The sequence below is a fragment of the Papaver somniferum genome, chromosome 2, assembly GCF_003573695.1.
Source record: "Papaver somniferum cultivar HN1 chromosome 2, ASM357369v1, whole genome shotgun sequence".
NCBI classification, from domain to species: Eukaryota; Viridiplantae; Streptophyta; class Magnoliopsida; order Ranunculales; family Papaveraceae; genus Papaver; species Papaver somniferum.
In genome coordinates, this window is record NC_039359.1 from 181,843,681 (window position 1) to 181,915,769 (window position 72,089).

At 38.0% G+C, this 72,089-nt stretch overlaps 4 protein-coding genes across 4 annotated transcripts; 1 reads left to right on the plus strand and 3 right to left on the minus strand.

Annotated features, from left to right (window-relative positions):
* The first annotated feature begins 23,044 nt into the window (after positions 1-23,044).
* On the plus strand, positions 23,045-25,645 carry LOC113349941 (transcription factor bHLH104-like). The gene is made up of 5 exons (XM_026593989.1): positions 23,045-23,315; positions 23,850-23,918; positions 24,146-24,223; positions 24,628-24,790; positions 25,117-25,645. Exons 1-5 carry the CDS (start codon positions 23,218-23,220, stop codon positions 25,363-25,365), a joined length of 657 nt encoding a protein of 218 aa, XP_026449774.1. The 5' UTR covers positions 23,045-23,217; the 3' UTR covers positions 25,366-25,645.
* Positions 25,396-28,051, minus strand: LOC113349942 (WAT1-related protein At4g08290-like). The gene is made up of 4 exons (XM_026593990.1): positions 26,549-28,051; positions 26,312-26,470; positions 26,101-26,223; positions 25,396-26,028 (listed from the first exon to the last, which is right to left on the minus strand). Exons 1-4 carry the CDS (start codon positions 26,744-26,746, stop codon positions 25,966-25,968), a joined length of 543 nt encoding a protein of 180 aa, XP_026449775.1. The 5' UTR covers positions 26,747-28,051; the 3' UTR covers positions 25,396-25,965.
* Positions 28,052-28,258: 207 nt separating this feature from the next.
* Positions 28,259-30,214, minus strand: LOC113349940 (WAT1-related protein At2g39510-like). The gene is made up of 7 exons (XM_026593988.1): positions 29,920-30,214; positions 29,759-29,821; positions 29,537-29,653; positions 29,208-29,439; positions 28,944-29,102; positions 28,717-28,868; positions 28,259-28,607 (listed from the first exon to the last, which is right to left on the minus strand). Exons 1-7 carry the CDS (start codon positions 30,123-30,125, stop codon positions 28,409-28,411), a joined length of 1,128 nt encoding a protein of 375 aa, XP_026449773.1. The 5' UTR covers positions 30,126-30,214; the 3' UTR covers positions 28,259-28,408.
* A 1,681-nt stretch (positions 30,215-31,895) lies between these two features.
* LOC113354292 (CASP-like protein 5B3) lies at positions 31,896-33,731 on the minus strand. Its single transcript, XM_026597664.1, has 3 exons — positions 33,290-33,731; positions 32,362-32,494; positions 31,896-32,250 (listed from the first exon to the last, which is right to left on the minus strand). Exons 1-3 carry the CDS (start codon positions 33,418-33,420, stop codon positions 32,062-32,064), a joined length of 453 nt encoding a protein of 150 aa, XP_026453449.1. The 5' UTR covers positions 33,421-33,731; the 3' UTR covers positions 31,896-32,061.
* Between the last annotated feature and the right edge of the window lie 38,358 nt (positions 33,732-72,089).

Here is a 72,089-nt window from a genome sequence, read left to right on the forward strand (position 1 = left end):
TAAAGATCGATGGACTGAAATGCGAAATTCTGCGGGAAAAATGGAGGAATGAAGTGATTTAATAAGCTAGGACCAAAAGGAAACATGAAGATTTATTGGGCCAATTATTTGAATATGAAGTGTGGTAAGCATGCCAAGTAAAAGTGTGTCGTGGCGTGTGTAGAAGTGTGGAGACCATTATAAGAGATTAATTATGATAAAAGATATTTGAATATATTTTTTTGATGAAGAAAATAAACAAAATAAAGAAGGAGATAAAGGATAATATATTTTCTAAATAAAGAAAATGGTGACTTCATGATGAGATATTATTTGACACGTGGCTCATTCTTATTTGAGGATTTTATGTTGTCGTGACACATGGCGCATTCTCATAGGGGCAATGATGTGGTAATGGAAATGAAAAAGGAAAGTGTTTTCTTTTGGAAACTATAAATACTAGTTGAAGCAGATGGAAAGAAGGGGGGTCCGGAGTCTAAGGAAAAGAATAGAGTTTCTATTTTATTCTTTTAATTTTCTTTTGTAATAATGGAGTAATTTCTATGCCCCGGAAGCCAATTATGATATGTAAGAACCTCAGGCATTATCTAATGAAATATTCTTTTGGTTTAAATTTTTTTTTTTAATTTCTCTTCTAAAAAGCTTTGTTCTTTAAACAGTTTTGAATAGTCTTTGGATATTGATATTTTATAAGCGAAGGAAATTATACTATTTTGGGTTTGCAACAAAAGTTGTATATTTATTTTAATTGCAAAATTTTCCGAGACATGAGATTGGTTTCTATACTGTCTTGAGTGATAATATGAATATTTTTTAGAGATGAAATGAGAACTTTACATGATTAGTATGGTGGAATCCAAAACCCTAGTATTCTTTTCTTTACTAGTTTATTTATTTTCTTAGATTTATTAATATCACTTCCTTTATTATTCTTATTTTAATTAGGAATTTAGAGATAACAATTATTTGGTCCCTGTGGAACGAACCCGTATTCTGCATACTATCTCATCGATAGCCGTACACTTACGTTATTATAATTAAACCCCATCAAGTTTTTGGCGCCGATGCCGGGGACTAAAACAATGTTGTTATTTTTAGTTTCTATTAAATTTGTAAATAATTAGGATAGTTTAGATTATTTTTTTTTCTTTTATTTATTATTAATATTATTTTCTAGATTTTTTTGGGTATTTTTTTATTTTTGGTGTGCAGAATAATTGGAGATTTAAAGTGAAAATAAAATTTGCGCACCAAACAGGTAAGTATCCAAGTTTTATTTTTTATTTTTTTTGTAAATATTTATTTTAGGAAATATTCTGATTCTTTAGATATTTTATTCATTTGTACATATTTAGTCTAGAATTTTTATTTTCTTTGTTGCAAATATTTTTGTTTTCTTTATTAAAAAAACAAAAAAAAAAAACACGTTGCACACACTAATTGCATCGTCAGACAATCGATTTTAGGAAAACCCGTGGAAAAGTATGCTGAACCCGTGTCTTGGGCCTTATGGGAGTTACCAGCCGAAATTCCACAAACCTTAGTCCAGTACTGTTGACCAGTCTTTGACTGTAGGTATATTCTGCTTAAGGTAACCTGAGCCTGCCTATTTTATTCGACCTTGCATTTGCATGTGCACTAAGAAAATGTCGAACTGGTATTATGAGGACCAATATAATGAATATCAACCCGAATTTCAAAATGGACAATATTCGTGCTTTGATGATTGTGTGGATAGTACGTAGGACCACTACCGACCTTCTAAAGGTTATGGCTCATACCATGGTGATTCCAATTACTATCCGCACGTCCACCGGTCATATGAACGGGTAAGTGAGCAATATTATAATGACCAAATTGTAAGTTCTTCGTCTTTGGAGGATTTAATGAAACAGTTGCAACAAAATAATTCTTATGATCCTAGTATTTATTTAGAAAATTCACTCAAGCAGTTGACTGAAAATTTAAATAGGAGAGACATACTAAGGGAACAATTTTATGAAGAGTCACCCAGGCATGACTTAGATACGAAGGAAAGAATTGCAGCTTTAAATATTGCTCTAAATGAACTTACTTGCCGATTAGATAAGGTTCAACCATCTTCATATTGTGATGATGATGAGGATAGTACTGATGAAGATTATGAGAAATGTAGTCATGATGACGAGGAAATTGTTACACCAATTGAGCCGTACGATGATCATGGTGTTTCTAGTTCAAATCCTAATAATATTGTTGATTATTCACCTATTCAAAAGGAAGTGGATTTTACTAGAGATACCATAGTCTTAGATGGTGTAGTATATCATTGTGATTATGAAGCCGATGATGGTTTAGAGGAAAGAGTTTATCCTGAGAGTAGTGTTTTAGAGTCTAGCGATTCGGAAACAATAGTCTCCGCTGAGGATTATATAAATGTAGAACCACGTGATTATAACCTAGAAGAAATAAAAGACCATTTTCCTAAATCTGATAATTTTGAAATTAAGAAAATTGTGACTAGTTCGTCCAAGGACATTGAGAACTCTAAGTTTATGGGTGAATATCATTCTCCCCGTGGTTTACCTTTGACTCTTACAAAGGTCCCTAATTTGGGACTTAACATATGTGCCTCTACCATCTTAAGATATTGTCTTCATGCACGTTTTCCCGAACCTAGTTATGTCCAAAATGAAATTCAGTTGATAGAAACCATCCTCTGGTTGATGTGGTTAATCCGGTCCATGATACCATAATTGATTTTGTTGTCCCACCAAATTTTTATTTACCAAATGTGGGATTATCTCAATTTGAAATGTGTCATTATATAGTTTTTAGATCTAAACCTAATTATTTTAGGCAATTAGAATCGTCGACACATTTCTTTATGAATGACCACCACTTTACTTTTGATCAACTGCGTAAGTCAATTATGATTGACTTAAAGGATCCGCAATTATTCAGGTTATTATTATGTGCTTATAAGTTTTTATTTGAGTTTTTCCAGACTCTCCAACCTGATTCCCCGGATCCGGTCTATGAGGAAACTCAACCAACGAATTTTTTTTATTCAGAACCTTCATAGAACCTGAGCCCGAACCACAACTAGATGTAGTTGTCTTAAAAAGGAAACTAGATAAGGGTGTCCGTTATTTGTTCATTTTCTTGGCATTCCTTTTATATGTGGCTGCTTTATTTGGTTTTGATGACCCGCATAGGTTCCGATTATTTCTATATGATTTTATATGGTGACTAATTCTACCGACGTCTGGCTGAAGATACTAGACTTAACGCTTTATGGGAGTCAACCTATACATGGTGATTTTAACGTCCCTCTGGAGGACCCTATTGTACATTAGTTTTGTTTTTGTTTTTATTCTGCCTACCCATGGAAGGATTGCCACACTTCATCCAGGTACTATCTTGTTGACTTCTCTCTTATTTGATTCCTCATGGTTTTTGTGTACTATGCATTATAAACATTGAGGACAATGTTAGATTTAAGTGCCGGGAGTAGTTAACCTTTTGGTATTTCCTTGCATATTATGACCAGCTGTAACAGTTAACTTTTTCGTATTTCCTTGCATATTATGACCAGCTGTTGAGCGGGTCTGTCGTATGGCATTTTCTTGCACGTAAAAAAAAGTAAAAAAAATCATGATATGACCAGCTGTTTAGCGGGTCTTTATGTCTAGCTGTTTCACAGACACTGTCTAGATGTTTAGCAGACATCTCCCAATCTAGCTGTTTAGCGGATCCTCCTAACTGTTTAGCAGACATCTCTTGATCTAGTTGTTTAGCGGATCCGTCTTGCTGTGCAGCAGACATTTTTCTCGGTCTTGATGTTTAGCAGATCTGTCTCGCTGTTTAGAAGACATCACCCTTTATCCAACTGTTGAGCGATTTTCTGTTTTACTCGAGGACTAGCAAAATGTAAGTGTGAGGGAATTTTATAAGAACGTAAGTGTGACACTTTTTCACTCATAATTATATTAGCTAGGACTCATTTTATTTCTAATAAACTTGTTTTAAATATTTTGAAGGAAATAAAGCTCGATGGACTGAAACGCGAAATTCTGCGGGAAAAATGGAGGGATGAAGTGATTTAATAAGCTAGGACCAAAAGGAAACATGAAGATTTATTGGGCCAATTATTTGAATATAGGAGTGTGGTAAGCATGCCAATTAAAAGTGTGTCACGGCGTGTGTAGAAGTGTGGAGACCATTATAAGAGATTAATTATGATAAAAGATATTTGAATATTTTTTTTTTACTGAAGAAAATAATAAAATAAAGAAGGAGATAAAGGATAAAATATTTTCTAAATAAAGAAAATTGTGCCTTTATGATGAGATATTATTTGACACGTGGCTCATTCTTATTTGAGGATTTTATGTTGTCGTGACACATGGCGCATTCTCATAGGGGCAATGATGTGGTAATGGAAATGAAAAAGGAAAGTGTTTTCCTTTGGAAATTATAAATACTAGTTGAAGCAGATGGAAAGAAAGGGGTCCGGAGTCTAAGGAAAAGAATAGATTTTCTATTTCATTCTTTTAATTTTCTTCTGTAATAATGGAGTAATTTCTCCGCTGGGGCGGAGGAGGAAGCCAATTATGATATGTAAGAACCTCAGGCATTATCTAATGAAATATTCTTTTGGTTTAAATTGTTTTATTAATTTATCTTCTAAAAAGCTTCGTTCTTTAAACCGTTTTGAATAGACTTTGGCTATTGATATTTTATAAGCGAAGGAAATTATATTATTTTGGGTTTGCAACAAAAGTTGTATATTTATTTTAATTGCAACATTTTCCGAGACATGAGATTGGTTTCGATACTGTCTTGAGTGATAATATGAATATTTTTTAGAGATGAAATGAGAACTTTACATGATTAGTATGGTGGAATCCAAAACCCTAGTATTCTTTTCTTTACTAGTTTATTTATTTTCTTAGATTTATTAATATCACTTCCTTTATTATTCTTATTTTAATTAGGAATTTAAAGATAACAATTATTTGGTCCCTGTGGAACGAACCTGTATTTTGCATACTATCTCATCGATAGCCGTGCACTTGCGGTATTATAATTAAATCCCATCATACCGGCATTGATATTTAACAATAATCAGTACCGGTAACCGGTGCCGGCGTCATAGTTCATATTTGCATCAATGCCGGCACATGTGATTTGGAAAAAACTAGCCGTTGAGTGTTTTTTTTTCTATATAAAGAGAGCTAATACTTGGATCCAATTACCCAAAACTCGTGAGTTCTTATGAAACCCTAAACCCTAGAAGAGTCATCTATAAATACCTTAGTATAGAACCTACTCCCACATATGACAAATGGCATCGTTTGACTCCGAGAAAGATTTAGCTATCACCCAAGCATGGTACGCCGAAACTCATCCTTCAACTATAGATAACAGTGCGCGGGGTTCCATGTAGTTGAAGATTTTTAGTAAATTTACTCACGATTATGTTAACCCGAAAGAAAGAACTGCTCAACAAATCGAGCAACGACACGACATCATCCTAGATGTGGTGGTTGAGTATTTAAAAATCAAACACCGGATCGCGCATGCTACCCACAATAAATTGTCCCCTCAACAACTCGTAAGTATCTTTATGATTAATTCGACACAATCCACTCTTTTCAATTTTTATGTAACAAACTAAGTTTGTGTGCTCTTTTTGTAGCATGAAGCCGTGAAAGCGCGTTAATTACGGGAAAAGGGGGAAGCATCCATGTTTGATGAAAACGTCAACCACATGGTAACCAAAGTCACGGAGTACCACCGGCTGGGTGAATCGGAGACGGATTCTTCTTAAGAAGATTGATAGTATTAGTGGTTTTTGATTAGGTTTTTAGGGTAGTTTTTTAGCGTAGTTTTTGGTAAGGTTTTGTGGGTAGATCTCTATGTAAACCCTCACGAGACTATAACTCATCCACTTGGGTCACCAAGTGGTTTAAAGGCTTGATGCAGGTGCTAAATGCATCTGTGCTTCCTGCGACAAGGATTACATTTGAAATAAATTATAGTTCCGACTTACTATGTTAACATAATTCAATGCCGTTACAATGCCGACATAGGTATTATATATAATAAACCATATTCCGGCATAGAATGTATATACGTCTGCATGCCAGCACCAACTACCGGCATTCTTCTTGTCCTCCGTTCAACGCCGACATTAAACATTCAATGCTCAACGGCTATTTTTGTAAACGTTATACCTGTAAAGGGAACTGCCGACATGGATGTTAGGTCACTGTCAATGCCGGCATGATAAAGTGGAAAAAGAGCCGTTGTGTCCTCATCTATTTAAAGTAATGGATAAACCCATTGCACTTCATACCTCCAAAAAAAAAAAGTAAGCTCCAACACATATTTCCAATGGCAAATCCAACACCAACTACCGATTTCATCATTGTCATGGAAAAGGAAAAACTTAAGAAGAACAAATTATCCACTCTGATAGGAAATCAATCATCATCCACCACCAACTCAATTGCCATTATACAATAAAAACTTAGAAGGAAGGAAGACCACCAAGTCAATTGCCGCCATGGAAGAAGAGATACTTAAAAGGAAAAGAGAAGAAGAAGAAGCAGCATAGAAGCAAAATATCGCAAAGAAACTAAGGAAATATATGAACGTGTAAAACAAGCGAAGATAGAAGCGGATGTTGAGGAAGAAACCGAATGGATTAAAAATTTCTTCATAGTATCGGATCTGCCGGAAGATCAGCGCCCTTTAAACCTTTTTTGGAGTCTTGTTACGGATGGTCCTTATATGTCGAAGTTTGAGGACGGTAAGTGCAAGAAACGCAAAATGGATTATGGAGATGAGTTTGTAGCGAATCGAACAATTTACGTCATAAAATTATGTCGCAAATACAATGAGTTTTTCGCAAGATACAAAGGGAATAGGTTTCAAGCTCAGGACGCATATACCAAATGGAGAAAAGAGCCTTTTAGGCATTTCGAAACCACTTTGTTTGTTGAATATCGTTACAAGAAATGATGTTAGTTGCAATTAGTTTAAGATCTTTCACTTTATGTGGAATGTTGTTTAAGATCCTCCAATTCATGAGGTTTTAGCTTCGCAACTAGGGAGTGACCAACAAAATCTTTCGGATCCCGGTGGTTATGACAGCCGAACCAAACCGCATAATCCCATTCATTGTTCTTGTCATTTAGATGGAATACAAGCTTAAAGGGGCAATTTTCCTTCCTCATACGAGTCTTGTATACCCTATTAGTCTTCTTTGGATATACATAATCCTTTCTCTTGTGGTTATTCTTCTCCTTGTATTGGCCACTTCTCTAGCAAACCATCTCAAAACGGGTATTTGAACCTTGGGTATTCCTCACCAACACACACATGTTTTTAAGAGCCGTCTCTTTATCCCAAGCGATTGCTTCCTTTGGATATTTTATCCCCTACATAAGGACAACAATGGGAGATTAGAAGGTTCATTACAAGCAATCCATTAGTAAAGTTCAAGATACTAGGTGAAAAGTATTATTTGGTAACATACCATAGGCATATTATAGTACTCCGACGTATCTCGACCAAGCGGCTTTGCATTTTTTGGATCAATATATGTCACCACCTAAGGATCAAATAAAAAGAAAATAAATTAGTTCCAAAAGAAATTAAAGCACTATGCTGGAAAACAGTTCCGACATGCTCGACCAATGTTCTGGCATTGTCGAACTGAAGCAAAACTGAAGATCAAATTTGAAACCTTTTCCGGCATACAAATTTCATTTGAAATCAACGCCGAAAACATAGGTGCCGGAATTCTCGTAATCTATGGTTTCAGGCCGGTACCTGTTTCCGACATAACCCATAATTAGTATACCATGCGGGTATTTAGCTTTGGAAAACACTCCTTCCTATATGTTTTTTGTAGGTACCGGCATGGTAACGTTCTAATTAAACAATGTCGGTGATGGTGCCGGCATGCTCGTTACCTATGGTTCCACGCCGGTAGACAGTTCCGGCGTGGTAGTTAGTTAATTTTCTATGCCGGTAATTAGCTTTGGAAGGCACTGCTTCCTGTATGTTTTTCATGCAGTACCGGCATGGTAACCTTTGAATATAACCATGACGGTAGCATATTCCTTAGAATATTCTTTGATAGGTAAAAAGTAATTTTTGTGCCGGCATAGATTTTTGGTCGAATACGATGCCGGTTTGAATTTCAAAATAAGGGATCGGGCTTCCGACATGGCCGTAGTATGAATACTATGCCGGTATATAGGCTTCCGTCATTGTATTCATACCACTACTATGCCAGCACCGAGCTTTTTCAGCTGAAAAAATGTGGGTTCAAAGAAAAAAAAATCAAATTTTCAACCTCTTAGCAGCTTTACCTGTGTATTGGGGATGCTTGTATGTTGTGCAAGTTTGCTTCTTGTGTAGGTTCTTCAAAAAACTCTCCATGCTCGTAAAAATCATCACTCAAGGGTGTTGGTTCCACAAAAACTTGAAATTGTGAGTTGTTATCATTAGCAGAATATTGAGGATATGATCCTAGTTGTAGTTGAGCTAAAGATTCAGCAACAACAATTCTCCCTTCACAATCATCCTCAATTTTCACTAAAAAACGTTCCCTCTCAAATACTATTTCCCTCCTTCTACTCTCACCTCACTCACCCAAATACAAATAAAAACACACACTAATCTTTTATCAAATAATCTTATAATTTTCCTAATTATAATTTGTAATGACCCTCAAGCTCATCAACGCTATTAGACTAGTCAAGACACGTCTTAGCTGTTAATAACTTAACAACTCAATTAGTTTAACATGAACGTTAATTAATAGAAATTAATCTAACAACGATTTAGATACGAAACTAGTACCGTTGGATAAATCTCGAAAAGTTATGCAGAATGGACTACTCGAACGTGTTAATCGGATATTGGACGAAGGAGATATCATTGGATAGATATGAAGGGAAAAATAGTCTTTTTGCTTTTGACCGACCCTGGCTTCCCCGTAGCAATTGAGAGGGTGCATTTATCATTTGTCGTTGGTCTTATACCCAATCGATCTAGTAGGTAAACTCTTATTTTTCTTTCTTCTTATTTCTTATTCTTTCTTATTCTCTTCTTTCTTCTTCTGCTCTCCTGTTTCCCTGTTCTTCTTCTTTCGAGAGTCCGTGAGATTTAATGGATTGAATTTATTGATTAATCCGTGTGGTGGATGATTTTTGAGCTTGGTCTTTGTGATTTGAGTGATTGAAATTCATGGCTTGATGAACTGAGTGAGGTGATAACAGTACTGGAGTTGTTTAAGCTTCATAAGAGGAATAAATGATAAGATTATGAGACTAGGGTTTCTTCCATGATTGAATCGGTTGAAGTTTAGAAGAGGGGTTGAATTGGAAGATACAAATCGAGTTATAAATGGGTATTGGTTTGTTGGGAGAAATAATTTAGTAATTAGGGTTTCATAAGAAGAACTCAGAGATGAAATTGATGTTCTAGGATGAAATCAAAGATGGGTTTAATCTTAATTACATTTTGAAGTTAAGAACAACCTGAATTCGAAACTTAGGGTTTGAAGTTCTGAAGCAGAAACGGAATTGAAGCTGGTGAAGAACTAGGGTTTGGTTCTCGTGTAAAGAAGATGATGGAGATTGAGGAATTGTTGTTAGTCTTGGGACGAGTTGATGAGTTGAGTCAGGTGAAGGAGAACTTGAATCAATTGCACGGGTATTTTTGGAATGAGGTAACTGTTCTTCAGAGTAACATAGTAATGTTATTTATTTCATTCATAAGTTTATGAGATTGCTAATTGACCTTTGAATTAAGATGTATGTGTGAGTATGAAGCTGAGAAATGTGAATTACGCTTGTGTTTGAATTACAAGGGAACTGGTATAGGTTAAGATGAATTACAGGGAGGATTTATGATTGAGTTGTTAGAACTGGTATTGGGATGAATTACAGGTGATGCTATTATTGAATTCATGATGGTGGAGAATGTGTGAACTGTGTTGAGGAGTCATGTTTAGAGATTGAAGTGGAGTTTGCTAATCTGATATTAGTCTGAGCTACATGTGTTGGTGTTAGTTTGTGAGATGAATATTAAATCTCAGGGCCAATAAGTACTGAGAGTATGTGTATCGATGGTGGTGTTAGCTGTGATCTGGTGGAGAAGTTTATGTTGTTACTTTGGGTTTTGGCGATGGTGATGTTGTGTTTTGTTTGTCTGTGTTGAGCTAAGGTGCAGAATTATTGAGCTGGGTGTGTGTGTATGAATAAGAATAGTGTGTATGGACTGGAGTTGGAAGTATAAGCAGTAATGAAGCTTGATTTACCTATTACATGGAATTGAGTTTACTCTAGAGAGTTTGATTGAGAATAAGATGTAGATGAATATGTTGAGATGAAAAAATATGGATTAAAGCTGCAATTGCAGGTAACCTGTGCTTATTGTTGTAAATGAAGTTTGAAGTTATTTAGAATGAATAAATGAATTGCTATTGAAATGATTAAAATTGAATTGAGATGCAGGTTAGAATTGGTTTAGTGAGTTAGTGATGTTATAGTTGTGTTTTGGCCTGTGTTGTGGCCTAGCTTTACCTTAGTCATCCCAGTCAGCCGACTCAGTTAATCTGAATGAGTCACATGTGTACCTAACTTACCTGAATCAGTCTTATTGACTGAGTTAACCCTTTGACCTGACCTTGACCAGTTGACTCAACCTTGACTTTTAACCTTAGACATTCACTGTTAATTGACCTGTGACCGTTAGTTGACTGAGATGGACTGGACCTTAGTTAATGGGCTTGCCTAGTGAAGTTGGGCTTGTAGCCAGTTTTTCCACTGAACATGAATTGGACCCTTATGGTCCAAATTAACCTTTGATTCTTTCTACAAAGTTGTAGATATTCATAAGACTTAGTTATGGACTGTAGAATTAATCTAATTGGATTAGTAAACTCTTAGTTATGCTGAGGATATATAATAAAAAGTGTAGAACCATAAATGGGTTAGAACCATTAGATAATTCACTTAGCTTATAACTAGAGGATTGTATGAAATTATATTTCGAGCCTTGTGTGATCTTTTTGGCTAGAATCTTAGAGTTCTTATGTAATTAACAGTTAGTCTATTAACAACGATCGATTCAAAGAATGAACCGGTGGATTGTGGATCTCGAGGTAGGCGTGGCTTGTCATCAAAAGAGGTGGGAATACTTTTAACTCTTTTGAAATCATTGTTGTTTCTTTTACAAAAGTTTATGTTTAACAAACTCATGCATTGTTTAGTTTGTATTATGATTGTTTTGTTGATTCCTTGAATCTTTCCATGAATTGGAAATGACCTGTAATGTTTTGTTGTCAATATGAATTGTTATGGAAAATGAGAATTTCCACGTGTGGTATATATGATACGCTCCTTCATTTATATCTACATGAATTCAGCTTTTATGCTTATTAGGTGTGGAACAACCCGGCATCAATATATCTATGTAGGTGTGGAAAAACCCGGCATCACTAATATATATTGTTCGAAGAAGGAGTTTTTCCATGTACATTGTTTGTGCATTTCCAGTGACTTAGTCACTTTGATGTTTGGGAGAACATGTATTGTTTTCCAAATCTTGCTCATGATTTCTTTAAAGTTAAATGTTATTCCTGCTGGGCACCCCTTTTAGGGATGATGTGCTCACCCATTCCCACTTTCAGTTTCAGAGACAGATCAGAGTTGCGCAGCGAAAGCTTCAAGCGTTGATTTCGTTAGTTGGTTAACTTTTTCTATGTTTGTTATGTAGTATATTCTATTTGTAAACCAAATGACTATTGTATATGTATCATTTGAGAGGAGTTCTTGTATATATATGTTTCAGAGCGGGTTAGTTTTGGGTTAAGTTTTATAGCAGATTCCTTAATTGAATGCTTAAGTATATGATTTGGATCATTAATGCCTCTTTATTTAGTTAATCTCTTGGGTTAGTCAGTTTCTAGCTTTGGGGGAGCTACATGATTAAACACTAATCCTGATTAGTGAGGGGTAGATTTTTTTTTTTTTTTTTTGCTGAATCACACATTTTTATTGATTGAAAAACAAAAGTCAAGAAGACTAAATACAGAACTGACCCAAAGCTAATTTAATAGCAGAACTACGCTAGCAAAAATAAAAACAGTATAAAATAAGAAAACAACTTAAAGCTTAAAAAAACAAATTATCTGATTCTTATATGTCAAACCAGAACTGCTTCTTGTCATTCTAAACCCCCTTCATGGACCAGATGAATGATTCTGCACTTAAATTTGTTGAGATTTGATTTTACTTCATCAAACAACTTTGCATTTCTTTGAAACCATAGTTCCTTTAGAGTTGCATATGATGTTGTTAACCAAGTTTGTTTAACCATAATGCTATTATTCTTAGCTCCCTTGCATACATCAGTGGAACATTTAGGCCTTGTGAAACCAAAGACATCAGTTAGCCAATCCCAAACTGCAACACTAAAAACACATTCCCAAAGAGTGTGATGCATACTATCTTGCTCTGCACAACAAATGCAAAAAATTGAGACCATTTCATAACCCCTCTTCACCATAATGGTGTCATCAACATACACTTGTTGTTGCAGCTTCAATACATTACTTGTAATGCTAGGATGTATAAAATTCCGCCAAATGTGTTTAGGCCATGACAAAATAGGTTCTCTGCTTCTTATTTTTTCAACTGCAATAGAAGTTGAAAATTTACCACTTTTATCAACTGCCCAAATCCTCTGATCAACTCCACCTGAACAATAGGAAAACTAGCACCAAAAATAAAATGTTGCAGTTCATTTGGAATGATCCACTGATCATCAGACAACAATGCATTAACCTTCAGGCCAATGTGCTTCTTAACATACTATGTATATCCAACATCATTAATTAATGGACTCTCCCCCAACCAAATATCAAACCATACAGAAATAGTTGAACCATCTCCAAATTTCCACCTAATATCATCTTTCAAAGCATTCCTTGCCCATTTTAACCCTTTCCAAACTGTTGATTGCCTCCAATTAGAAGTCCACTGTCCAGTTTTATCTTTGAATTTTGCAGAGAAAAACAAAGACTATTCATCATTTGTATTTAGAATCCTCCACGTCATTTTCATTAACAAGGATCTATTGACTACTTCTAATCTTTTAATGCCAAGTCCTCCTTCTTCATATGAGGTACATACTTTTTTCCAAGAAATAGTTATGAATTTCCTAGTATCACCATCTCCAGTCCACAAAAAATTCCTAATGATATTTTCACACACCTTAATCACAGATGATGGCCCTTTGTATACTGACATGTTATAGATTGATAAACTACTTAGAACGGATTTAACAAGAACCAATCTATCATGAAAGGAGAGTAATTTACCTTTCCATGCTGCCAGTTTAATTTGTAATAACTCTACTATATGCCAGACCATTGCAGAAGTAATCTTTCCAGGAGCTAGATAAATCCCCAAATATTTGTCAGGAAAATTAGAAACTTCCATATTTGTCAATTCACTAAGCATTTGTTTTCTCAGATGTGAAGTTCCATCCACAAATGGCTTACTCTTGGTTTTTTTAATGACCTGTCCTGAAACAGCCTGATATTCATCAAGAAGCTTAAATAGATTTGTTAAACTCTTCTTTCCACCGTTATTGAATATGAAGACATCATCTGCAAAAAAAACAAACGTGTCGGATGACATTTGTTTCTTATAACCATTGGCTGCATTTCTCCTCTTTCCACTAAAGGTGAAATGTTTTTACTTAAAACATCTTCCATGAGAACAAAAACAAGGGGAGAAAGTGGATGTCCCTATCTTAAGCCCCTTCCAGCAGAGAAGAATCTACATGGACCTCCATTAACTAACACATAAATCCTTGCTGACTTGAACAAAGTTATTAACCACTCACACCAAGAAGTAAAAAACCAATATTGCAGAAGAACTTTAATCAAAATATCCCAACTAACTAAATCATAAGCTTGAGAAATGTCTAGCTTAATTCCAACATTCCCTCTTCTTCTTTTAATCTTCATTTCATTAACTAACTCTGAAGCAAGAAGAACCTGTTCATGAATGCTTCTCCCCTTGATGTAAGCTGCTTGCTGAGGTGAAATTAGCTTCTCCATTAAACCACTCATTCATTTAGTAATGATTTTGATGAAAATTTTAAAAACTACATTGCTTAATCCTATTGTCCTGAATTGATTAGAAGTTTTTGCACCTTGAGTCTTTGGCAGTGAAATAAAAAGCTTGAATTTATTCCTTAAGGTATCAATCTTCTCCTCCAGCAGAATTGAATAGCTTCCACTAACTCATTTTTTATGATGTCCCAACAAATTCTAAAGAAAATACCGTAACATCCATCTGGACCAGGAGCACTGTCTGTTTCCATTTCAAATATTGTAGCTTTAATTTCTTCTTCTTCTGGTAGAATATCCAATTTGCTTTAATCATCATCACTAATGATTTTTGGAATAACTTCTAACAATTTTTCTGCTCCATCAACAGGTTGAAACTCAAATTTCTTTTGAAAATGATTTACCAGAATATCAGCTATTTGATCTTGATTTGCAATTACATTTCCATTATTGTCTTCAAGATCACTAATCATATTTCTGGCATTTCTGATTTTCAAATTAGTGTGGAAAAAATTTGTGTTAGTTGATCATTCTTTTATCCACTTGACCCTGACTTTCTGTTTCAGTAAAGTGTTTGCTTGAGTTTCTCTAGCAGCATGCTCATTTTGAGCATTTACTAAATTATTCAGAACTGCCCCATCAAATGGATTGCTATCTGATGCTTAAGTTGCTAATTTAACTTTATATTCAGCTTCCTTTATTTTCACCCGAACATCCCCAAACACATTCCAATTTCAATCATTTAAAACTCTTTTTAAATTCTTCAACTTTTGCATCAATTGAAAAGCAGGATCTCCAACAATTGGTTATGCCCAACAATCAGTTACTACTTGCATGGAGTTAGGATGACTGAGCCACATTTTTTGAAATTTTCTTGGAACATTCTTTGGCTTAGGAATACTAGCACAACCACCCAAAATAGGAGCATGATCTGACACAATCCTCATACCAACTTTATATCCCCAATCTCCATATAAATGTAACCATTTTTATTGAATACAACTCTGTCCAAAGTACATAGAATTATCTTACTACCATGCTGAAAATTGGAACATGTAAATTGCAGACTAGTTTTGGGCGCTTGTAGCAACTCACACTGATTTAAACAATCATTAAATTCTAACATTGAATTCTTATTAGGTGATTTACCACCAATCTTCTCATCTTGAGTTAAAACTGCATTGAAATCACCTAAAATAATCCATGGTTTATTGAGATCACTAATTAAATTCATTTCAGACCATAAAAACCTCCTCTGCACAACCTTGACATGTGCATGAACTCCTGACACCAAAACATCCCCTATACTCACTGTTATCATTTGACTTGAAACTGAAATAACTTGATGTTGAGCTATATTCTTGCTCCAAAACAACCATATATTTCCTTTACTTCCAGGACTAGAATTATGGATTACAATTCTTTCCATTCCAGGAAGATTTAATTTATGACAAAAATATGCATTACAAACTACTTTTGTTCAACTACCCAAACTAAAGAAGGACATAATTGTTTTACCAGTGACCAAAGTTTGTCCTGAGCCCTTAATCTTCTAAGGCCCTTGACATTCCAAAAAATAATCTTCATTGTTTAGTGGGAGGGTTTTTGGAATCCCCTTTACCAGGATTCTTTCTAAAGTTATATTTATTATTAAGAGGAACTTGACTATTTACCTTTGATGGAGCAGCTGGACTCCTAGTTAGTAATTCTCCGAATCATTCCCGAATGATTCGCTAACGTATCCGAACTGACCGAATCCGAATGATACTTCCGAACTATTTGAACTCCGAACATAGTTCGCGGGTTATATGGACCTCACGAATGATTCGCGAATGTATCCGAACTGACCGAATCCGAATGATATTTCCGAACTAGAACTCCCATATGTAACTCTCTGACCAGAGTTCTGTTGATTGGTTTTTGTTTGATTTTTTATATACTTTATATTTAAATACAATTATTGAGTTTAAATTTTCTATTGGTAGTTGTTTAACCAGTGTTTTATGTGTTGATTTTTGTTTAAAAGTCTGTAAACTCGTTTTATAATACATTTATGCGATTAAATTGTTTACTTCTTGTTAAATAATCACGCTAAAATGTTTTTTTCCATCTTATAAATCATATACAAATAAAATTAGTCTCGTAATAAGGTCATAATACTTATCAATTTATCATATATGTAAGCCTAATTTTCAGTGCCGAATTCACATTTATAAAACGAATATGCACGTACGTATGCCGTTCCGAACTACTATCCGAACAACGAACCGTTGACCGGATTTTTGACCGAATCCGACCTATCCAAATCCGTATAATTCTCGTACGTATGCCATCCCGAACTACTACCCGTACCCCGAATTGCTAACTAGGGCTGGACTTCTAGAAGTAGATGTACTTGCTGAAGTAGAAGTTACCATTTCTTTCTCAACAACTGTAGACCATGAAGTAACTTGAATTGGCATATCACATACTGTACCATTTTTACCATTAACAAACTTGACACTACTATTATTCAAATTCTCTTCTTCAACTACTTTTAGAATTTTAGGAGTTTCCAACTTTCCAGTTTCAGATCCCATTTCATTCTCAACATTTTCTAGAATACTGAACTTACTTTGCTGTGAAATATCTTCTCCACCTGACTTGCTTGCCTGCATTGTAACTTTGATAGTATCTACCACTTCATCAACTTGCAATGGAGTTTCACATATATCAAATGGAACATGAGTAAGATTTTCCTTCCTATGAACATGAGTAGAATTCTCCTTCTTCTGAACAGTTTCAACAACTTTTACTTCCTGATTTTTGTTCTTCTCAAATCTACATTCAGAATTCAAGTGTCCCACAATTTTACATGAAGTAAATTTTTTTGGACAATCTGGTATTAAAACATCTTGAAAGAAACCTCCATATTTGGTACCAATCCATACTCTACTTGGAATGTGTTGTGCAAAATCAATTTCAACTAATACATTTGCATAATATCCCATTTCACATTTTGCAGTAGCATTATCAATCTCGATAGGAGTACCAATTTCAGTACAAATTTTAAATAGAATCTTTTCACTCCATAACTCTAAACCCAATCCAGGAAATCTTACCCAAACCATTGCTTTTGAACTTCTCTGACTTGCAGGACGAAAATTAGAGACCCAGTTTTTGATTTGTAACACTTGATTCAAAACTTTCCATCTCCGAGATTTATTATGCTGCTTATCGTGTTTATTATCTAGCTTAATAGTGAAAAAGCCTCTTCCCAAAGGAATAAGTATACAATCACCTACCAATTTCCATTAATTTCTTAAGATAACTAAAGCATCAACAAACTTAATCTTCTGTAAATCTAGTCTACCAATTAACGAGAATTTCCACGGATTCAAACTTTCTTCAAACAAATCATCAGGCAGTTCGATTGAAGGAATTTTTTTAGAACTTTTTTCATTACTTAAAACCTCCATTTCAGAAATATTTTGATCAATTGAAGTGATTTTAGAACCAGAATCCATTAAAATCACCTGAATTAATACTCAACAATCATTGTAAAACAAAAAACAAGAAGGAAAATCAAGAATCAACACCTGAATTACTGTTGTGAAGCACAAGGATCGAGATCTAAGAAGAGAAAAAAGTCATCGAGTTTATTGCCGATTCACAGAGCTCAACTCAGTCCGCTTTGTTTCTTAATGAGGGGTAGATTAGGTATTACGTAAATTATTAAGATAAGAGGTGACCCTGAATTGATATTTGGATCAAGGTTTTGTCATTTTCCTCTATCCCCCAATTAGTTTCAATATCCCCAATCACGCGTTCTATATTCTGCTTGGGGTACCAATCCAAAGACAATTATTTTTTTGTCCTATATATATATATATTAGTATACCTCCAGACAAAATCATACCCCATTAGCAGCCTTGCTTATTTGAGTTCTTGCTCTCCTTAACCTGGCTAAATTGGGGCCTATGCCACTTAACTGGGGCCTATAACTACATGACAAAATAGGGTCGTTAGAAAGTAATTTGTATAAGCCTCTTATCCGGTATTTATATTAATGCCTAATATGTCCTTATTAAATTAGTGATGATTAATTAAGTTAATGTTTATTAAATTAATAAGTGTTTGAGTGAGATTATAATGTTTGGATTAGAGTAGAAATTCATTTTTCTTTTTAAAGGTTTGGAGGGAAAGAAGTAGAGGAAAAAAAGGAAAAACTACGGTTTGTGATTTTCTTAGCAAAAATGAAAGAATATACTGATGACGAAGACTCTAGTAGTGATGAAGAGGGGGGTGTATCAGATAATCATGATTTCGATCCTACCAAATTGGATAATTTGTTGAATGAAGAAGAGCATGACAACCAAAGAATGCTTGAGGATATTATTCAAGCACAAGAACAATTTCGTCGGGAGGAAGAAGATGATAATTCTTCTAATAAACAAGTATGAGTTATAACGATCTACAAACATGTATTTGCATGTCTAAATGGCCGAATAAGGAATTTTTTTTCAAAACTTTAACCCAGAATCGGTTTATTAGATAGCATGTTATAAACCTATTCTGGGCAAAATACCCAAATTGGACAAGAATAAATCTTTGTTCATCACCAAATAAACCGATTGTAGTAAATTTTTGGCGCGATGTGTACGTGACGAGAATCGGTTTTTGTTGGTGTTGTGCATAATCCGATTTATTCCCTTGAATAATCTCGTAGAATACACAAAGTTGACAATCGGTTTATTTTCGTTAATATGTAATCTGATTTTGGAGTTCAAGGAGAAATGTGCACCAAAATCGGATTATATGACACCAAACGTGAACCGATTGTAGACTCTTAAAATTTTCCACCAATTCTTTAATCGGTCTTTATAGTTGCACATATAAACCGATTACTTATAATCGGTTTAATCGACTGTAACTTATAAACCGATTTTGAATCCTCAACTTTTTGATATTTGTTGTAGATTGTTGTGGCGTTTGAAGAAGATCAACTCGAAGCCGTATCTCTGCTGGGTGCCGATACCTCTGCCCACTATTTCACCGATTTGGAATGGGAAGATAGAGACGATGCAAAGCAATGGTTTATAAACAAGGGAATAGAGATTAGGTGTGCATTAGTTTTAGGCCGTCATTCAAGTAAATATCATTTGGAATTTGTTTGTGAGAGAGGTGGAAAGCAAGAAAGTCACTGGGCAAAGGACAGACTGTACGTGAAGAATACGACAAGGGAATACATTACTAAATCAAAGAAGTATGATTTCCCGAACGTGTTACACCATATTCGAGGAGTATTACTCTAAACTTCCTGAAATCATTAAGACCTATGTGTTATCTACCGATGACGTGGATGCGAATGGGAATTGCGGTTATCACGTTGTGTCGGAACAAATAGGCCATATAAGTTTGGCGGACGATGAGAACCTGACCCAATGTCAATACTTTAGAAAGATGATGGCCTTGTGCCTACAAGAAGACAAGGATTTTTACACATCGATGATGAAGGAAGGAAAAACAAGACAAGACAAATAAGTAATTTTTGAAAATATGGTTGCTAGATTACAAGGGCCAAAGGGGAATGGACCAATTACCCGAGAGCATTGGATGCAAATGCCTCTATGTGGTCATCTCTTGGCGGAAACGTGGAGTTGCGTTGTTCATCTATTTGGCAAGGGATCATGTTATACATACGCACCAAAATGCACCATTTGGGATGAATCACTTAAGGATCGGAGAATTGTTTTATTCAACCATAACAACATACATTATATCGGTCTTAAAGTACGTGATGATTGTCCATTACCACCGGTAGATAAGTTTAACAAGGTCACTGAGGTCACCAAGGAGTGGCTAAAAAATACGATGCCAACATGAGGCGATGGGAGGAATTGATCAAGCTGGATCAATTCGATGTTCTCCATTTGTTGGAATGAGTATTTTCCTTATGTTGAAAACTTGATCTACCGAATGCTTATATTTTGTCGCTTCCTTATATTGTATATTTTGCAAACTTGAACCAAGCTTAATGAATGAAAGTGGTTTTCTTTTTTTTCGGTAACTTGGACTCATGAAATTTGTAACAGAATCGGACTTCTAAAATGTTTATAAAGTCCGATTCTGGAAGTAGTTTGCTGCCGCTTTTTCAGATTCGGTTTATACTGACGATAATGTAGTCCGATTGTTAGTATACAGAGATTTTCAACTAGACAATCGGAGTACATCTGGTCCAAAATGATCCGAACAAGAAGCCAAAATCGGTTAACGTGTGTACTAATGTAACCCGATTGTAGTTGATGTTCATCACATCAACCCAGAATCGGGTTATTAAGGTTTACATTAAAAACCGATTAACGGCAGAATCAGATTACTATGGTGAACATATAAACCGATTCTGGGCGGGTTATCAGAAAACTTGATGAGTGAGTTTTAAAGATTTAGAGGTAAATCATTGTAAAGTATCTCTTAGATAACTCAATCACTTGAATTGTCTGTTTTTGGGTTTTCTTTTTATTTAACAAAAGGAACTTAAATTTTAATTGTTGTTTGTAATTGATTAGGATTTAGTTTTAATTTTGATGGAAATTGATAAATAAAATGAATTTTGATTGATTAAGATTTGTTAATTAAGTTATGATTTAGTATTTGTATTTGTGTTATAATAATTAAGATTTTTTCAAGAATTAATTTAGTTTTTTATAATTTTTAGACACCCCTTATCATTCTCTGTTGGTGGATGAGAAAATTCATAGATCCCAATTAAATAACATAGGCCCAATTTAACCAGGCTCCTTAATACGCGGAATTGGGTGTATACGCAAAAGCTACAGTTTACCGTATTGAAAACATGTACGTGGTAGCAAAAATAGCCACGATGGTTGCTTAATATCGACTATGCCAATGCACTCTTTATGGGGTGCATATGGCATCCAAACTCCAAAGTTCTACATTTTACTACACGCTGAAATCATATAACGTGAGGATATAAATTGTCGCGACTTTGGTTTTATCAGGTGGTCAGCTCCAAATTGGGACCCACATTTACCTCTTTGACTAGTTTTTGGACAGTGGAGTTTAGTAGGTCCCAGACGTATTTTTAAATGGGCAAATGACCATTGAGATAGCTTCAAGGCCAACAACCCATCATAATCATTTGCTCATCACTAGACTTTTATCCCTTGTTTTTTAGGGTCAGTTAGAATATTTAGTGGAGTTTAAAAATAATACTACTCGTTTGTTGTTGAAATCCCCACCGTCAGCTCTATAATCAATCTTATCTAATAAGGGTGTGAACATGAAATATTCTCATCATAAAAATGTGATACGGCATAAGCATGTCATTTCAATTTGCTCAACTTGAGAGTAACTACTTAGTGCATCACCTAGTTAATAATTCGGGATACCGGTAGTAGTTCGGGATGGCATATGTACGGTAATTATACGGATTCGGATATGTCGGAGTCGGTCAAAAATCCGATCAACGATTCGTTGTTCAGACACTAGTTCAGAACGGCATATATACGTGCAAATTCGTTTTATAAATGTGAGTTCGGCACTTAAAATTCAGCTTACGTACATGATAAAATGATAAGTATTATGATCTTATTATGAAACTAACTTTATTTATATATGATTTATAAGATGGAAAGAACATTTTAGCGTGATTATTTAACAAGAAGTAAACAATTTCATCGCATAAATATATTACAAAACAAGTTTATAGACTTTTAAACAAAAATCAATACATAAAACACTGGTTAAACAACTACCAATAGAAAATTCTAACTGAATAATTGTGTTTAAATATAAAGTATATACAAAATCAAACAAAAACTAATCAACAAAATTCTGGTCAGAGAATTACCTACGGGAGAGCGAGGTTGAGCGTTCGAATCTAGTTCGAAAATATCATTCGGATTCGATCAGTTCGGATACGTTCGCAAATCATTCGTGAGGTCTATATAATCCGGAAACTAGATTCGGAATCCAAATAGTTCGATAATATCATTCGGATGCGGTTAGTTCAGATACGTTCGCGAATCATTCGGGAATGATTCGGAGAATTAGAATTAGGTGCATCACACCTTAGGCCGTCCTCCCCTCAAGTTTCAGACCTGTGAGAGCACTCTGATTATTATAAATTGTGTAAGCGACGCCAGATATTTCGTTTCTTGTATGCTGCGCGAGATAAGCACTATCATCAATGACAAATGCTATCTCGCACCGTTTTGCGGGAAGCTATCCCGCTTAAGCGAGCTTCTTTACCGTTAGATGATCAAATCAACGGTTAGATTCACATTCAAGAAAGGACCCACCACTTTCAGGAAAGGATCCACCATTTTTTTAAAAGGGTTCAAGATTGTTAGATCTGGATTTTAGCGTGATCTAACGATAAAGAAGCCGCTTGAGCGGAATAGCTATCCATAAAATGGTGCAGGACAACATTGCTCTCGTCAACAAACCTTATTCTATATTTCTATGGCTGCTTCTTCTTTTTTTAATCTCAAGACTCGTAATTGACCAAATTGAGTGCTAATTCTATGTTTAGATTCTCCCACGTGGAACTTAAAAATGTGGCGCACATTCATTTAACCTGCTCACTATAATCTAACGGCTATGATTCACCTTTATCTTCAGCAGGAGGTTATGACACGTGTCAAGGATTTCTACTGGGGAAATGTTCATCCATGATGTTTCTTATCTTATATATGTTAATTAAAAAAATAAAGGAAAATTTTATTTTTCACTCTTTACCCAAAATTGAAAGTAGAAATACAGACTTTTTATGACCCAAATATTCTGCTTAAGTAACATCAAATTCGTCAAGGTACCTAAATAACCCTTATGAGTATGCGTAAGTGGCCGAGTTGTGTAAGGGTAAATTAGTCCTGACGAAGTGTAAATATCAGAATGTGATTGTGGAGTCGTCGATTTACTTTCCGCTCAAATCTCCCAGCGCATGAAAGCAAAGAAAAACGAAACAAACAAAACAGAAAAGAAAGAAAAAAAAGGATTGCAAGTATTATCAAGTTTTCGGAAATTTAGAAGGTAAAGATTTACTACAGGGTTTGGTGAAGAAGATGGATTCATTTCAAGAGGATAATAATTGGCCTCTCATAGATTATTCTGCTATCATTGAAGATGCAGCTTCTACTGATTTTTATTGGAGTAATCAAAGGTATATAATTGGGTTTTAATTTTTGTGATTGAAATGTTTGTTTTATGGATTTTTTTAATTTAGGGTTTTAATGTTTTCTGCTTGAATTGGGTATTTTACACAAAAGTAGCTAAAGTTATCAAGCACATCTTACATTGGTAAAATTGCTGAGAGGGTTATGTTTTGGTAAAATTCTTAATTTTGTAGGTCAAATTTGAGAAACCTACACTTTATTCTTAGGGTTTTGTATGTAGTTGATGCAATCAATGCTAGTTTCAGATCATCACAGCATTCATGTGTTTCTTAAATTTCAAGCGGTAGAATATTGAAAGTTATAAATAGGGATTTCCTTACTTCATATACAATATTGGTCGCTTAGTTGTAGTCTAAGAAATGATTGACCTACTGTTTTTCAAGTGTATTAGACAAATTATAGATACGGGTAAGCGCTAATTCAGTTCTTCTTCCATTTGTTTGATCACTGTGTGAGCAAGATTTGGTGTTTAATAACTTTGGAGGAAAATTTCCCCTTAAATTGGATTCTCCATTTTGCAGCTCATGCATGGAACTTGATCCTTCATCCACTGGCGTTTTGACTCAAGAAATTGTAGGCACGAGGAAAAGGTACACAACTCCTAAAACTAACCCCCTATTTTTGTTTTTGTTTTGGTAACATCCTATTTAGTTTGTTGTTAATCTGGTAAGTTTGATGTATGTTTGGTATGAGGGTTGTTCATCAGTGTGTTACAGGACATATTTTTCGGTCATTCGAAACTGTTGGCTAGCGGTGATTTGATTAATGTCCTTCTAATCATTTTGTTGTCTTGAGAATTTGAACTTGTTATGTGCAGGTCACGCAATGAGGCATCCAGCAAGTTGGGCACCAAAGCTTGCCGTGAAAAAATGCGAAGGGACAAGCTGAATGACAGGCATGCATCTGTTTGTGTTGCTTCTTTGAGTTTGTTTTTTTCTTTTTTATTTGTTGTGGAAAATCTCTGTTGACTGTTGCAAGTATTTATGTATTTGCAAATAGAACATTCCATTTTGGGATATCTTTCCTGCTTTTTGTACATCTTGATGGGGAAAACATCTTCGTTCAGTTGTACAAAAAAGGGACCTTGTTTTATTTAAGATAGTTCTATAACTAGCTGCCCTCAATATTGACTTGCTGTGTCAGGCTGTCAGCTGATTTATTAGCAGTATTGTGTCTACTATTTGGAGTGTTACGGTCATTTCAGCTAAAAAAGTGCATACTATTCTGATATTTGTTGTTAGGCTAATCCAGTTTACTCGCAACAAATTTCTGATGTAAGGTCCTACGGTTATCATGCAGGTTTTCAGACTTGAGCTCCATTTTGGAGCCTGGGAGACCTGCCAAAACTGACAAATCTGCAATACTCAGTGATGCTACAAGGGTATTAAACCAGCTAAGAACTGAAACTCAGGAGCTGAAAGACTCGAACGAAAAACTTCAAGAGGAGATTAAAAGTTTGAAGGTACTTCTCGATATAAGTGACATCTTCTTTCTGAATGATCTTTATATAAATCTCAAATGACTGGAACATGGCTCAGAGTGTCAATCAGTATGTCTATATGAATGTTAGGCCAGACCTTTGATGTTTGAACTAAAGGATCCTACATTTACCTTTTGGGTGCTTATTTCAGTATTGGAGCTAGATTTCCTAACCAAAAGCATTTCCTCTGTGCTGGGTTTCTTACCTTCAGTTTGCAGACTATCCTTTTTAACACCATGTTGATGATAGATCATCTTTTTGATCTTGATTTTCGGATAGCTCTCTAAATTTTTGTGTTGCAATTGCAGACGGAGAAGAATGAGCTTCGTGAAGAAAAACTATTACTGAAGGCAGACAAAGAAAGGATAGAGCAACAGGTGAAATCCATGAATGTTCTCCCAACAGGTTTTGTATCACCACACCCAGCAGCATATACACCAGGAGTTAACAAGATGATGGCATACCCTAACTATGGTGGGTACCCGATGTGGCACTGGATACCTCAAACCTCCCTCGACACATCTCAAGATCATGTTCTCAGGCCTCCTGTGGCTTAGAAATTTGACAAGAGTTCTTTCAACATTCCCAGAAGCTTGTTCAAAAGTTTTACCTGCTACTAAATGTAAATCTCTCCATCACCTTTATCTGCCTTATTTTTTGCTGCAAATGAAGAGAATGTCTAAAATGTGATCTCTACATCTCTAGGATAAAAGAACTGATCAATATCCAGTGGTCTCTGGAAACAATTACATTGATTATCAAACTCATGGATTTCTGTATCACACAAGTTTTGGTCTAAATATGTTAACTGATGCAGAATAACTTCATCTTACTGAACTAACCCCGACGAAAAGCTGTATTTCCTCTGAATGGAGGCAATATCAATATTGTGGTGTATTTTGTGTTTTAAAGGATTCAGAATCACAAAAGTTGTCTCCTTCATCTTCTTAGCTCTGAAATAGAAATTAGTTCAATTTCCCCTAACTTTCCCTTCCACGAGGAGTGATAAATTTCTCGCTTAGACTATTCCCTCATGTATTAGGCTCTGGTATGGATATTTCCTTCCCTAGCATTAAGAAGTTATTTGCATCTTGCTTTCCTTATGCTCATCATAGCTCAGATTCGTTAGTACTTGAGAATCGGTTTGAGGTTCATTGTCACCCTCTTTGCTCCATAAAACCAAGTAGAGACCAGCAACGATTATTACCCCCCCTATAATGCTGGAAATTTCAGAGAAGAACACATTAATAGTGAACCGGAACTTAATATACAAGGCGTGGGATTTTGATTACCTTCCCATGTACAACAGCCACCATTAATGTGGAAATAGGATCAAACATGGTAACAAAAACTGGACCTTTTTGCTCTGTACACCATAGTTGTACGTATATTATCAGACCAGAGCAAACCACTCCCTGCCATGGAACCATTCACAATTTAGAGTTCAAGAATATTTGGAAGTGTGACATTTCAACATTGTTCTGAATCCATCAAACTCCTTACAGCGTAAATGATAGCCCAAAGTTCCACATTTATTCCAATTTCCCACGCTTTAGGTCTATGTTCAATAAATGCTGTTAAGACTGCTGATTGTGCTGCACCAAGAATACTCATCCATGCCGTTAATGAAAGTTGTGCAGGGTATTTCTTCAATGTAACAGCCTGCAGCGTCATCTTGCACGCATCATTAGCATGCCCTAGGTTGCTTCATATCTATTGTGTAAACTTTAGTCTAAATACCTGCATGATGTACCAAATAGACCATGTTATGCAGCTAGCAACAGCAAGGAGTGAACCCTTCAACCAATTCTCATGCTCGACACTGTTCCTTTCAATACGAATCACTGCACCCCATAAGTTTCTAATTGCAGGTCCTTTGAACAATGTCATGGTCAGTACACCTGCGAAGGAAACTGAGGTTCCAAGAATTTTTGCCATCCCTCGGCTTCTTCTAATGTCAAGAACTTCTAACCTTCATTTGACATACATATAGGAAGTACAAGTTAAAGGTATGCAGTTGAGAAGAAGGTATGTGTACCCACCTCAAGACAACTGCAATTACAAGAGTCAAAGAAGCAACTGTGTTGATCATCGCCGCAATGAAAGTTGGTGAGGTATATTTCATGCTAAGAAAGTACATATTCAGAGTTAAACAGATCCTGTGATCATGAAAGAAACTTGGTTTTATCCATTAAATCAAGAAATTAACTGAATTCACGAAAATTTCTTAATTCAGGAACCGTTACTGCATATATCTCAGCAAACAATGCTAATGTCAACTTGGGCCTTACATTCCTGCAAGGAAAAAAGTTTCAGAAAAACAACTATGAGTAAGTTGAATACGTGCATAATTTCGAATTTAATACCTTTCTAGGAAATAGGCGAAAGGCAGCACAACTAAACCAGATACAACATGCCGATAAGTTACATAGAAATGAGGATTCATTCCATGATTGAAAGCAGCTTCAGTTATGAAATAGAGAATTGTAAAACACATGTGAGCCAAAAAAAAAAATGTGAGCCAGAACCATTAGAAGGTGTGGTTTGAATTTCCTACAATAAGTTCGCCAAAGTACACATAACTTAACTGCCATTCGTAATCTCTCGATCTAAATGTCAGCTCTAACGTCTCCTGTTTTTGTTAATTTCCTTACGCCTAAACTGGAAAAGATACGGTACATGTAATTCGTTGATACATATACATGTCACATGACTGCAGAAGAGTTTGATTAATTATTCTTTTGCATGTTGTTAGCATCATGTTCTTATGTAGGGCTTGATTACTTCCCGGCATATTATTTGTATAGAAATGAAATATAAATAAATATAAGAAACGGAAAAGATATTCTTTCATCACTGTCTAGTTAAGCTTCAAGAATAAGATATTAACCCACAAGTCTACAACAGATAATAGCTCTTCCGCCTAGCACCACTTTAAGTGTTCATGAATTGTGACATCATTACCACTCAATTAGAATACCCTTCATTTTTTTATGGAAAAGCAGGTATTACAGATCTGGTAATGAGCAACCTCACGTATCCCCTAATACTTCCCCTGCTTTGGCCAATGTATTATCATGTCAAGTGGTTTTGGCACTTCGTGAGAGACCAATCCCACGGCTCTGGTATAACTCTCGCAGAAGTCCTCTCCAACATGTAAAGTTCGAGCAGACATTAAGGACCGAGCACAACACTCGCTCTAAGTTACAGGGATTATTTATTATTCCACATTTGTGGGTTGAGAAGTGCATTCAATCATGAAGCATGCATCATTCTGAACTTTTTTAGTTTTAAATAAGTTTAGGGATTAATGTGGTTTACAGTCAGAAAGTGAAAAGGGAGAGGGAGCACTATCGCACGATCAGTCTACGACCCATTGGATGGAAGAATACTTCATATTATAGTAGTGCTGCTTTTCGTTCTTCAATATTATGTAAATCACGGGGCATCTGAAACCAATTATAGATTCTTCAATTTGATTGATATCTAACTTGGTTACATCCGCATTTGGGAAAGGAAAAGTTAATCTAAAACGCGCCTCGGTCAAGTTTGTGAAAATCTTGGTAAAACTAGCTCAAGTGTGGAACGGGAACTTTGCAACTATGTATTTGCATCACTTTTAGGCTTTTCTTCAGATTTCACCACCATCTCCATCGAAGAAATTTGTATCTTTGTTTCCTTTTGCTCTTCATCACTCGAACTGGAGGGTGCATGAAGCTCGGTTTGAAGTTCTTTATCCCCTTCTTTACCCCACAACACAGTGTAGAGACCAAAAATGACAATAACTCCTCCTATGACGCTACGAAATTTCAAAGAGAAAAAATGTTTTAACAAATGACACAATTTTTACAGTAAAATGTACCAAAAAAGCATGGCTGCATGTATAACAGGCTACAACTTTGACTTACCTTCCCATATACAGTCTTTCACCTAAAACAAAATATGCCAAAACTGCCACCAATACTGTTGAAACAGGATTGAACATAGTAACAAAAACTGGACCCTTCTTTTCAGTGCACCATAGTTGGATGAAAACTATTAAGCCAGAGCACACCACTCCCTGCCATGTATCATCCGTATTTTTAGTCATATCGCAATTTGGTGAAAATGGTGGAAAAATGTAAATTTTTCTTACAGAATAGATGATAGCCCATAAGTCTATGTTGAAGCCAATAGCCCATGGTTTTGGTTTATGCTGTACGATCACAGTGAAGACAGCTGATTGCGCAGCACCAACAAAGCTCATCCATGTTGTCAATGAAAGTGGTGCTGGGTACCTTTTCAATGTAATGGCCTACAATTTATATTTAGGAAGAAAAAAAAAAGCATCAAAAGAATGATCAGGAATGGTTATTAGAGAAAGCATTGAAAAGCTGTCCAGTTTCTGGTGGATTAAAACCTGCATGATGTACCACATGGACCATGTTATGCAGCTAGCAACAACAAGAACTGAACCCTTCAACCAATTTTCTTGAATCGTACTATTTCCTCCAATGTGGATTATAGCACTCCATTGATTTTTTACTGCAGGTCCTCTGTATAATGTCATGGTCATGACACCGGCCAAGGAAACTACGGTCCCAAGAACTTTTGCCACTCCACGGATGCTCTTGATATCAATAACTTCCAACCTACACAAAATAAATATTTGAAGAGAAAAAATATATTTGAGATGAGTGCACCAAACATTTGTTCATAATCTCATGACTAATTATTGTACATCCCCACCTCAGGACAACTGCAATGATAAGAGTTAGAGAAGCAATCGTGTTGACCATGGAAGCGAGGAAGGTTGGAGACGTATATTTCAAGCTTGCAAAGTACATGTTTAGAGTTAAGCTAACCCTGTAAGAAAACAATTCGTTCAGTTACTTCAATTCATCATATCAAGTTTTTGATAGAAATTCCTAAGTTCAATTTTACTTTACATATATATGCAGCCTAGCTTACCCGAGGAGAGAAAGAACAAATATCTCCGCAAACAACGCCAGTGTCAGCTTGGGTCTTACTTTTCTGAAAAAGCAGAGAAAATTTGTATTAACCGAGGAAACTGTTCAGACTTGTTCACGGATTATTCCAAAAAATTGATGTTAGCTAATACTCAATATTACCTTTCCAGAAAATAAGCGAAAGGCAACACGGCAAAACCAGACACAATGTGGCGATAAGTAATGTAAACATGAGGATTCAATCCACGGTTGAAGGAAGCTTCAGTTATGAAGTAGAGAAATGCATAACCCACTTGAGTCATAACCATAAGGAAGTGTGGTTTAAACCTACTATAAGTTGACAAAAATTCACACAATTGCACGCCCATGGTTAACAAGTGTGTTCTTCCCGAACTTCTTTCTTTTAGTAAAAAAAAGAAAAGCTTCAACTTAAAACCACATTCGAATGTTTACATGTACATGATTTATTTATGAAAGATATACTGGTTTCTGTTATTCTTATTAGCATATTGTTGGTATCAGATTCTTTTATTGATCATATTCCTATTCGATTCGACAATTTCAGATGATAAAATGTGAATCATATTTTGTTCCTGCAGATCATATTCCTACTTGAAAATCTTACAATTTCACCTACTTATTATTTGAATAATATGAATATGGGTGACAAAGTGAACAAGGTGCTTGAGTTTTTCAACTTGCTCGTTAGGATAGGGTGGGTGTAGAGAATACAAAACAACAATTTTCAGACGAAGTGGTCGAAGATTAGACTACGCTAAGATTTTTCATTTTGGTTCCTGTTTCCAAATGTCAAGCATAGTAACTTAAAGAAGTGACGGGTCATCATATATGCAAATTGTACCTCTATGGAATGATCCCATACTCTGATCTTGACAAAGAAAGGAGACATTATACTAGAATTCTAAAATTCATATCTAGAATTGGAATAAATGCATGAAGCATGAGGGACACCGTGTTTTTGTTTTTGGTACAATAAAGCAGATCGTGAGCTCGTGGCTAAGTTAGTCACAAGGAGGCGTCCAAACTCCAACTATACCCACGCATAAGATTAGTCGATAGCTAAAGCTAACTCTAGTAAGAGGTGGCTGTGATTCAGAGTCAGAAATACATCCAACAATCTAAATTTGCTGATGTCCCATTAATTTCTCGTAATAAATTTTCTATCAATAAATCATTCCATTAACAGTGATAGTAATTTTTCCGATTGGCCAATAATTATACCACTGAACCATACTGGCGACTGTAGTAGTAACATGAGAGTGGCAGAGAATAGATTCTTGGAGGAGAGAGGAAATAAAAAAAAGAAGGCGGACTTCAAAAATGTTTCCTATCCCCCGACTTATCCCCAAATTTGTCCACCATCTCACATAACACGCATAAATGGGCCACCTGTTTTCCCCACGTCAGCTCACTTGTTGAATCCATGGCCAAGATCAATGCCACCTAATGGTGGAAGGGAGTGGTGAAAATGTAGCAGCTTCGGACAGACTTCATACGGGTTGAAACTCTCAGCTTAAATTGCAGCTTAAAGTTTCTTTCCTTGTGTACCCCAAGATCTTTCAGCGCTTTGATACTTGCATAGCGCTTTGGGTACAAACCATTGGGGTGGTACCTCTCCGTTGCTGGCCAAGGAACCTACCCAAGGAGTCACTGGAACAAAGGTACTTGAGGCTCAACGCTATTCGCACTCGTGATGAGATTTTTCCCATGAATGATAACACTTTTGGTGTAACCTTACATCCATCTGATTCAGTCCACTCTCCAAGTCGCTTTGGTAGACTTATCTCGACATTTTCCTGGCTCCGGAAAGGAAAAACTCTGGGTTTTTTTTTTAAAGAAAATCTGGGCATGAATCAGAAAATTAGAATACCAAGTTGGCTTCCACTTTAGGATCCTAGTATTAAATGGCCTTAAGGATGGTGCTGATTCAAGGCAGGCTGATTTTTCACCTGTAAATTATGAGCAATGAACAAGTACCAAATGCAACCATGAACCATTTATCATTTGTGACCTCTCCGTTGGGATATGAATTTGCTGGTCATGTTCGCCGTCACTGAAGTTCTAACATGATGTATGTGTTGACTGTTGACCATGTTCATCATCAAGAATAAGGGTACTAAAGTCAAACATATATAGGCATATATCAACTGTAGTTTACAATGAACTATGGAGTATAGTATTTTTCATTTTATCTTTCTGTAACTCAAGTTCTCTCTCTACATTTCCGCACACTAAGTGCATTACAATTAGAGAAATGAGAAACAACGAGCCCCTGTTAAAGGGCTAACCCGCAGCCAAAAGCCAAAACATTATAAGAGAAGATATTTCAATCATTACCCAACTCATGAAAGCTAGGGTGACGGACATCCAATATTTCAGGCAGTCACTTTGGCATTTTCCTAGATCTCTGAAATACAAAATAAGTAATCCAGCAGAAGCTGATGCAGCTGCAAGAGACAGCATTCCTGTAACCTGTATCATTAATCAGTAACCATCAGATAAGGCCTCAATTTGATGCAAAATAAGTTTGTTGCCGGACCAAAAACCATAAGTGAGAAGGAAAAAGACTTATTAGAGTCTGACCCAGTCCCCGATCGCAAAGAGGCTAACCAAAACAAGATTGTGAAGGATCTTCTTTGTAATCAATGCTTTTGCATCAAATAATGCGATCCCAAAGCTCCATATAACTTGCAAACCCATTGATGCAATCAAATAGCTGCAGGATACAATGTTGGTAGTCGATATTAATGATCCCGACATAGACACAACATAGAAATAGAACAAATATGAGGTTTGTCAATTTGACATTGAAGGTTGATAATACCGATCATTTGTTAGGATAATAGCCATGACCACCAACTAGTGGGATGTGCAAATGACTAGGACGAATAAGATATCCAACAATTTCTTCTGAATGATTTCCAGATTTTACTCTTTGTGACTACTGTTTTCAACCTGGTGGTGGTAAACTTGGAACGGTAGGAAAATGGATAATATGCCAACTCATTGTTTTTACTCGATTAATCAAATCCTCATGGGGTCAAAAAGAATTCTGACATGACGATTCAACGGCATATATAGGACTAATGGTGTATACTGGATCTGCAACTATAAGTTTTAACTTTCTTCTATGGACACACTAGTTATGATACAAATCCACCTTACGCACTACAAACTTGGTTTACGCTTGCTACTTATCAAGTTGACACAACACATTGATCCCCAAACTAATGAGAATAGCTTAGTAGTTGACACAATGCATTGATCCCGAAACTAATGAGAACAGCCTATTAAGCAAGGAACTAGAAAAGTACCTTACTCCCAACACACTGTCTAACAATCTGACTACCCAAACTCCCGATAATAGAACAAAACATTATGACAACATCGATAGGGAGGCTTAACTAATTCATTTTATCCAAATAACCAATTCACATTGAAAATTATATCTATGGGCAAAAATCTAACTACACAAAAAAGCGCATTACAAAGTAGTAGAGTAAAGATATACCAGAGAGCTGTGTATTCGAAGAAACCAGGTGTAGTTGTAATACACACAATTGAACCTGCTGCAAATGAAAACTGCAAAACCCTAAGAGTAAGTGCAGTAAAAGTCCCAGGTGTCCCTGGGAAATCCTTCATCCCTTTTATTTTATTTTCATCACCAACCTAAAACTCTATAAATCTAAAATCTTAACTGAGAGAAGCCTAAAAAGAAAACCCTTTTCGTTACATCATACGAAACACATGAAGATATTGAAATCTTTATCCAACTCCCCACCAACCCTTAAAAATATCCTAAAAGCAAACCATCTGTAGAGATCACTCAGAAAAATTGAGAAGCTACTGGAGGAAATCAATAATTCCTCGCTAATTCAGATACAAAATTGCTGCTGACTGAGGATTAAGGGCAGAGGAGAGAAAACTAAGGGGAGTGTTTACGAACCAAACTAACCGACGACAAGACTGAAATAAAAGAAAGAACTGTTATTACCATCATTCTTTGGCATTCGTCCTTGAAATGGATGTTTCGACCCCACGGACAATTTTACGACCATAATGAGTTGCGTGTCGTTTGTTGGAAACCGACAGGATGGCCAAATGGTTTTGGCATCCCTTAGCACTTTTATCCTTACGTTATCTCACACGTGGGACAACCTTTTTGTGTATAAAATAGACAAAAAAATTGGTTAAAAAGACCAAAATCAATAATTTCTGGGTGAAAAGTACATTTAAAAATTGATGCTGTTTAAATGGACAAAAATGTAAAAATAGCCAGAATGTAAACAGTTTCATCCTACTCATTTTCAAATACTTTTTGTTATTTTTAATTTACATCAGGATGCATCCAGTTTCATTCTTGCTATTATTTAAGTTTAAGTCAGGATGAATCCAGTTTCATCATTGCTATTGTTTTTAGTGTCCATTTCACCCATACTAATTTTTACTCGTCCATTTGAACCATGTTTTAAAAATATTTGGACAAATGACCCATTTTCCGTAAAATATAGTAGTCCCTTCGTCCCTAAATAGATGAACTAGCTAAAATTTGCACAATTCTTAAGATAGGGAAGAGTAGGGAGTATATATATCTATTACAATTATACCGTTATGGATAATAAATAATAAAATTTAGAAATTATTTATCTCTCAAACTACACCAGCAATACCACGGATATTCGTAAACTCTTTACCATTGAAAAGCGTTTTAATAAACTACTAACGAATATAAATATGGCTATGAAATTATACATATTTTTTATACTAACAATAATCAAATTAAAAGTGTAGTTTTAGAAATATTCCCTTATTTAATGATATATGTCACCTATTAGAGGGACAAAATTTAAAATTGAATAGGTCATCTATTTCCAGGCTAGTTTGGGGCCTAGTATGATTATTTGGGGCCTACGACTACAAAACAAAAAATAATATTTTGAAGTAAAATGGATAACCCCTTATCCAACTATTTTACTAAATGGAAAAACTACTCCTGATTAATTAGTGATAATTTGAGTGATTAGATGATGTTTAATCAAGTTAACCTTGAAATTAACTACCATTAATTCATCATCAAAACTTGAAAAAAATTATTTTTTTTTTTAAACTCGAACCAAAATCGGTTGATGTTAGTGCAGTTGTAAACCGGTTCTGGGTTGAGTTTTTTCAAATGACGAAGTAAAGCCAGAATCGGGTCGTTTCAATACCCAATAAACTGATTGGTGAAATCGGTGTTTATGGATGACCATATAATCCGATTATACCTTACTTTCAGAAACAAAATATTCATTACATAGTTTAGGAAATTAACGCATTACATATATAGGATTCAGTATGGGAATTCTAGAATTCGACACATCAAATGTTCGTCAATGAACATCCGAGCACGTCGCTACTGTTAGAGCATAGCTCGGTTGAAACCACCAAGCGTTGGTATGTCAATTTTGGTTGTCATATTTTAGTGAATCAAAACTCATTTAAAGAGTCGCTTGATTATATACTAGAGTCAACTTCGTATAGGTTAGCTAAAAAGTATTAGGATATGAGACTTACAAGTATTACATGAAGACTTGAAGAATGTGAAGAAGTATGGAGCTACAACGACAACGTCATCCTTCCTCTTGAGGTTAGTAATATTTGACTTGAACTGTTTCATTCCCTAACGTATCTTTCAATTCGTGCATATTGAAAACATAACTGCGAAGCTGTGTATGATACTCTAGTTAGACATAGTATTAAGGAATACAATACGAGGTTTATTGCTTAACCATTATAATTTGTATATAAGACATCAACATGATCATATAAATGCTATTGTGATTATGTATGGGTATGAGTGAATATTTCATCCTAGGAAACAGTGTTTTACATTCGTTTAAAGGAAGTAAGTTCATAAACTCGTTTTGTAAATCGAAAGGGAAATCGTTAGGCTTATTGGTATTATTTTTCATTGCAAATCTATTTTGAATTACTAATATGTGTGTTTAGTATAACCTCTCATAAAATTGTTTATGTATCTTGGTAAAACTATTCACAAGGCCTGACTTATGTATTTTGGTATGACTTTTATTAGTGAAACCGATCTTAAGTAATCACTCAAGATGGTATGATTGATGCCTTGTAAATAGCAACTTTTATCTAGTCATTGGGAACCGATCCTAGTAAGAGGTGCAACAAATTTACAAGAGGGAATCAATCCTTGTAAGAGGTTGTTTGTGGGTGAAAACGGTTTCTGCTGGTTTTGGTAAATTCGTGTGGATGAGAAACGGGTCTAGATCCTAAACAATGTACTGCACGGGAGTGCTTTTGATTCGAGAGATCAATCTGTACAACCCTGTCCTAAACCAAGAAATGGTCGTTCCAGGCTTGCTTCGGTCCCAAAATGAAGGAGAAGGGCTGGTCTTAGGGAGGGAAGCGAAGAAGGTGTTGAGACCAGAATAGTTGATTCTGAAGGTGTGGTTGTTTACGACTTGTATCAGAAAGTAGAACTGGCTAGCTGAATAAAAGATATCAGGTGATTTCTAGATACTGTGTTGCTCTCCTGACCAAAACTTGTTTTTTTGAGGAAAATAGGTAAAACTTATTTATACAAGTCGTAATAAAACGTACCCTGGTCTCGTAGGAAGTGGAAACAATTGAGTGGTGGAAGAGTAACGTGTAACGTCGGGATTTATGTTTCCATAATGAAGGGATCCGTTTACACCATTAATCTTTGCCATTACAAACCGCCCCGCTTTATGACACTTTTCTTGTAATGGGCGTATTGCACGCCGCACGCTGTAAACCGCCAGACAAATACCCTGATAAGCATCCCCCAGTTTGTGACATGTTTGATGTCTCGAGTATTTTCGTGGAAAACATGTAGCATTTTTCTACGTGTGGTAAGTTAAAATCAAGAGGCTTTCCACAGGAAAATAACATTTGATGTTATTAGTCTCGTCTTGGCTGGTCGCCTAAAACCTGCAACAAGTCTGTTAGTTCGGTGCCTGAGATCGCATCTCATGAGGAAGGGTAGCCGTTGATTATGTCTACCTTGTGTTGGCGCCTGATAATGGCGCAATGGCGTTTTGGTGTACGCCAGTGGTAAGGTGGCATAGTTGGCATGGCTCGTGCATGCCAGTGGCACGATGGTGTAAGTGGCGCCTGGCATAGCCATGTCCACTAGATTTAGACGACTGGTCGCCTGAAACTTGCCACAAGTTCGTCAGTTCGTTGGCGAACTTGGATGGATGAGATTCGTAATTCAGGAGAGAGGGTGGTCATTGATTATGTCCATATCTCGTTGTATAGCAAAGTGGCACCATTGGCATAGTGGCGCCTGACGTAGCCATGCCATAACGGCATGCCAGGGGCGTAGCCATGGCATTGTGGCGTGGCCACGCCTGTTGCTTTGTAGCATGTCCAAAACTAGGATTTGGCTACGTGGCCAAAGTTAGGTCTTAGTGGCATGGCCAAGGCTAGGGTTTGGTGTCGTGGCCAAATTTAGGGCTTGGCGTCGTGGCCAAAGTATGGCTTGGCGGCATGGCCAAGGTTATGATTTGGCGTCGTGGCCAGGGCTAGGATTTGGCGGCGTGGCCAGGGCTAGGATTTGGCGTCGTGGCCAGAGTTAGGGCTTGGCGGCTTGGCCAAGGCTAGGATTTGGCATCATGGTCAAATTGGCTTGGCGACGTGGCCAAGGCTAAGATTTGGCGTCGTGGCCAAAGTTATGGCTTGGTGGCGTGGCCAAGGCTAAGATTTGGCGTCGTGGCAAAGGCTAAAATTTGGCGCTGTGGCCAAAATTATGTCTTGGCGGCGTGGCCAAGGCTAAGATTTGGCGTCGTGGCCAAAGTTATGGCTTGGCGGCGTGGCCAAGGCTAAGATTTGGCGTCGTGGCCAAAGTTAGGGCTTGGCGGCATGGCCAAGGCTAATATTTGGCGCCGTGGCCAAAGTTATGGCTTGACGGCGTGGCCAAGGCTAAGATTTGGCGTCGTAGCCAAAGTTAGGGGTTGGCGGCATGACCAAGGCTAAGATTTAGCGTCGTGGACAAAGTTAGGACTTGGCGGCATGGCCAAGGCTAAGATTTGGCGTCGTGGCCAAAGTTAGGGCTTGGCGGCTGTAGATGGTGGGTTTTCAACAAAGGTCAAAACCATAAAATCATGATACTGCATGTTTCTGACACTGCTTTCAGGCATGTGATGATTCATATTTTATGAGCCATGATGAATATGTTTCTCGAAAAGCTTCCACTAGCTGAGCGTTCGATCCCCGACATTTCATCATGCCTTCTATGCAGAATAACATAATTGGGCGGTTCTCCGTATGATTGAGAGCATTAACGCCTTCAGGACGTCGGTGACATTCACTGTTCCCTGACTACATTCAGAGCATTAAGGCCTTCATATTCCGGCAACACTCGCTGCTCTCTAACTATGCACCTTTCAGAATGTGTATGACGCTTTAACTGGCTAATATCCTTTTCTGCAATAGAATAACTCTGCCGTGACATTCACCACTGAATTCCCAGAAGATAATGTATTTTTCTCCGATTTCATGATCTAATCCACGGCTTGAACTCATGGAATGGCAATAAACAACTACATTATCTCGTTACTCCGATTTCATTATCGAATCCACGGCTGATCTCATGGAAGATAATTTTATTATTCCTAATTCATGGTCGAATCCATGGCTGATCCTATGAATTGATAATAAACAACTACTTATCTTTATTACTCAGTTTCATGAATTATTCTCCACTGAATTTCATCAACTAATAATAAATACTCAACAACCGGGCATCTGGACCATCACTGAGTAAGCCCCATAAAATGGTGCAAGTGTACTCGACAATGATGCACGACTGAGCACCCGGATGCACAAACGAGCATTCAAAAATATGGATAAATGAGGAATCCTACGCAAAACAGGAGAAAACAATAAATAATAATAAAATAATAAGAGGCGCCATGGGCCGGGCCCACCGCCTGGTCGGCCGTGCCCTAGCCGTGGACGGTCCCATGCCTCTCCCATTATTTTCTTTATTTTGTTATTTCATGAACTCATGAAAACTCCTCAATTCCAGCAACTTTCCTTGTTTGAGCAAAACTCACGATTTCTTCATATTTTCACGGTTTCATGATAAATAATAATATAAAATAAGGAAAGGTGTTGCAGGACCAGGCAATATAGCGGCCGGCCATGTCCAAGCTGTGGCCGGTACCACACCTTACAATCCCTAGCCTTTTATAATTATTATTTCCCTAATCTCATGAAACTCCTCCGTTTCAACAAAAACTCATGGATTCTCCATATTTTCAGGGTTTCATGATAAGTAATAATACAAAATAGGGAAAGGTGTTGCGGGACCAGGAAACATAGCCGGCCGGCCATGCCAAAGCCGTGGCCGGTCCCACACCTTACAATCCCTAGTCTTTTATAATTATTATTCCCCTAATCTCATGAAACTCCTCCGTTTCAACAAAAACACATGGTTTCTCCATAATTTCACGGATTCATGAAAATTAATAATAACATAAAATAGGGAACGGTGTGCGGAACCGCACCTGGACGGCCGACCATTAGCTAGCCGTGGCCGGTCCCACACCTTACAATCCCTAGTCTTTTATAATTATTATTTTCCTCAACTCGTGAAACTCCTCAATTTGAGCAAAAATTATGATTCCTTCATATTTTCTCAAATATTGCTCAAATCATGAAAAAACCAAAAGCCAAAATGGTCACACGACCGGATAGCCTCTCACGGAAATTTTAAATGTTAAAATACTCTTATTTTAATAATTGCAAAATATTGATCAATTGAGCATACATGTTCATTTTAGCAAAAATCAAGAATTTCAGTAAAGATCAAACTCTTCTGAAAATCCAATATGTTGCTCAAACGCACACCAGAAAATACTGAAACTCTCAGAATTGAGATATTTTCATTGTGGTGACACGGGCATGCTCCCTTGAACGACCAAGGGCGTCCCTAAGGCTTGCAACAAGCTGGTCCCACACACTTTCACAATTTTGACCTAATTTGCTCAATTGCTCATACTAGGCCCAAACCCTTTTCAACGAACCTGGAGTTTGCTTAAACGACCATTAGCTGGTCCCAAGACCACCAAGAGCCGGTTTCATGCCCTCTTGGTCGGTCCCACGATTTTTCATTATTAGGTTTTATCACCTAATGCCGAATCGAGCAATATTACAATAAATGATGAAACAGTCATTTAATCATCATTCTTTCACCAGCCGGCCAACTAAGGACCCTGGTGCATGCTCACTCGAGCATTTGGGATCCATATGGACGTTCATCATCCCATATGGTCGGTCCCTCTATCATTCATGACCTATTTTCAGCGATTCATCAATTGATGAACGCTCCTCGAATCATCATTCTGAGAAAGATTCAAACACTAATGAATTTATGTTGATTCACCAACCAACATATGAATTAATCATATAATATTTGGTAAGCTACCAATATTTTAATATTTTATTGGGTCACGTCACCAATAAATAATTTGTCGAATTGAGCAATACTTGCTCAGTTGCTCAAATATTGATCCAACTATCAATATTTAGTAATTTATCAGTAATTCGTCGAATTGAGCAATACTTGCTCGGTTGCTCAAATATTGATCCAGCTATCAATATTTAGTAATTTATTAGTAATTCGTCGAATTAGGAAATACTTGCTCATTTGCTCAAATATTGATCCAGCCATCAATATTTAGTAATTTATCAGTAATTCGTCGAATTGAGCAATACTTGCTCAGTTGCTCAAATATTGATCCAGCTATCAATATTTAGTAATTTATCAGTAATTCGTCGAATTGAGCAATACATTCTCAGTTGCTCAAATATTGATCCAGCTATCAATATTTAGTAATTTATCAGTAATTCGTTGAATTGACCAATACTTGCTCAAGTTGCTCAAATATTGATCCAACTATCAATATTATCAGCAATCCATCATCAGATTCACAATTTTTTCCAACACGTGCAACATCAACATCATTCAAAGAACTACGCATGTTCTATCCATGAATCGCTGAGCACTCGTCACTCGTGCTCAATTCAACAAAATCTAGACTCACTGTCTAATCAGTCAACAACTGACTAATTAGTACACATTTGTCATGCAGACTCCACGATTCGTGAGACATCAATCACGACACATTGGGGGATATCAATTAGGGTTTTGGTCTGGCGGCCTACAACACGTGGATTCATCCAAAATGAGAAATGTGAGTAAGTCGTGCCAACGGTTGATGGAGTTAGCAAAGTAGTGGGTTAACGATCAACCAAGTCTCCGCAAAATCTGGAACTGGTTTCACCACGATCTCCCACTTTCCCACTCTTTCACTGATGAAACCGTCACACTTACAGGGATCAATGTGTTCACTACTCTGCAATATAAATAAGTATCTGAATCCATGATTGAAGGTCAACGAAGGATCACTAGATATCAACAATTGTCTACACAGAATTTCTCGAGTAACTACTCTCAAGAATTCATCAATCTATCATAACTTATTCGAACTCATCAGTTCATCAAATTTTCAAAAACCTTCAACACACTCACAATCCTTGATTATCATTGATCCCACACAATTCTCAGCTTCCCTTCTACAGATCAACCCATCTTCTTCTTTGCGACCGAATTGACTCTGGAATGACCATTGTCTTGGTTTAGGCCGGTGTCCTACAGATTGATCTTTCGAATCTAAGCACTCCCTTTGCATTGCATCTGTGTGAGGTTAAGCAATTATGCTCGGTTGTGGAGTCTCGACAACACGCTCGTCTCTTCACTTCCCTAAAAATCGGCGAACTCGTTTTTCCCCATCTACAAATTGACGACCACAGTGGGACATTAATCTCTCGGTTGCAATCTCACAATTTCAAAAAATGGTTGATCTTAAGTCAAATTCAGTTACAAGTCCTAACAAAAACAACGCTAGCACCAGTAACAATGGTGGTACTCCAGAAGCTACTCCTGCTTCCAACGTCAGCGCTGGTGACACCATTCCTCCTCAAACCAACATGGGAGACAATCCCCTTTGCTGGTGTCCCGAAAAAATCAGATAAAATCCTCCTACCATAGCTGATCTCATGAATATGCAAGATAATCTTTCCAAAAATCAGACTGACATGGCTGCAAAAAAGAAGGAGCTATGCAATTATCTCAAAACTCTCACTGACTAGATGTCAGAAAAAACTCAGGAGAAAGGAAAATGCAAAGAAGCAGCTTCAACTGTCGATCCAGAAGTTGTCCCAGTCCATATAGTCGATGATGATGAATTTTACAAAGCTGCGGTGAAAACAACATCAAAAGAGCCTTCCGGTTTAATCACTCGTGAAGATCTGGAACGCTTCATGGAGAACCGTGGGAAAAACACTACACCCATTGTCCACCATCATCAACCTACACAAAGAATCCCTCTCCCAAAAAGCTATATTTCTCCAAAATTCACGTTGTACAACGGAACGGGGAACGCTCGAGAACATGTTGATAGGCACATTTTTGTGTCTTATATAATCTCAACTGTATATATTATTAGTGCTCGATTTTATATTTATTATGGCTTTTTATGTCCCTGTAGGTATTTTTGGAGAAATAAGCTTTTGCGGCGAAATTGGCTAAAAAAGTGGTTTTTGCGCTCGTGGGAGAAAATTACTATACGGACTCTCACTTTGGATGAGGGGTAACCTATTTACTAACGGGTGACCCATTTCCAGGCATCTGCTAAAGGGAGACCAACACATGATAGGGGAGGTCACTTTCTTCTCAAATTCGAATGAAATTTTGGCGGGAAAAATATCCAACAAAGAACCAAACTTTGGGTTGGATTTCGAAGGTGTTTTAGAGAGATTCAATCGCGGAAATTTGTTGGGATGGACGTGATTGAGCATAACAGGCTTGGTATGTGCGCTGGAATCGATCAAATTGGGCTGGATAATCCAAAAAAAGGAAACAGAGTTTGAGTTTTGCACGAAAAACTTTGTGGAATTATTTTAGGAATTCCGGGGAGACTAAAGGCGTTATATTGTTTCCTAAGGTGATATTCTATCTAATGAAGAGTTTCGGATGATTTGGAAGTCTTAGAAACGCTTAAGGAAATCGGCAGAAAAGATTATTGCCGTGGCTTGCACGAAAAGAAAAAGAGAGAATTAATCGCTATTTTTAGGTTTCTGAGCAGTATAAAAGGTGTGTTCGAGTCCCAGGGAAGAGGACGAAGTGATTGGAACAGTCGCAGAGGAGTTTGTAACACCACAGAGTTGAAGAGATCGAGTTGCAGGAAAACCCGCGTTTCTGCTGCTGCTGCTGAAGAACAAAGGTTGCAAATAAGAACAACGTCTCAAATTTGTAATGCTGCTACAGTGACTTCTTTGTAACAGTCGTCCATCGTTTTGCAACGCCATTACACCGTTGCAAACAATCAGTTTTATAGTTTTTCATTCTTTTAATCAACTTTTGGGCTATGAACAAATATTTTGAGCAAGTGATTAATATGAGGATCTAAACCCCATTGCTAAGGCGACGGAGGAAGCCATTTTTCCAATTATTATGTGGTAAATTCTATTTAATTTAATTTTTATAATTCTTTTATGATTATTTGCACTGAACTGAAATCGAATATATGATTCTGATTAAGTGGTTGTGTTTTCAATTGATGGTTCATGCTTAGGTTAAGTCTTTTGATGGTCCATGATTTCGATTTACAACTATTGTTTTGAGAATCTACTTGTCTAGGCGAATATTAGAATCACTTCAAACGTAAAGAGTTGCATAATTATTGACTAGATTAAATCACATAAAAATTGGAGATTGGTAGAATCCTGAGTCTCAGTGCTTTTTATAATCTTGATAACAATTTCTTTTTAAGTTTTCTATTTTAATTTGAGTCTAAAATCGAGTCCACACAATCCGAGTTGAACGAACTTTACTACCACTTTCAAAACTACATCAATTTTTGGCGCCGCCGAGGCGGATTTGTATTAGGTTTTAGATTTATTTTATTTCTTTTAGAATTTTTGTTCTCTTTTACGCCTTTGGTATTTTTCGATTCTTTTCAGATTGGAGCGAAGCTACAAGGAAAGAAAAAGTTCTATAAAAGGAAAGCATCGCCAAAGAAGGAAAGAAAAGAGGAATCCGAAAGGAGTGAAGAAGAATATTTTGTGTATAGTTATTTTGTTATATTTTTAGAAACTGTAAATAGGGTTTTATTTTTTGTAATTTTTCTTTTTATTTTTGGACACTTTTTGGACTTTATTTTTGGACTTGAAAATTATTATTTTTAAACCCTAAGGAAGGGTTAAGATTAAATATAAACTGTTTGCAGGGAAGGACGACAGTTACGATACTGTCTCGGCCCCTCGGGTTCGTACACTGATATTGGAGTCGGTGGCCTGAGTCGACTTCAACGGTTCATCGCTCGTCTGTTACAGGAGGTAAGACTCTATCCACCCACGAATCCCCTGTTAGTGGGTTTTATTTTTTGTGACAACTCACACCCCTGCAATAGAATGTCAAACTGTTATTACAAGAGCCAATACAACGAATATCCGACTGAGTTTCAAAATGGACGTTACTACTTTGACCATAGTGTGAATAGTGGTTGGGAACATTAGCCTTTTCAAGGTTATGGCTCATACCTTGATGAGCCCAATTACTATCCACACACGCACCGGTCATACGAGCAAAATTATTATATTTCTCCTTTAGAAGAGTCCCTCAGGAAATTAGAGGAGTCGACACGTAAGTTAGCTGAGATGAATAACTTAGTTTATGACGAAAGAGAACTTTCTATAGAGGAATCCTTCAAGCTGATAGCTGAGACGAACGAAAGAATTGCTCGAAATAACTTAATTTCCAATACAGTGATTCCAATAGTACCCTTGAAAATGAGGATAGTTATTTGCATAATCAAGATGACGAGGATAAAATTGGTAACACTACTTGTTTAGATGAATTTCAACCATTTTCATGTTATTATGATGATTATGATGTGGATAGTGTTGATGAAGAATTTGAAATATATAGGCATAGTGATCAGGAATTTGTTACTCCAAATGAACTTTATGATGATAGTGTTATTTCTGGTTCAGATCCCGATAATTTTAATGATTATTCACCTATTCAAAAGGACGAGGATTTGATTAGAGATACCACTTCTTTAGATGATGTAGTATTTTCTTTTGATTACGAAGTCAATAATGGTTTAGAGGAACGAGTTTATCCTGAGAATACCGTTTTAGAGTCTAGCGATTTAGAAACAATGGTCTTAGACGAAGAAAATGAACTTGTACAACTATTAAATATGAGTGAGGATGCGTCACTTGAGTATAACCTAGAAGAAGCAATTGACTATTTTCAGGATTCCAACGATCTAGAAATTGAGGAAGTTGTGACTAGTCTTTCTAGAGACACTGAAAACTCTAAGTTTGGGGGTGATTATCATTCTTTATGTGCTTTAACTATTAGAAAGGTCCCTCACTTGGGACTTGACATATGTGCCTCAACCATTTTACAAGATTATCTTCATACACGTTTTCCTGAACCTAGTGATGTCCATAAGGAAGTTCAGTTGTTAGAAACCCATCCTCTGGTTGATGTGGTTTACCCAGGTTATGATATGCAGATTGACTTTGTTTTCCCACCAAATATTTTTCAACCGATTGTGGGAATGTGTAAGTTTCAGATGTGTCAGTTATTAAGTTTTGATACTAAACCTAATTACTTTAGGAGATTAGGATCGACATATTTGTTTAAGGAAGACCACCATTCTTATTGTGGTCAGTTGTGTGAGTCAAAACTGATTGACTTTAAGGATCCACAATTATTCAAGTTATTATTATGTGCTTCTAAGTTTTTACTTGAGTTTTTCCAGACACTAATACCTGAACCGGACCTTAGCCTTGAGGAATTCCAGCGCATGAAAATATTTTATCTAGACCCTTTCATAGAGCCTGAACCTGAACCACTACTAGATGTAGTTGTATTAAACAGGAAACTAGACAAGGGTGCGCTTTATTTGTTAATTTTCTTGGCATGTTGCAGATTCCTTTTACTTGTGATAACTCTATTTGGTTTTGATGACCCACGGATATTTCGGCTATTACTTTATGATACGAGGTGATTAATCCTTTCTTATGTCTGGCTGAAGACGTTAAGCTTAGCACTTCTTGGGAGATAACCCAATCTCATGCAACACGGTAATATCTTTCCTTATCTCTTTTGCTTCAAATGGTAACAGTTTCTCCTTGTTCATGCTTTTAATTTTATCTTTAGAACATTGAGGACAATGTTAGATTTAAGTTTAGGGGTATGTGAGAAACTTTTTAGTTGCAATATGAATAAATAAACTCCAGAGCCTAGGAATTTATGCCTATTTAGGATGGCACTAACTAATCTAAGTGGATGGAAGCATTTTGATTGTAGGAGTTGAGGAACCAATCTGATTAGATGGCAACATCTAGAAGAGTCTATTCATAAAAGCACAGAGCTCAGGTGTTAGAAATAACATGATAGTTTCACCATATCTCGTTGAGTCCTTTTCAATTCTATTTTTATTTTATTTTGTTTTTAAACTATGTTTCTAGAAGTGATTAGGTGGGGCCCACGATTCAAGTTGTTACCAATGCTAGGGTGAATTAGAGTGATTGAGTTACAAAGAAAAAGAAAAAAAGACCAGACCAATTAGACCAAACGGATAAAAAAAAATCAGTGAATAAAGTCGACCATTGGTTCCCTTGTATATGCCAGTTGTGTTGAACTAGAATTAGGATTATCGCTCACTGGTTCCCTTGTATATGCCAGTTGTCTTGATATTAGTCAGACTAAGTATCTCAATCCATTAGGATAGGTTCATTTTGGCGGAGGCATTCAGACAGATATGGGAAACGCCATTCACTTAGTAAACATCAAAACCATCTATGTTTTTCTATTTCCATCTTCTTGATCTATCCATGTGATTAGTTTTGACTCCGGATATTGATGTCCATAGTGCGACTATCTGAGTAGAGCTCTGTCACTTTATATGAATTTTAGTATGCTTGAGTGCAAACTCGTGTACAACAATTGGAATTTCGCATCAGGTCACTTCTTCTTGTAGTCAATAAGTATGCCAACCAAGGAGATTCTTTAGTGCCTTCCAAGGTTCTGCGTAAATAGCTAAGGTCTGGAGTAAAGGTTTTGTGGGTATACCTCTTGTAAGCCCTCCGGAGACAACACTCTGCCACTAGGGACACCTAGGGGTTTAAAGGCTTATTGCATACGCTAAATGCAATCGACGATGCCTGCGACAGTGAGTTAGAATTTTATTTTCTATTTGATTTGCTCGAGGACTAGCAAATAATAAGTTTGGGGGTATTTGATAGGCACATTTTTGTGTCTTATATAATCTCAATTGTATATATTATTAGTGCTCGATTTTATATTTATTATGGCTTTTATGTCCCTGTAGGTATTTTTGGAGAAATAAGCTTTTGCGGCGAAATTGGCTAAAAAAGTGGTTTTTGCGCTAGTGGGAGAAAATTACTATACGGACTCTCACTTGGGATAAGGGGTAACCTAATTACTAAGGGGTGACCCATTTCCAGACATCTGCTAAAGGGAGACCAGCACAGGATAGGGGGAGGTCACTTTCTTCTCAAATTCGAATGAAATTTTGGCGGGAAAAATATCCAACAAAGAACCAAACTTTGGGTTGGATTTCGAAGGTGTTTTAGAGAGATTCAATCGCGGAAATTTGTTGTGATGGACGTGATTGAGCATAACAGGCTTGGTATGTGCGTTGGAATCGATCAAATTGGGCTGGATAATCCAAAAAAAGGAAACAGAGTTTGAGTTTTGCACGAAAAACTTTGTGGAATTATTTTAGGAATTCCGGGGAGACTAAAGGCGTTATATTGTTTCCTAAGGTGATATTCTATCTAATGAAGAGTTTCGGATGATTTGGAAGTCTTAGAAACGCTTAAGGAAATCGGCAGAAAAGATTATTGTCGTGGCTTGCACGAAAAGAAAAAGAGAGAATTAATCGCTATTTTTAGATTTCTGAGCAGTATAAAAGGTGTGTTCGAGTCCCAGGGAAGAGGACGAAGTGATTGGAACAGTCGCAGAGGAGTTTGTAACACCACAGAGCTGAAGAGATCAAGTTGCAGGAAAACCCGTGTTTCTGCTGCTGCTGCTGAAGAACAAAGGTTGCAAATAAGAACAACGTCTCAAATTTGTAATGCTGCTACAGTGACTTCTTTGTAACAGTCGTCCATCGTTTTGCAACGCCATTACACCGTTGCAAACAATCAGTTTTATAGTTTTTCATTCTTTTAATCAACTTTTGGGCTATGAACAAATATTTTGAGCAAGTGATTAATATGAGGAGCTAAACCCCATTGCTGAGGCGACGGAGGAAGCCATTTTTCCAATTATTATGTGGTAAATTATATTTAATTTAATTTTTGTAATTCTTTTATGATTATTTGCACTGAACTGAAATCGAATATATGATTCTGATTAAGTGGTTGTGTTCTCAATTGATGGTTCATGCTTAGGTTAAGTCTTTTGATGGTCCATGCTTTCGATTTACAACTATTGTTTTGAGAATCTACTTGTCTAGGCGAATATTAGAATCACTTCAAACGTAAAGAGTTGCATAATTATTGACTAGATTAAATCACATAAAAATTGGAGATTGGTGGAATCCTGAGTCTCAGTGCTTTTTATAATCTTGATAACAATTTATTTTTAAGTTTTCTATTTTAATTTGAGTCTAAAATCGAGTCCACACAATCCGAGTTGAACGAACTTTACTACCACTTTCAAAACTACATCACATGTCTCTCAGTTCCTAGAAGCGCTAGGCGAACATGAGCTCAACCATGTCGTCCGCTTGAAAGAATTCTCAAAATCCTTGACGGGCCGAGTGTACATATGGTACAATAACATTGCACCAGGAAGCATCGCAAGTTGGGGAGAAATGGTCAATATCTTCTACAGGAAATACTTCTTCGTCTCGGAACAGATTACTCTTTCTGACTTAGGAAGAATGACTTAGAAGAACACTGAACACCTGAACGAATATGTGAAGAGATTCAGGATTCAAGCCTTGGATTGCCATGATCCGAATGTTGCCGAACAACAACTGGTGGAATTGTGCATCAATGGGATGATCCCTGTCTACAGAGACCTACTGGAAAATATGCGATTCCAGACTTTCTCAGAACTTCATGAAGCATCCAAGCGATCAGCAACTACCGCGCATGCTTTACTGGAAAGTGAAAAACGAGGGTCTAACAACACCACCCAATATTTCGCTTAGCAATCTGTATGGACAAAATCTAATATACTTTTAAGAGAATCAACAAGACTCAATCAATTAAAAGTATATCAATGAGTTTATATATCTCTTCTTGATTTGATTTACTCAAGCAAGAATTGCGAGTTCTAATCAAATACAAGGAATAAATTGGATGGTATCAAAGACCAATATCCAAGGATCAATCAATATCAATCAACAACCAAAGGTCGGATTTCCCATTGATTGATTCAAATTCACAACCTGTATTATTTCAATTGTATAAACAAATATAATGCGGTAATAGAAATAACACAGACACCAGAATTTTGTTAACGAGGAAACCGCAAATGCAGAAAACCCCCGGGACCTAATCCAGATTGAACACACATTGTATTAATCCGCTAAAGACACTAGCGTACTCCAAGCTAACTTCGGACTGGACTGTAGTTGAACCCCAATCAGTATCCTACTGATCCAAGGTACAATTGTACTCCCTACGCCTCTGATCCCAGCAGGATACTGCACACTTGATTCCCTTATCTGATCTCACCCATAACTAAGAGTTGCTACGACCCAAAGTCGAAGACTTGACAATAAATTTTTTTGTCTCACACAGACAAGTCTATCAAAGGATCAATCTGTCTCCCACAGATAAACCCTAAAAGGTTTTATTCCGTCTTTTGATATTAATCAAGGTGAATAGGAACCAATTGATAATCCGGTCTTATATTCCCGAAGAATAGCTTAGAGTTATCAATCACCTTACAACAATCTTAATCGTATGGTAGAGAAACAAGATGTTGCGGAATCACAAACAATGATACGAATATGTTTGTGATTAATTTTTATATCTTGCCTATCGGAGATATCAATCTCAAGCCAATCAATCCGATTGTACTCGTACGATAGAAGATGCAAGATCAGATTACACAACTACGATAAAAGTAGTATCGACCTGGCTTCACAATCCCAATGAAGTCTTTAAGTCGTTAACCTGGTTTTAGAAGAAGAAAACCAAAGGTTATAGGAGAACCGACTCTAGTATGCAAACTAGTATCACATGTGAGGTGTGGGGATTATTTTTGCATAGATTATAGAGTTCCCCTTATATAGTCTTTTAAATCAGGGTTTGCAATTAGGTTACCTTGGTAACAAAACAATCAATATCCACCGTTAGATGAAAACATGATTTAGATTCAAGCTAATATTTCTCAACAGTTAGATCGAAAACTTAGCTTGTTACACACACTTGACAATGCACGCTTCTAGGTTTGTTAACCATACCCAAACTATGCACTTGTTGGTTCAACAATAGTCAACCAAATGGTTAGCCATATGAGCATTCCATATCAACCACATTCTTCTTCACCATAACTAGTTCAAATGATTTCAAATGAACTAGTTAGAGAGTTTTTCAATTTCAAGGAAATCTCATGTACTACACAAGACACAATTGAAACAAAGATGATTTGATTCACTCGAATCGGTTCATGAACTTTTATAGCCACGGTTTGCAAACTGCATGCCTTAGTCTTTTTTAAGTTTAAGTTAAGAAATCATCTTCAGCTATACAACCTTCTCAAGTTCGCAGACTAGGTTCGCGGACTTAAGTTACCGGGAAGAGTTTATAAAATCCAGCAGAAATTCTCGGGAATGAGAACTTCGCCGGTTAGCGGACTGGGTTCGCGGACTTAGTTTCACGCAAATAGTTTGACAACTCCAGCAGAAATTCTCGGGTTTGAGAACTTTGGCAGTTCGCGGACTTGGCTCACGCCATTCTTCCGGTTCTCTTGATCAACAAAGTTCGCAAACTTTGGTTCAAGGAATAAGACTTATACATAAATGTGTTTCCACAACAATGCTTATGTCCACCATTGGTTATGTAATCTAAACTCTCATTTCAATCATTGAAACATTCTTAGAGGACGTTATATAGTTGTTACACCATTTCTCGTCAAAGCAATTTTCAAGATGATTGAAACATATCATGACTTTCGTCACATGGTAAAGATAAACTTGGTTAAAGCGAAAAGCTTACCAACTCATATTTCGAGATATAGATAGGCGAGGTATACTCGGCTCAAAATACCAAATGTGTATAATCAAAGTCTATATATAGCATACGACTTCTTGTCTCAAAGAGTAGGAGATAGAGTAGATAGACTTTTGAGTGATAGATAAGTTCAAGTCTTCACATACCTTTTTGTCGAGAAGTTCCACCGGTTCCTTGAGTACTTCTTCTACTTGTATGATGAATCGCCATGAAGTCGTTGAGCTCAACTACACTTTCTATCCTAGTCCGATACTTAGCTATAATAGACTAGAAATTAAGACTTAGAGTTTTGATCACTAACATTGACAAACATGCTTGAGATAGAAACGCATGAGAGTTCGACCGAGCAATGCTTTAACAGAAAAACCTAGACTGAGAACCTCGTGATACTCAACGTCTCTTCAATAGACAATACAATCTCCAACCTTCCATGAACATTGTTGTTGAAGGAAGCAAAACGAAATCCGAAGCACCACATCAGAAGCATACTTCTCCAATCTCTCAGGATCATTCGGAAGCGCAAAGAAAGGATAACCAATCCTGAAATGCAGAAAACTCAACCTTGCACCAACAAACGAGGAAATGATTAGACATATTCAAATTTTCCTCTTCTTATTGAAGAAGTGATCGAGTTACTGGAAGTATGGATTCAAGATGGTGTAACCAAAATGACATTCATCAGGAGACAGCTAAATGAAGAAGAAATGAATACTCCAAGGAGTACACAAGAATCCTTTCCCAGTCGGAACCTTTACACTCTCTGAACAACCAGTCAAACAAGTAGTTCAATCGTTGATCGAGCATATCTGTGAATTGCTCTATCTGTCTAAGGCATAAGGGAAAGACGTGTTCAGGGCACCAAATTACATTGTTTCAGAAGTTTGTCCATCCTGGAAATACTCTTAGAACCTTCATCCACAGGGAGATGCACGACTGGGGACTACCTACCACAGTCCATCTCAGAGAAAATGAATTCAGAAGAATGTTGATCGATGCTGACACCTCCATCAACAGCATTCCACCGAAAACCATTGGAGCCGTAGGCATCACTTGACAAGAAGATACTCATGCTCCCATCTCAATCAGAAACCATGAAGAAACACTCATAGATTATTATGGATACATCACTCTCAAGATGAAAATAGGTTCAACCTGAACTGATACCAAGTTTCACATAATCAAGAAGATCCAAGATATGACACGATCTTCGGACGAGCGTGGATCCATGACTACAAAGAAAGCGTTTTTTGTTTCACATATCTCCAACGAAGAAAGCTCTGGTCCAGAAGATTTAGCGGACGTTCCATCATCAGAGCACTTGGAGGAAATTTAAACATTAACGAGGTTGAAACAAGAACCTGCAAAATATGCATAAAAAGTAATCAATAGGTTTCGCATTCAGGAAAGTCTCATCCCTCCTATGTCTATGTAGTTTATTTCCTCACATGCAATTCTAGCATGACAACTCAATTCTGCTAGCATCTCTGCTATTACAAAACGTTATGAGTGGGTAATATCACTTCAACAATATTTTACCAAGTGATTGAATCTGACACCGCTTCGAATCGAGCATCTCACCGAGACATTCACTACTGACAGATGACGAAAGCATGGCAAAGAATGCTTTGGGCATTTCTTCATAGACTTGTAGGAATGTCCACGAGTTCCACAAAATCATAAATCTATGATGTATGCACAAGTGTTGAATCCCACTATCGCAGCGGAATGCTGAATCACGGAAGATACACACGTCCGAGACGATCAAGCCTAAGACATTCGACGCTTCAACGCTCAAGCATCTAAGAATTCTTCAAATTGTACTCCCAATCAAAGAGTACACCCTTTTCATTGGCGCCTATGGCTTCAGCACAAATATCTCGACGATGACACCCTATTCAACACCAACACGATCAATCGAACCTCTCTACATCACAAGACCCTGCACGACTGGGGAACTTCCTCTCTTCACCAATCATATCCAGAATGAAAACTGTTGTTGTTATCTATCGCACAACAATATCGATTCCCTGACGAAGCCACTTCACAGTATAGTCATATTCAGGAGAATTTGGGTTGAAATACTAGTAAACCTTCATCTGGGGAGTGCTCAACTCACCAACTGGTTCGTGCATCTAAAGGCTCACTGGATGGAAGAGCAAAGACTATCGTTTTCGGTCTCTGGAGCGACTCCAACCATATTATCAGCATCAACAGGGACATGTGTATGAACTTTATTCATGGTTTCAGCATCAACAAGAATTTCTGGAGAAAATTCAATTGTGATCTCATCAGTCTCAGGCGCAACATCCGGCTTCATCAACTATCCATTCTCTGAAGTGTTACTCTATGGATCGTGCTTCTTCAAATCCCTAAAGATTCATATCAAGATGTTTAGACCTGAAAAAATGGTAACATGAATGTCTTCCCAAATCTTAAACGACAGATGGACACAAATCAAAGTCTTCTACAAGATGTTCTCATCGCTTCTACAATGAAGATACGACATGCTCCAGGACATAAGTTTACAAAAACGTACCAATCCGTGAGTAATGGGATAATGCTTCCTCAACAAAATATGTTCGTTTATTTCTATGATACAACATACCAAAAGAGCGCATCAATCGGACATACGAGCTGAAAGATATGGCCTTTACCGTCAGGTCTACGAAATCTGAAAAAATTTGTACGGGAATACGAATTACAAACGTGCATGCTTCGTTGGCTGACCTTTACAACTTCAAATTGAGTGATTATTTTTTCATGTGAGAATTCAGTCTCTTAGCTTCAAAAGTTGGGGTCAAGCATCGAATTCCGACGTCGTATGAGGTTCCTACAGCTTCCAGAACATACAACATGCAAGCAGCAATTCTTAGACGGAATTCATAACTTCCAAAGTCGATCGGTGTCCACCAGGTCTTTATGCTAAGTCCTTCATCAAGGTACCTCCAACTTTGACCACCTAGGTCTTTACATCAATTTTTCTACCTGAGTCCTCTATCTAGGTCTCACCAGAAGAATGGAAAACGAAAAGGAGAGATTTGACAAAATACTGGGGACTGACGGTTCACTGATCATGGCGATTAGTTTCACAGTCCAAGACCCGTGGCACCGGACTCTCCCGCGCTAGTCATTCATCATAAAAGGAATTATACCACCAGAACATGCAACCATGGTCATTACATCATCCTCTCTTGAGAGCAACCTCAGTGATGATCCCGTGACCAGGGTTTCAGAAGTGATGTTTCTACGACTGACAGAAACAAGATGGAACTACAAGCACCATGCTCATGTATCAATCAAGTTGTCCTGATCTCAAATGAATCAATGACATTAAAATCCTTCACCAACCGTTCAAGACATAAGCGAATGGTCTAAAGACACAACATGAGTGTTTTACAACAAGCCTGTCTGAGATGATTTTACGCTGCCCTGTATAAGACGACAAACTGGGAGAAGTTGGTAAGGAATCTAAGGTCGAGTTACATAAAATTATCTTATTATTAATATTCTCTAAAACATATCAAAATTTCATAACAATCCAATAACGAGCAAGGAGATGTGGCCAAAACATTGGACAACATACAATCTGAAAAAGTTCTGAAAGTCTCCTGGAAGTTTACTATTTCGCCTTTTAAAGGCCCTAAACATGCTCAAAACTCAAAAAGCTTCTATTTGAAATCTTGGAAATTTTCTGGGCTTGAAGATACATATGCAGACCGCGAAAATCCGACTTCGGACAAGATTCTACAATGTTTTTACTAAAAGGTTGAAGTCTGAAATTTTCTGCTGACGTATTCAGAAAAATTACTCGTATACTCACATGGATTCTCATTAATTCATTCACAAATCAGAAATTTCATACTTCTATGAAGAAATTACAGGAGATATACTTACTAGGGGAGTCTCTAAATCATTTGAAGGCTCGGCAATGCCGGAATCTCCATTGGCAACGCCGCTATCTCCATTCGGTTCGGGATTTCGGGAATTCTCCATATTCCCATGTCCCAAAGAAGAGCACGCTTCATCAACATGCTGCTTATCTACAATAATATCTTCCTGGATTCATCAACAACAATTATTATTATTTCATTCAAGGAGATGCCACGATCACCTGCACGAAAAATATACTTACATCGACTTCTTCATCAGTGTTGCGTTCATGAATTGTTTGCCCGGGAACAAGTTGAATACCGTCAATCGATGGAGAAAAAGTATGAAAAGAAATAACAAACCTTGGTCTCGTGATCCTAATTGCATGGGCAAAGTCATGACACAAGGAGAGCTAACAACTTACCAAAGAAACGGTTGGGGACTGCATGTCATTTGCTAATATCTTGTAGTCCTTACTTCTGGGTTCTCCTCTCCCGTAGACTTTCTTCCATTTCCGTGGAGTCTACATTGATCCGGGATCTCACTATACGATCATCATGTGGTAAAGCTAATGAAATAGCCAGGAGTACAACTCTGCATGAATGATCTCTCACCATCACTCAAAGGTCCCAGAAGTACCATTTATTAAAGTTGCATCCATAGAGATATCATCTCTGGAAACATCATCTTTGGAAGTATCATCATGGGATTCAGTCATTCTTGCAAAGTGGATATTTCAGCATATCGTTCATACAAAGCGCAGGATTCGACAAGACAATGAATCATGGAATAAAGGTGCTCACAACAACGTCTACAAAAATGGTAACCATCCAACTCTTAACTATTTACAATTTCGCTAGCTATACTGATTACAACCTCAACAATTTGTTCGCTCCTTCAAACCTGCAAAGACGAACAAAATTCGTTATTCAAAACTATAACTGATTTTCAACTGTGAACAATTCACGAAACTTCCATCATGTGAACAATTCACATTATTTTCACCGTATGAGCGACTACCATCGAGTGAACACTCATTGGTTTTGTGCATACACTATCAGATCACAAAATCCATACAAACAGTATTTTATCAAAAAATTATTTACTTCTAGCAATTGCTGAAAATCAAAAATTTAATTTCACATAAATTTTCACTGTGTGAACATTCACTGGTTTCTCCAAAATTAGACAAACGTCCATTCTACAATTGTGAAAACTCACATACGAACATTATTTCATCGTGAATAATTGTCTACTTTCAACAGTTGTTCAAAATCAAAACATTGATTTTACAAAAATATACATTTTAACGTGAAACTCACGTAATTTTGAAAATATATGTATATATTTCTGCTCCCTCTCGCGAGCATCCGTCTTTGAAACGAGAAGTGTATTTTCAAAAATTTATGAAAGCTCACATATCGAAAATAAATTTTTCATGAAAGCTCATAGACAAAATTTTATCATTAGACTCAAGTCTATTTCATTTGTTTCTTAAACTAACGAACGAGCAAACGTTTGTTTCTAAAAAAAGGATTTCCTTTTTGGGCTCGGGCCCATAAGTCCTAAACCGACCAGAACTGGACTCCCGACTGTCCAAATCAGCTGCTTCATCTCTCCGCGACCACGAGAAGACACTTTTTTCATATTTTCAGGGTCCTCACCTGAACATTTTCTCGTACATGACACCATTGGAGCGAATTGAGGATTCTGAAAAAACATCTTTGTACAACTGAGTTCAACCATTGATCTCGTTGACTGAAAATCACCATTCAATACTTACTGCGGAACATGACTGCCCCCCACTAAGCAGGGGACTTAATGTAGATGGTGGATTTTCAACAAAGGTCAAAACCGTAAAATCATGATACTACATGTTTCTGACACGACTTTCAGGCATGTGATGATTTATATTTTATGAGCCATGATGAATATGTTTCTCGAAAATCCTCCACTAGCTGAGCGTTCGATCCCTGGCATTTCATCATGCCCTCTATGTAGAATAACATAATTGGGCGGTTCTCCGTATGATTGAGAACATTAACGCCTTCAGGATGTCGGTGACACTCATTGTTCCCTGACTACATAGAGAGACCGTGTATAGACCCTGGTGGTTCTCCGTAAGATTGAGAGCATTAGCGCCTTCAGATTCCGGCAACACTCGCTGCTATCTGACTGTGCCCCTTTCAGAATGTGTATGACGCTTTAACTGGCTAATATCCTTTCTGCAATAAATTAACTCTTCCGTGACATTCACCATTGAATTCCCAGAATATAATATATTTTGCTCCGATTTCATGATCGAATCCACGGCTTGATCGCATGGAATGGCAATAAACAACTATATTATCTCGTTATTCTGATTTCATGATCGAATCCACGGCTGATCTCATGGACTGGTAATAGATAATTTTATTATTCCGAATTCATGGTCGAATCCTTGACTGATCCTATGAATTGATAATAAACAACTACTTATCTTTATTACTCAGTTTCATGAATTATTCTCCACTGAAATTCATAAACTAATAATAAATACTCAACAACCGGGCATCTGGACCATCACTGAGTAATCCCCATAAAATGGTGCAAGTGTACTCGACAATGATGCACGACTGAGCACCCGAATGCACAAACAAGCATTCAAAAATATGGATAAATGAGGAATCCTACGCGAAACAGGAGAAAACAATAAATAATAATAAAATAAGAGGCGCCATGGGCCGGGCTCACCGACCGGCCGATCGTGCCCTATCTGTGGTCGACACCTTCCTCTCCCATTATTTTCTTTATTTTGTTATTTTGATGAACTCATGAAAACTCCCCCATTCCAGAAACTTTCCTTGTTTGAGCAAAACTCATGGTTTCTCCATATTTTCACGATTTCATGATAAATAATAATAGGGAAAGGTGTTGCGGGACCAGGCAACATTGTCGGCCGGCCATGCCCAAGCCGTGGCCGGTCCCGCACCTTAAAATCCCTAGCTTTTATAATTATTATTTCCCTAATCTCATGAAACTCCTCCGTTTCAACAAAAACTCATGGATTCTCCATATTTTCACGGTTTCATGATAAATAATAATATAAAATAGGAAAAGGTGTTGCGGGACCAGGCAACATAGTCGGCCGGCCATGCCCAAGCCGTGGCCGATCCCACACCTTACAATCCCTAGCCTTTATAATTATTATTTTCCTAATCTCATGAAACTCCTCCTTTTCAACAAAAACTCATGGTTTCTCCATAATTTCACAGATTCATGAAAAATAATAATAACATAAAATAGGGAAAGGTGTGCGGGACCGGGCAACCTGGCCGGCCGGCGATGCCCTAGCCATGGCCGGTCCCACACCTTACAATCCCTAGTCTTTTATACTCCCCCCGTCCTAAATTAAGAGTCCGCTTTGACTTTGTCAAGATATTAAGGAAATCCTATAAAATGTCATGACTAGCCCTTGACTAGCCTATTTAATATTACCTTATTACCAAAATTAAAATTATTAGTGTTAAAAATTCTAAGAATAAATAGAAGTATTAGGAATTTTGTAACTACCCAAAAATGCTTTTATTTATAAAAGGAATGACAACTAATATAAAAAAATATTGAATGGATTTTTTCCTTATATATGGTGATGATATTTATGATTTTGAATTAAGTTTATATTAAAAATGATTTTATAATTATAAAAAAGAAAGGGTATATATGTGATAGTTTAAGGGAAAAGTATGTCTATAAACAGAGCAGACAGATAAAAATGGACATACCAAAGTAGAAATTAGGACAGATAAAAATGGACAGAGGGAGTAATTTTTATTCCTCAACTCGTGAAATTCCTCAATTTGAGCAAAAATCATGATTCCTTCATATTTTCTCAAATATTGCTCAAATCATGAAAAAACCAAAAGCCAACATGGTCACACGACCGGCTAGCCTCTCACGGCAATTTTAAATGTTAAAATACTCTTATTTTAATATTTGCAAAACATTTATCAAATGAGCATACATGCTCATTTCAGCAAAAAACAAGAATTTCAGTCAAGATCAAACTCTTCTGAAAATCCAATATGTTGCTCAAACGCACACCAGAAAATACTGAAACTCTCAGAATTGAGATATGGTCATTGTGGTGACACGGGCATGCCCCCTTGACCGACCAAGGGCGGCCCTAAGGCTTGCAACAAGCCGGTCCCACACACTTTCACAATTTTGACCTAATTTGCTCAATTGCTCATAATGGGACCAAACTCTTTTCAACCAACCTGGAGTTTGCTCAAACGACCACTAGATAGTCCCACGAATACCAAGAGCCGGTTTCATTCCCTCTTGGTCGGTCCCCCACCTTTTCATAATTAGGTTTTATCACCTAATGCCGAATCGAGCAATATTTCAATAAATGATGAAACAATCATTTAATCATCATTCTTTCATCAGCCGGACAACTAAGGACCCTGGTGCATGCTCACTCGAGCATTTGGGAGCCATATGGACGTTCATCATCCCATATGATCGGTCCCTCTATCAATCATGACCTATTTTCAGCGATTCATCAATTGACGAACAATTGATTAGAAATTAGGGTTTCGTATGAACGCTCCTCGAATCATCATTTTGAGCAAGATTCAAACACTAATGAATTTATGTTGATTCAGCAACCAACATTTGAATTAATCATATAATATTTGGTAAGCTACCAATATTTTAATATTTTATTGGGTCATGTCATCAATAAATAATTTGTCGAATTGAGAAATACTTGCTCAGTTGCTCAAATATTGATCCAGCTATCAATATATAATAATTTATCAGTAATTTGTCGAATTGAGTAATACTTGCTCGGTTGCTCAAATATTGATCCAGCTATCAATATTTGGTAATTTATCAGTAATTCGTCGAATTGAGCAATACTTGCTCAGTTGCTCAAATATTGATCCAGCTATCGATATTTAGTAATTTATCAGTAATTCGTCAAATCGAGCAATACTTGCTCAGTTGCTCAAATATTGATCCAGCTATCAATATTTAGTAATTTATCAGTAATTCGTCAAATTGAGCAATACTTTCTCAAGTTGCTCAAATATTGATCCATCTATCAATATTTAGTAATTTATCAGCAATCCGTCATCAAATTCACAATTTTCTCCAACACGTGCAACATCAGCATCATTCAAAGAACTACGCATGTTCTATCCATGAATCGTTGATCACTCGTCACTCGTTCTCAATTCAACAAAATCTAGACTCACCGTCTAATCAGTCAACAACTAACTAATTAATACACATCTGTCATGCAGACTCCACGATTCGTGAGACATCAATCACGACACATTGGAGGATATCAATTAAGGTTTCAGTCTGGCGGCCTACAACACGTGGATTCATCCAAAATGAGAAATGTGAGTAAGTCATGCCAACGGTTTAGGGAGTTAGCAAAGTAGTGGGTTAATCAACCAAGTCTCTGCACAATCTGGAACTGGTTTCACCACGATCCCCCACTTTCCCACTCTTTCACTCAGGAAACCGTCACACTTACATGGATCAATGTGTTCACTACTCTGGAAATATAAATAAGTCTCTGAATCCATGACTGAAGGACAACGAATGATCACTAGATACTAGCAGTTGTCTACATAGAATTTCTCGAGTAACTACTCTTAAGAATTCATTAATCTATCAGAACTTATTCGAACTCATCAGTTCATCAAATTTGCATAAACCTTCAACACACTTACAATCCTTGATCATCATCGATCCCACACAATTCTCAGCTTCCCTCCTACATATTGATCTCTCGAATCTAAGCACTCCCTTTGCAGTGATTCTGTGTGAGGTTAAGCAGTTCTGCTCGGTTGAGGAGTCTCGACAACACGCTCGTCTTCACTTCCCAAAAACCGGCGAACTCGTTTTTTCCCATCTATAGCGGGGTATCCAAGGCTAAGATTTGGCGCCATGGCCAAAGTTAGGGCTTGGCGGCATGGCCATGGCTAAAGTGGCTCGTGGCATGTTATTGCAGCAGAGTGGCGTATTGGCATGTCGACTAATATGTTGTTGTGCCAGGATGCGTTCGGCCTGCCGATAAATATGGAGGGCGGCAGGGTGCGTTTGGCCTTTAATGTATGGTGGCAAGTTTAGAGCGACTTGATTGGTCAAGAAATGGGGTCAGCCAAACATAAGGCGCGGCCATACCTCTAGTGCTTGTGGTGTATTTAAAGTGACCTTATTGGTCGGTAGGAAGGAGATGGGCCGGCAAAGCATGGGCGTGGCTACACTTGGTGTGAGTGTGGCGGATTTAGAGCAACCTGATTGGTTGATGGAAAATGAGGCCGGCTAGTATGGGCCCAACCACAACTTATGTGCTTGTGGCGAATTTAAGGCGACCTGATTGATCGAGGGAAAATAGGGCCGATTTAGGATGGGGTGTGGCCAATGGAAGATGGCGCCGGCTGGCCTAAGGCATGGCCACGCTTCCCTTTGCTACTCTCCTTGTTTTCTGATTCTGGGCAAGATTTTGCTCTTGCTAATCCATGACGGAATAATTACCTAGTTTGCCTAAGCTTAATTTCGACAAGCAAGGTCTGATATACTGCGCAAGGTGCGAAACCCTAACTCTTGCAAGTTAGCCAGGGTAATTAATTGAATTCTATGTGTTGACACATAGTTCTATTAAGTTCATTGCCAGAGAGCAGCATGCTTTCTGATTGAATACTTTATGCAAAGACCTTATCCTTGATACTTGGAAATTCGTGCTACTCTGCTGAGAGTGAACACAAGTTGTCATGCCATATCAACATTAAGGGTTCAACTAGATAACATAGCATAGAAAGCATTCAAAGAAACTTGTATTAATTAAATGTAGGCAAGGTGTCGAAATTTACGGAATACCTGGGATTGTTGCTACATGCACCATTCTGGGTAAATTTCATAAGAAAATATTGAATTGCTCAATAAACGTGTCAGTGAAGAGGTTGACACTCATGGATCCGTTCCCTTGCAGATTGACGTCACATCAGATGCAAGGTTTTACGTTAACCCTAAGCTAAAAACCACCATCAACATTAAGTCCCCTTCTTAGCTCGGAACAGTGACATTGTTGTGGGGTAAGCATGAGATGGTGACAGACAAGGATAAAATCGAAACGGTAAGTCACGAAGAGATTGTCAGGAAGATTTTGCTAACCTTTGTCAGGAGGCATGAAGAATATGTGATCCTTGCATTGGCAGCTTTGCATAAATTCTGCTTGGCCATGGGATGTCGGCATAGCGCTGCAACTTTGACTACTGATCGGCGGAGATGACACTGCGATTTGGTCCGTGGAACAGGCGCTGGCTAGCTAGGTCACGGAATGTGCGGAGGTGACACTTTTCTTGGAATGGCGGAGATGACGCTTGGCTTCAGTTCGTGAAATGATGGAAACTGGCTTCAGTTCGCGAAATGGTGGAAACTGTACTTGGAACTTTGTCTACCAAACAGTGAGGATGGAGCCGTCTAGGTCACATAATGGGTGGAGATAACACGTCTTTGATCACAGAGTGCTGGAGTCATGGCGTCGCTTGCTAGGCTGTGGAAGCGGGAAGATGGTTGTTTGGCTTGGAAGTGGACCGTTGGCGTTGTGGAGCGTTGGCTTGCACGTGGATTGTTGGCTCCAGTTAGGACGCAGACTGTTGGCGCTGGCTTGGCCCCATAGTGCCGGTCTTTGCGCTAAAACTTCTTTAATGAACCGCTAATGCTGACGCTGCCACCTTAGTCATGAAACGGTAATGATAACGTTGTTGGCTGGCCCAAACACAGAATGGAGAAGAGAGCGCTAGTGGCTTTGGTTCATGGAAAAGTGGAAGGCGTTGGAACTCTGGCAGAGATGGCGCTTCAATCTTGGTTGTGCGGAGATGGCGCTGCTGACATCGGAATGGCGCTGCTTGGTCGAAATGGTGGATGGGGATGCTAGATTGGAATGGTGGAAACTGGCTTCAGTCCGTGGAATGGTGGAAACTGGCTTCAGTCCGCGGACTGGCTTTCAGTCAGTGTGAATGGTGGAAACTGAATTCAGTCCATGGAACGGTGGAAACTAACTTCAGTCCATAGAATGGTGGAAACTGGCTTCAGTCCGTGGAATGGTGAAAATATGGCGCTGGAACTTTGGCTACCAACGGTGATGATGGCTCTGGAATTTTGTCTACCAAATGGTGATGATAGCGTTGATGGCTTCAGTCCGTGGAACGGTGGAAATTGCACTTGGAAGGCTTGTTGGCTGGATCACGGAATTCTGGAGCGTTGGCGCTAACTTAACCATAGAGTGCTGGAGCCATGGAGAGTTGGCTTGACCACGGAGTGCTGGAGCCATGGAGAGTTGGTTTGACCACGAAGTGATGGAGCGATGGAGAGTTGTCTTGACCACGGAGTGCTGGAGCCATGGAGAGTTGGCATGACCACGGAGTGTTGGATCCATGGAGTGGAGATATTGGCACACAGCTTGTTCGGCTATGGATCATCAGTGTGATACGCCCAGTCATCTATTCCCGTTCATGGAGCAAGGAGGAATACTGCTTCTGTTTAAATTCTAGAAACTCCGATCGTATGAAAAGGGGTATCGACCCTCTTTTGTTTTTTGTTGCTCGTCCGGCTTCGTGATTTTATCTGCAGCGTACGGCTCCTCTTCGTAATTTTTTAGCGGCGCTAGAGCGAGCATTAACAACAACAAAGCAATATCCGGTAGTTGTAATCAGCATCAAGGCGATCCAGGAGAACTCAAGGTAGGTGCTCTTTTCCATTTTACGCATGTAGCCACTCAACAGTACCATAGATCTTCTCCAAAATGTGTAATAAGGTTCTGACTGTAGAAGAATGAGTATCTGACCTCTCCAGTAGATTTCAAAATTTAATAAACTCTATTGCACTCTTGGGATGGATGGATGAAATATGTTCTCGGCAATGATCATGTCAGGGATAATCTTGGAGATTATGGTTGCATTGTTGGTCCATACTTGATTTTAGGTTATATGGTGCCTGGACTTTCTGATTACGATGATGATATGCCGTGGATGCTTGGATGGTCGAAACCTTCCGGAGCCATTGGGTGAAATAGGTGAGTTGAGAGACGTTCCGTTGCCGATGTGTTGCTATCAAGTCTTCAAGGACTTCGTTCCAAGCGACATCCTTTGGACCATCCCCTGAATCTTGGATTATTGCATGGAACGGGATGCGGTGAGCAGTCCTTAGTTATACTTCTGTTAGAGTGAATGTATCTCCGGGGCTTTCTTTTGGAGTCTTTGATGGTTGTCAGGACGGACTGCAATGAGAAGTCCCCAGTCGCACTTCTCTTTAGTTTCTGAAGTTTTTTTCTCCGAGGAGGCTTGGGATCCTCCCCGGCCTCGTAAAGTGTTGCAGGCGCCTTCTAGACAGAGGGATGATGATATTCTTACACTACACCCTTGAAGAGTAGATGATCTTGCCGTGGTTTTGAATTTTGGGTTGACCGTGTCTCCTGAGCTTTGATAATGAAGGGGATTCCATGTAGAGCCTCAGTCCCCAAGTTTGGTTTACACGTTTCTATCTTGTATGGTCGGTGAGTTGACCATGATAAAGATATCATCTGGCATTCATACTGACGACTCTATTACTTCTTCCATGTGAAACTAAAATATGGAGAAGTATGAATTACCTTTGTAGTGGTTGTTGCTATGGTAAATATCTGGCTAGTATCGACAAACGAGCAGCAACAGTTCTTGGCAGTAGATGTGATCCGAAGAGACTACATTGTCGTGGAAACAAAATAGGTTGGCAGGAATTTCATGGTCTTCCATGGAAGCAAAGGGATTGGAGTAAAATGTCCACGACCACGAGCTTTAGAGAGATGGATCAAAAAGTGACCACAACTACGAACCTTGGATGGTTGTGATCACGATCCTTGACAGGAAGGAGTGGCGACTTATGGAGAGAATATTGAAGCGGATTCTGGAGCGAAACATTGAAGCAGAGCGGCTTCTCGAGAAAATGTTGAAGCGGCTTCCGGAGCGAGACATTGAAGCGGAGCGGATTCTGGAGAGAATGTTGAAGCGGTTTATGGAGCGAAAAATTGAAGCGGAGCGGCTTCTCGAGAGAATGTTGAAGAGGCTTCTCGAGCGAAACGTTGAAGCGGAGCGGCTTCTGGCTCTGTAAACGAAGCGGCTTCTCGAGAGAATGTTGAAGCGGAGCGGATTATGGCTCTGGAAGCGGAGCGGCTTATCAAGAGAATGTTGAAGCGGCTTTTGGAGCGAAACATTGAAGCGGAGCGGCTTCTGGAAAGAGTGTTGAAGCGGCTTCTGGAGCGAAACGTTGAGGCGGAGCGGCTTATGACTCTGGAAGAGAAGCGGCTTCTTGAGAGAATGTTGAAGCGTCTTCTGGAGCGAAACGTTGAGGCGGAGAGGTTTTTGGCTCTGGAAGCGGAGCGGCTTCTCGATAGAATGTTGAAGCGGCTTCGGGAGCGAAACATTGAAGCGGAGCGGATTCTGGATCTGGTAATAAAAGGCGTCACATCATAGGGGATGCTTCTGGTATTGCTGGTGTCGGTGGTAGAGGATGTAACGCAACGGTGTTGGTCATTCCCTTTTTGCTCTCGTCCGATGCAGCCACATACTCTATTCTCTTAGGGGTCTCTCCACAAAACTGAATTTTCAGGTTGAAAATCCAAGTTTATTATGTGACGCAATACTGGCCACGAGAAGTCCCAAGTCGTCCTTTATTGTCTGAGCAAATTACCTTCAGGTCGCTTGTTTCAGAAACTATCAAAAGCAGCGTCATTGATCGGGTTGGCATGTGCAAGGAGACTTGCCAGGTGAGTCACATTATGATCTATAGTAATAACTTCCTGTCTTTCCATCAAATCAGCATTGGTAATGGGGAATCGAATTTTTCTGGCCCCTCTGATCTCTCATCCTGATGGTGGAGTAGCAGCGGCTCTGGTGACGGTTGGAGGTGTCATAATTGCAGAAACGTTGGGGGTGGCGGCAGCGGCTCTGGCTCTGATGGCCGGAGGTGTAACGCATGAAAGAACATTTTTCGCGCAGCTGGTGTTGACAGGTGGCGTATTAATGCCACCGGAAGGAACGTTAATACCGAGGATGATTTCAGCACTAGTGTTTTCAGGGTTTGTTTCTCATCCGGACCTGAGTTCTACCATCTTGAGATCGGGATTGAAAAATGAAATTGGAAATTGATATTGCAACCGAGAGATTAATCTCCCACTGTGGTCGCCAATTTTTTATGGGTGAAAACGGTTTCTGCTAGTTTTGGTAAATTCGTGTGTGTGGATGAGAAACGAGTCTAGACCCTAAACAATGTACTGCACGAGAGTAATTTTGATTCGAGAGATCAATCTGTATAACCCTGGCCTAAACCAAGAAATGGCCTTTCCAAGCTTGCTTCAGTCACAAAGTGAAGGAGAAGGGTTGGTCTAAGGGAGGGAAGCGAAGAAAGTGTTGAGACCAGAATAGTTGATTCTGGAGGTGTGGTTGTTTATGACTTGTATCAGAAAGTAGAACTGGCTAGCTGAATGAAAGCTATCAGGTGATTTCTGGATACTGTGTTTCTCTCCTGGGCAAAACTTGTTTTTTTTTGAGGAAAATAGGTAAAACCTATTTATACAAGTCGTAATAAAACGTAACCTGGTCTCGTAGGAAGTGGAAACAATTGATTGGTGGAAGAGTAACGTGTAACGTCAGGATTTATGTTTCCATAATAAAGGGATCTGTTTACACCATTACTCTTCGCTATTACTAACCGCCCCGCTTTATGACACTTTTCTTGTAAAGGGAGTATTGCACGCCGCACGTTGTAAACCGCCAGACCAATACCATGATAAGCATCCCCCAGTTTGTGACATGTTTGATGTCTCGAGTGTTTTCGTGGAAAACAGGTATCATTTTTATACGTGTGGTAAGTTAAAATCAAGAGGCTTGCCTCAGGAAAATAGCATGTGATGCTATTAGGCTCGTCTTGGCTGGTCGCCTAAAACCTGCCACAAGTCTGTTAGTTCGGTGGCTGAGATCGCATCTCATGAGGAAGGATAGCCGTTGATTTTGGCTAACTTGTGTTGGAACCTGATAATAGCGTGGCATTTTGGTGTACGACAGTGGTAAGGTTGCATGGCTGGCATGGCTCGTGTATGCCAGTGGCACGATGGTGTAAGTAGCGCCTGTCATAGCCATGACCACTAGATTTAGGCAGTTGGTCGCCTGAAACTTGCCACAAGTCCGTCAGTTAGTTGGCGAACTTGAATGGATGAGATTCGTAATTCAGGAGAGAGGGTGGACGTTGATTATGGCCATATCTCGTTGTATAGCAAAGTGGCACCATTGGCATAGTGGCGCCTGACGTAGCCATGCCATAGTGGCATGCCAGTGGCGTAGCCGTGGCATGACCACGCCTGTTGCGTTGTAGCATGGCCAAAACAAGGATTTGGCTCTGTGGCCAAATTTAGGTCTTGATGGCATGGCCAAGGCTATGGTTTGGCGCCGTGGCCAAAGTTAGGGCTTGGCGGCGTGGCCAAGGCTAGGATTTGGCGCCGTGGACAAAGTTATGGCTTGGCGCCGTGGCCAAGGCTAAGATTTGGCGTCGTGGCCAAAGTTAGGGTTTGGCGGCGTGGCCAAGGCTAGGATTTGGCGTTGTGGCCTAAGTTAGGGCTTGGCGGCGTGTCCAAGGCTAGGATTTGGCGCCGTGACCAAGGCTAGTGGCCAAAGTTATGGCTTGGCAGCGTGGCCAAGGCTAAGATTTGGCGCCATGGCCAAAGTTATGGCTTGGCGGCGTGACCAAGGCTAATATTTGGCGCCGTGGCCAAAGTTATGGCTTGGAGACGTGGCCAAGGCTAAGATTTGGCACCGTGGCCTAAGTTAGGGCTTGGCGGCGTGGTCAAGGCTAAGATTTGGCGTCGTTGCCTAATTTAGGGCTTGGCGGAATGACCAAGGCTAAGATTTGGTGTCGTGGCCAAAGTTATGGCTTGGAGGCGTGGCCAAGGCTAAGATTTGGCGTTGTGGCCAAAGTTAGGGGTTGGCGGCATGGGCAAGACTAAGATTTGGCGTTGTGGCCAAAGTTAGGACTTGGCGGCATGGCCAAGGCTAAGATTTGGCGTCGTGGACAAAGTTAGGGCTTGGCGGCATGGCCAAGGCTAAGATTTGGCGTCTTGGCCAAAGTTAGGGCTAGGCGGCATGGCAAAAGCTAAGATTTGGCGCCGTGGCCAAAGTTATGTCTTGGCGGCGTGGCCAAGGCTAAGATTTGGCGCCGTGGCCAAAGTTAGGGCTTGGCGGCATGGCCAAGGATAAAGTGGCCCGTGGCATGTTATTGTAGCAGAGTGGCGTGTTGGCATGCCGACTAATATGTTGTTGTCGCAGGGTGCGTTTTCCCTTTAATATATGGTGGCAAGTTTAAAGCGACTTGATTGGTCAAGAAAAGGGGTCGGCCAAACATAAGGCGCGGCCATACCTCTAGTGCTTGTGGCACATTTAAAGTGACCTGATTGGTCGGTAGGAAGGAGATGGGACGGCCAAGCATGGGCGTGGCTACACTTGGTGTGAGTGTGGCGGCTTTAGAGCAACCTGATTGGTTGATGGAAAATGGGGACGGCTAGTATGGGCCCAGCCACGACTTATGTGTGTGTGGCGAATTTAAGGCGACCTGATTGGCGCCGGCTGGCCTAAGGTATGGCCACGCCTCCCTTTACTGCAACTCCTTGTTTTCTGATTCTGGGAAAGACTTTTCTCTTGATAATCCATGATGGAATAATTACCTAGTTTGCCTAGGCTTAATTTCGACAAGCAAAGTCTGATATACTGCGCAAGGCACGAAACCCTAACTCTTGCAAGTTAGTCAGGGTAGTTAATTCAATTCTATGTGTTGACACAGAGTTCTTTTAAGTTCATTTCCAGAGAGCATCATGCTTTCTGATTGAATACTTTATGCAAAGACCTTATCGTTGATACTTGGAAATTCGTGCTACTCTGCTGCGAGTGAACATTAATTGTCATGCCATATCAATATTAAGGGTTCATCTAGGGAACATAGCATAGAAAGCATTCAAAGAAACTTGTATTAATTGAATGTAGGCAAGGTGCCGAAATTTACAAAATACCTGGGATTGTTGCTACATGCACCATTCTGGGTAAATTTTATAAGAAAATATTGAGTTTCTCAATAAACGTGCCAGTGAAGAGGTTGACACTCATGGACATGTTCCCTTGCAGAGTGACGTCACATCAGATGCAAGGTTTTACAATTTTAACCCTAAGCTAAAAACCACCATCAACAGAGGTACAACACGTTTTTAGTAGATGGGGAAACCGATCCTATGAACATGTGCAACAAGTTTGTAGTTTTGGGGGAACCGATCCTATGGACATGTGCAACCGAATACAGGTAGTTACCATAAGTTGTGGGGAACCGATCCTAGTACCTAGTCAAACGAATTTTGGTAACTAGCGTGACTATGCACAATACTCACACGGAGGTAGAATCGAACTTGTTTTGGTAGAACCGTGAAACCCATAATTTGTTATTATAGGATAATCAATCACATAATTCTTGGAATTCAGAAGAACCAATTCTAGACTTGTTTAGAAGTGTGGAAAATCGTTTCCAATATTGTAAGTATGAAAAAGGACTTGCAAAGTAAAGATGTCGACATACTTTGAATCTTTTAATTAAGGTTTCTTGGTTTTTATATGCTATTTAATTTCCAGCAATTAAATGCATATCTTTAGAAAATAATAATTAGTAATGTGAATTTACTGATTATAGATTTTTCTATTGGGATTTCCATCAATATTTGGACAGTGCATTTCCAGGAGTTATGAAAACCGATTTTGTGTTTATTGCATATCTTTGAGAATACTCGGTTTCAGAAATTCCTTGGTGTCCAAACTTCCTTGTCTATAAAAATTGAAGTTTCCATTTCTAGAACACTAATCCTCAGATCCAGCAAAACTACCTCAGCTGTATTGTTACTGGTGGATCCACCTATCGGAGAGGAAAGTACCCTAATCAGGATAAATCTCTTACGGCCGCTCGGTTTAAAGACTTCTTTGGGATTGAGAATCTCTATTAGTACCGTTGGTGGGAAACTAGATAATTGCATTTTATTAGTAGTTTTCGATTGATTTGATTGACTAACAATTATTGAACTTTGATTGCACCTGGTTTGTTTATGCTTGAGAATCTTCTCTTCTGATATAAGATTCACTCAAACTAGATCAAAGTTTCGACGGGGATCTTTAGACTGTTTGTAGATCTAAAGACGTCTTGCGATAATCCAATGTTAACAAACTCCATTCTGTGTGTGATTAATCACGAGAGATTCAAGTTGTTTGTGTGCAGGTGCTGATTGAAGATTAAAGAAGATTTAAAGACAAGAAGACTCTTTGGGTTCATAATCTTTGGTGTGCACAATACTTGTTTCGGTTGGAAAGGGATCCAACTATAATCGGTTTATATTTCTGATAGATTGGATGGATTAGTTGAGTAGATCGGCATCAATACACTTCTTTGTGATTAATAGTATTGATTGCATAGTCTAACAATTACTTCGGTAGTTGTTGAGAGATTGATCTAAGGACCCGACAAGGAGTTTATTGGTTAAACGGAAGAGCCTTTGTCAGACTCATATCACGTTGTTTGAAAATAGTTGTTACTGAATAGATTTGTTGTTCCTTTATTGTTTGGAATACGAACTAAAGGAATTGTTGCAAGTGCGTGACTCATTAACAAGTTGGAGACGCAGGGATACTGAGGAAACTAGGTGAACTATAGGTTTAGTTGGTTGGTCTCAACTATACGAAGTTGGTTTGATTTTGTATAGCGTCTCAATTCTGAGAGTATTCAATTCTGTACTAGGTCCCGGGTTTTTTTTGCATTTGCGGTTTCCTCGTTAACAAAATATTGTTGTGTCATTTAATTTTATTTTCCGTAATTATAATTGTGTTTATTATAATTTAAAGTAAATCACACAAACGTTAATTCCTATTTTACTTGATAGACAATCCCTAGAGTTTGGTTAAGTCCGAACCTATTATCAAGTAAACATACTTCGTTGTTGTATTGTCTCGATCTTGTATCCATAGACGATCACACGAAGTGTGTACCGATTAGTTGTATTGTCTCGACTCATTCCATAGACAATCACTTTCGGAAAAGGATTTATAGGTGGAAAAGTGTTAGATTGAGGTATATTTCTTATATTCTTTGTGGTGAATGAACTTAGTTTCCCCAATACGAATTCTCCATATCCCATTGAAACGTTCTAGCTAAAATTCAATGAATTTTTAAATGTTAGTATGCGGATTTTAACGATGACTGATGTATTTTCAAAGTTGTTGTAGTAATATGATTCGTTCAAGACTTGTGAAAGCGGATTTTTAGATTTTTTTTTAATAAATAAAAATAGTGAACTAAATTAAAAAGATGTTGTGAAAATTATGGAGAGAATAGGACTAGGATTCCACCATTGGTTGATATTGGTGATTTAATAAAACAATAATTATGCAACTCAACATTCAGATTGATTCTAATAGTATTGCCTAGACATGTAGATTTCCAAAAGAATAGATGTTAATCCAAGCATAGAATATCAAAACCCTAAAGCAAGCATATTCTATCAAGAGAAAATACACCTAACTAATCAAAATCATATAAACAATTTTTAGTTCAATGCAAAAATCATAATAGAGTTGTTGTAATTAATTAATAAAGATATATCACTTTTACCGAAACAACGGCTTCCTCCATAGCCCCAAGGATTGGGTTTAGCTCCGCATATTGGAAACACACTCAGAATAATTTTTCATTGCTCAAAAGTGTTTACAAGTGATGAAATGGGAGAAAATAATGATTAAACCGGGTTTGCTCTAAACGATCCCCAAACTCTCCATCCCCCACTGATACGCAAGACACTCTTTTTTATACTGTGAAGACAATCTTAGGTCGACAATCATCTCAATTACTCCAAAAGATCTTTGCAGTTAATGAAAGTATTTCACGGGAATATTTCCTCTCCATTTTCACACGTCTTCTGGGTTGTATGGTATATCCAAATCTTCTCATTTTATTGAGCCAAATAATGAAGAGAATATCTTCAATTAATTCCGTGAATA

Coding starts and splice junctions, on each gene's coding strand:
- LOC113349940 (XM_026593988.1), bottom strand. CDS start 30,125: ATGGGCGTGCAATTGTGTGAATTTTTGTCAACTTATAGTAGGTTTAAA. Junction 29,654..29,758: donor TTTGTTCTTTCTCTCCTCGG/GTAAGCTAGGCT, acceptor GTTTTCTTACAG/GGTTAGCTTAACTCTAAACA. Junction 28,608..28,716: donor GAAAGACTGTATATGGGAAG/GTAAGTCAAAGT, acceptor GAAATTTCGTAG/CGTCATAGGAGGAGTTATTG.
- LOC113349942 (XM_026593990.1), bottom strand. CDS start 26,746: ATGGCAAAAATTCTTGGAACCTCAGTTTCCTTCGCAGGTGTACTGACC. Junction 26,471..26,548: donor CTATTTGGTACATCATGCAG/GTATTTAGACTA, acceptor ATGACGCTGCAG/GCTGTTACATTGAAGAAATA. Junction 26,029..26,100: donor TGGCTGTTGTACATGGGAAG/GTAATCAAAATC, acceptor TGAAATTTCCAG/CATTATAGGGGGGGTAATAA.
- LOC113349941 (XM_026593989.1), top strand. CDS start 23,218: ATGGATTCATTTCAAGAGGATAATAATTGGCCTCTCATAGATTATTCT. Junction 23,919..24,145: donor ATTGTAGGCACGAGGAAAAG/GTACACAACTCC, acceptor TGTTATGTGCAG/GTCACGCAATGAGGCATCCA. Junction 24,224..24,627: donor AGGGACAAGCTGAATGACAG/GCATGCATCTGT, acceptor GTTATCATGCAG/GTTTTCAGACTTGAGCTCCA.
- LOC113354292 (XM_026597664.1), bottom strand. CDS start 33,420: ATGAAGGATTTCCCAGGGACACCTGGGACTTTTACTGCACTTACTCTT. Junction 32,495..33,289: donor TTCGAATACACAGCTCTCTG/GTATATCTTTAC, acceptor TGTATCCTGCAG/CTATTTGATTGCATCAATGG. Junction 32,251..32,361: donor TCTTTGCGATCGGGGACTGG/GTCAGACTCTAA, acceptor TTAATGATACAG/GTTACAGGAATGCTGTCTCT.